This window comes from Pinus tabuliformis, chromosome 7 (genome assembly GCF_031772625.1).
Source record: "Pinus tabuliformis cultivar Carrire ecotype Pingquan chromosome 7, CPIR1, whole genome shotgun sequence".
Lineage (NCBI taxonomy): Eukaryota > Viridiplantae > Streptophyta > Pinopsida > Pinales > Pinaceae > Pinus > Pinus tabuliformis.
In genome coordinates, this window is record NC_142293.1 from 1,940,530,677 (window position 1) to 1,940,602,765 (window position 72,089).

Below are 72,089 nucleotides of genomic sequence, written 5' to 3' on the forward strand. Positions count from 1 at the left end.
ATAGTACCCACGGATTCCATCCAAGGATATCCCAAAACAACATCCATATTATCCATCTCTGAAGTATAAAAATCACCATGCAACACATACTTGTCCATAGAAATCTTCAAATCCTTATACACTTGAACATCCTCATCATCAACCTGTGTGTTTTCAATGTTTTTTGCTGGCACTTGCAATTTTTTTTCCAAGTTGACATTTATGAGATTTTTCTTGCAACCCAGATTTATAGACACAATGATTGTCTCCTTCTAAATCAATACATGAACCTACAATAAGGAGACACCAGTTGAAAATAACCTCTTACGTGTCTCATTCTTTTTTCTAGCACAAAACCATTTGTCCATACAGAGTTTTTCCAATTCTTTATTCGAAAATTTAGACAAATCCTTGATGCCAAGTGAGTACCACCATATGGTGGCCTCTTCTTTCAAACTAATCGGTACTATAGACCTCCAAAATTCCCCATATTTTAACTTTAGTCCTTGTATGAATTCTTCAATAGTAGGGCTATCATATTTTCTTGTAAAATTTTCCATGAAGAGGGTTTGAGAAAAATTCACTTACTTGGCGAAAATTTGAAATGGCCACAATTCCGTCAATATTGCTCAAAATCTATATTATGACCTATTTTCGGAAATGGAACAACCATTCTGCATCTACCCATGTAATAGAAATCTTGATCCAGGCACTAAAATTTCATATCTATGCTGCAACTCTCCCGTCGTCACCAAAAATTCTGAAAAAAGAGCTAATTTTAAATCAGCGATATCTCCCTCATCCAGACTTCGATTCAACTGATGTCTTTTTTGAAATTAGGTATTTTTTCACAAAGAAACCATATCTACAATTAGATTTTGTATACTTTTCCCCAAAACGTACATATCCACCCGCAAACTCGTTGCCCCGAAAAAATGTCTGCAACACCACTGATTTTTAGATCAGCGATATCTCCTTCATTCAGACTGATTCAGCCGATTTTTTTTTGAAATAGGGTATTTTTTCACAAAGAATCCAAATATGCAATTATATTTTGTAGATTTTGCACCAAAATCTACAAATATGATCTGAAAACTCGTCACCCCCAAAAAGTTCCTGCAAAAAATAATAAAAAAGTTCTCCACTTTTGCCCAAGATAGTGCTCTGATACCACTTGTTATAAAGCTAATCCAAAAATATATGATAATATAGATAAAACCAAGAATAAGAAGATCTGGATATAGAAATGTTTCACTTTATTAATCAAACCCTTAAGGTAGGGCAACACCATACATTCACTCCTTAAGGAAGGAGAACACCCCACAAGCCATATGCATGTTCATACAATAATATTTCACATCCCTCAATGTGGAGTCTCTAGCCTCTATATAGGCCTCATATATACAATGCCATGGGTCATTACCATGGTTCCCTCAATACCATCTATCTAATACCATGGGCCCATTACATTATTACTAACTACTTGTGGTCCCTTACATGATACCGGTTAACCAACGTATTTATTACTATGACCATCCCATTATTACATTATTCCCTTGGGTACCTCCCTTTGTACCCCATATTATCCACCCTAGGTATATAACAGGCCACCTCACCTCCTCACCATGGATTACGACATCAGTTAAGTATAGTGTAGTCTAAGCCTCCACCACGTTTTGTTTCATTTTCATTTACGAAGTTCTCGACTGCAGTACTCATCTACCACCTTCAGAACAACGAACCAGTTGTTTTTTGCCAGTTTTTCAAAACCCTACCACCTATCGGCTTCTACAGGAGCACTACTGCATTCTACAAGAGCAATAACACCTTTTACAGGAGGATTTATACAGGAAGGATAGAGGGCAGCTCTGCAACAGAAAGAGTTGGAATTTTTTGTCAAATTCAAGCTGGGAATGAGGTAGGCTCGAAAACCTGCTCTGCATATGATATGTCTAGATAAGGTGGTGGATTAAAAATAGAGTATTGGTTGAAGAAAAACAAGGAAAGAGAGATTCAAAACTTTTCTATTTGTTTTCTGAGCTCTACATAGTCTCTTTGTTTCCTTCTCTACATTCAAAATATGCCTTTCTCTTCCTCACATCCTACTATAAAAAAGGGGGATGCAATCATAGAAATTAAACCTGGGAAGGAAACGAAATTTCAAGTCTGTTTACTCTGTGAAAAACCATTGTTTTATATAGTCCCTGTTTTGTCAAAGTATTGATTTCTTCCAAGAACCAAGAAGCAAATTCACGTTGAGAGCAATTTGAAGAAAGGGAAAATTGTGTTGGCATTATGATACATATGTTGTACTTGATGGCAACCCACTCATCTCAGATGATAAATTATAGTGCAACAAAGTTCACGCACTTTCATGAAGATAAAATTTTCTTTCATTAAGATAAAAGTTTATTTCATGTAGATAAAAGTTCACGCACTTTTATGCAGAGAAAAGTTTATTTCATGTAAAGAAAATTTCACGCACTTTTATGCAGAGGAAAGTTTATTTCATGTAGAGAAAAGTTCACGCACTTTCATTCAGAGAAAAGTCCCTTTCATGAAGAGAAAAGTTCACGCACTTTCATGGTTGGCTCATGGTATTAGTCCGACAGTTTTTGATCCTATGGTTTTGGTCCGTGGTATTGCATCCAAAAGTGTTGATCTCACACACTTTCATGGTTGGTTCATGGTATTAGTCCTATAGTTTTTGATCCTATGGTTTTGGCTCGTGGTATTGCATCCAAAAGTGTTGATCTCACGCACTTTCATGGTTGGTTCATGGTATTAGTCCAACAGTTTTTTGATCCTATGGTTTTGGACCGTGGTATTGTGGAAGGCCTAAGACTATAAAAGAGGAAGGAGATCATTTGGCAAAGCATCATCGAATAAATTGAATATATAATAAGTGCTAGATCTGAAATATTTGTGATTGGGTTATGGTGCAGATCTGGATCTGAATGAAGGAGGAACCTTAGCGCATAAAGAAGGATAATTTCTATTGATGGGTCATGATCTTTATGCTTGAATAATAGTATCTTTGCATGATTTTGATCTGTTATATGAGGCGCATGCTTGATCTATAAATCTGACAATCTGGGTTAATTAGTGTCTGAATATTTGAAAGAAGGAATTATCGTTTATAGATCTGCACGCAGGTTTCAGGTTTTTGAAGTAGCGTATATCTTTAAATTATGATCTAGCCGCCTCTGTCTATTGTTGCAGTATTCTGGGTTCAGAATTTGGTGTGTGGTTACTGTTACTGTGTTCTGGGTACAACTGTCAGAGAAGTGTTTACTTGATTCAGTGCTAATTGGGAAAAGGAGATTGTTTGATGTAGATATACTTGATGATTGATTGATGTTCATGGATCCAGTCTGAAAATTTATGAAACGTGGTCCCTGCAAGAAAGAGAAGGTTGTAGCCTTCAGTAGGCCAGCACCTACGTACTAGTATCTTGGCTAGTACAAGAGCTAAGGGGGTTGTAGCTCCCTTCCAGGAGAAGCTGGAGAACGAGAGAGGGTTGTAGCTCTCTGCAGGTTGTAGCTTGCGTACTGGTAAAGGACTGCACCAGTACAAAATCATTGTAAAAGGAGTTTCTAATTGAAAGAAGATAGAGACATATTGCAGCAGGTGGTTTTCACCCACATTGGGTTTCCACCTTATATCTGGTGTTCTTTTGTGTGACTATTTGCTTTTCTTGTTCCTGCTCATTATTTTATGATACTAACATACAAAGTAATGATCAATATTTGAAGAATTATTCAAAGTATAAATAAGGAAGATAGATTGAAAAGAATTTGATAATACTGATTCACCCCCCCAGTATTATTTCCAACAATTGGTATCAGAGCAGGTCCTTTTGAAGAAGCTTGATCGCTTGAAGGAAGATCTAACATCATGAGCAACTACGAGAGGGAAGCATCAATCAGGCCACCGATTTTTGATGGGACAAACTTCGTATATTGGAAGGTAAGAGTTACTACCTATCTTCAATCTTTGGGTACATAAGTATGGGACATTATAGAAACAGGGTATACTTTTCCATTAGCTACTCCTACAGATTCAGCTGAGAATAAGAAATATGAAACAAATGCAAGGCGGTTAATAGTCTTCTAGGATGTCTATCTCAATCTGAATTCGTGAAGGTTATGCAATATAAATCCGCAAAAGAAATATGGGACAAGATTGTTTTGAGCTACGAAGGAGATGAACAGGTAAAACGTGCAAAACTTCGAACCCTCGGGATTCAGTATGAGAATCTCAAAATTTATAATGATGAAAGTGTGGCTAACTATTTCCTTCGGGTAGATGAGATTGTTAATTGTATGAAAAACTTGGGTGAAGAAATAAAAGAGGTTGTTGTGGTTGAAAAAGTCCTAAGATCATTGTCCCCCAAGTTTGAATCTAAAGTGTCTGCGATGGAAGAAAAGGAAAATCTACGAACTCTTACTATGTCCCAGCTACACGGAATTATAACTGCTTATGAAATGAGAAAAGGAGGTCCATCAGACAGGAGAGAAGCTGATTTTAAGGCTTCAGGCAAAGGAGACTACTATGAATCAAGTCACGTGCCAGAAGAAGAAGAAGAATCAAATTTTGTCAGAAATCTTCAACGGGGTACTGGAAGATTCAGAGGTAATCTACCTTTTAAATGCTTTGCTTGTGGAAGAGTAGGTCATTATGCTGCCAAATGTCCTCATAAGGATAAGATTGACAAAGGAAAGGAACCTGCCAGATGGAACAAGAAACAGAATGCAAATAAGAAAAGCTACTACACTCATGAAGACAGTGATGGTCTATCAAATAGTGATGAAGATGAACGCGGTAATGACTATAAACTTTTAATGGAATTTGAAGATGATGATTACATGGATCCTATAGATGTGGATAGTTTTTATGAAGAGATTTCTAGACTTAAGACATGTATAGAAGAAAAGAATATGATCATTCATACTCTACAATTTCAAATTGATGAAAAAGAAAAATATCTTGAAAAGTTAGAAGGTGAAATTGTTGGCCTTAGAAAAGAAATTGAGAAAACAAAGGCTATTAATCTCAAGTTTGTCAAAGGATCTGAAACTTTGGATGAGATCATCAATGTACAACGTTCTCCGCTAAAGAAGACAGGTCTGGGGTATAATGGAGAAACATCTCAAGCATCCACCTCAAAGAGTTATCATGATGCAGCAAGAAGGAATGAGCAAAAGCACAATGGAGATCACCAGGTAAAGCAGGGACGAATTACATCAAGAACGAACAAAGACTATTAGGTAAACCAGGGGCAATCTGTCTTAAGGATGAACAAAAGCTACAACCAACCACAGGTAAAATCTTCTCAATTTGCTTCAAGAATGGATGACAATAGAAATTACAATCATTTGGCCGGTAGATTTGATAATCACAGAAGTTTCTTCAATGGGCAATGTTTCTCTTGCCATAACTTTGGTCACAAAGCAGCTCAATGTGTTGCATATAAAACAATAATGACTAGAGAAGCTCAAAAACAAAGAAGTATGATCGGGATTACAAAAAGGACCTATAACAACTTTTCAGCTCTTGAAAATGAAGTTGAATGTTCTATTTGCAATAACTTTGGTCATGAAGATTCTGAATGCAGGAGCAGGTTTCAGCAGACAAAGGAACAAGCCTCAAGCACCAGAACATGGAGAATAAAGGAACCACAAACAGAAAGATGTGGGATAGCATTTTATGCAGAAGGACAAGAAAATCTATGGTACATTGACAGTGGATGTTTGAAACATATGACAGGTGATAAAGAAAAACTTGAATCATATTCTGCTTTAGAAAAGGGAAAGAAAGTCTCTTTTGGAAATGATACTCCTGCAGCTATAAAAGGAAAAGGCACTGCTCAGTTAAAAGAAAAGATCAAAGCTGGAAATGTTTTGTATGTTGATGGATTGAAGCATAATCTTCTAAGTGTCAGCCAGATGTGTGATCAAGGAACCGAGGTGATATTTAGATCAAACGGATGTCGTGTTCGTGATCTTGATACAGGTGAAACAGTGATCAAAGGTAGAAGAACTCCAAATAATCTATACATATTTGAAGAACGACAACAACAATGCTATTTGAGCAAGGATGATGAACACTGGTTATGGCACCAGAGGTTGGGGCATCTAAGTTTTTCACAAATAAGGAAAGCATGCAAATATCAGGCAGTTCATCGTCTTCCAGATATCAAAATTCCAGACAACACCATATGCAAATCATGTTAGTTTGGAAAGCAAACCAGAACTAACTTTCCAGAGAAGGAAGGATCAGCTAGCATGCCTCTTGAGCTAGTCCATATAGATGTATGTGGTCCATTTAGGAAAAGGACACCTCGAGGAGAAGAATACTTGATATTATTCATTGACGATTTCTCCAGGTTTGTTTGGTTAGGACTTATGAAGCACAAAGACGAAGCATTCGAGAAATTCAAATCCTTCAAAGCCTTGGTTGAAAATGAATCAGGTTACAAAATTAAGTGCCTCAGGTCTGACAGAGGTGGGGAGTTTACCTCAAATGAATTTTTCAATTTCTGTGAAGAACATGGGATAAGAAGAGAATTCTCTACAGCTAGAAATCCTCAGCAAAATGGAGTGGTGGAAAGGATGAACAGAACAGTCCAACAAATGGCTCGTGCTATGCTGGATGAGTCTGGAACTCCTGCAACTTTCTAGGGTGAAGCCGCATATGCTGCGGTTTTTATTCTCAACAAAAAAAATGTCCGAGTGAACAGTACTCAAACTCCTCATGAGCTCTGGTATGGTGAGACTCCTTTGGTAAAGCACTTCAAAATCTTTGGGAGAAAATGCTATATTAAGAATACTGATGAGAAACTTCGCAAACTTGAACCTAGAGCAGATGAAGGCATTCTTCTTGGTTATTCTCCACACAACAAAGCATATAAGTGCTACAATAAAAGACTTGGAAGAATTGTTGACAGCATTGATGTAGTGGTTGATGAAAAGGGATACATTCCTAGGGAAGTAAATCATGAAAATATCGAAGAAGATGAAGACTACCCTCAAAGAAAAAATGATGAAGAAGAAGAACCTCAAGAAGCACCAGAGGAACAGATAAGGATAGAAGATAAGACTCCATCCTGGTACGTTCAGAAGAATCATCCAGAATCTCAGATTTTGGGGCAGAAAGAAGCAGGTGTACAAACAAGAAGAACAATTGCAGAAGCTTCAAGCTATTTGGCATTACTCTCCTCCACTGAACCACAAAATGTAAAAGAGGCATGCAAAGATGAATGTTGGGTCAAAGCAATGGATGAAGAACTTGAGCAGATCGAAAAAAACAACACTTGGGAGTTGGTTCCTAGACCAAAGGATAAGAATGTTATAGGGACAAAATGGGTCTTCAAAAATAAGTTGAATGAAAATGGGGAAGTAATTAGAAACAAGGCAAGGCTTGTTTGTAAAGGGTATGTGCAGCAAGAAGGAATAGATTTTGAGGAAAAGTTTTCTCCTATTGCAAGACTTGAGGCCATCTGAATGTTCCTTTCTCTCTCAAGCTTTCAAAAGTTCAAAGTATTTCAAATGGATGTGAAATCAGCCTTTCTGAATGGAGACTTAGAAGAAGAAGTATACATTGAGCAGCTGGATGGTTTCATTCTTGGAAATGATCCAAATCTTGTATGCAGACTGAAAAAGGCTCTCTATGGTCTTAAACAAGCTCCAAGGGCTTGGTACTATCGTTTGGACAAATATCTTCATCAACAAGGTTTTTAAAAAGGATCAGCAGATAGCAATCTTTATATAAAAATTTAAAATGACAAATTGCTAATACTTGTTGTGTATGTAGATGACATTATCTTTGGCAGCAATGAAGAATCTATAAGTCAAAGCTTTGCCTTGGTGATGCAGAAAGAATTCGAAATGTCCTTGCTTGGAGAATTGACATATTTTCTTGGCCTGCAAATCCAACAAAAGGAAGGAGGGATCTTCTTGTCTCAAACCAAGTATCTCAAGCAGATTTTGAAGAAATATGGCATGGAAGATGCAAAACCAGTATGTACACCCATGGTCACAGGATGTAGCCTCAGTGCAAATGATGAATCAGCAGCAGTACATCAACCAACCTATAGATCTATGATTGGAAGTCTACTTTATTTGACAGGTACCCGACCAGACATCATGCATGCAGTGGGAATAGTTTGAAGATTTCAAGCAAATCCAAAGGAAACTCATCTTCAGGCAGTAAAGAGAATCTTCAAATATCTTCAAGGGACTCAAAATTATGGCTTATGGTATCCTAGAGATACAGATCTCACACTTCATGCTTATACTGATTCAGATTGGGCCGGAAGCGTGGATGACAGGAAGAGCACAAGTGGTGGTTCATTCTTTATGGGTTCCAGATTAGTATCTTGGTTCAGCAAGAAACAGAGTTCGATTACCTTGTCTACAACTGAAGCAGAATATGTTGCTGCTGCATCTTGCTGCACTCAACTCCTTTGGATGATGCAGACCTTGCAGGATTTTCAAATCACTTGTACACCACCCATCTCCATCTTATGTGATAATACAAGTGCAATCAGCATTTCAAAGAACCCAGTCATGCATTCAAAAACCAAGCACATACCAATCAAGTATCACTTTCTCCGGGAACAAGTGCTTGAACAAAAGGTCAAGTTGGAGTATGTTCCTTCTAAGGAACAGGTTGCTGATATACTCACCAAACCATTGCCTAGGGAGACCTTTGAATACCTCAGGCAAAAGCTGGGGGTTGTTGATGCATCATCTTGTTGTTGAATCTCTTCTGATTGTTGGTTGTACGCAAGGATCATCTGAAGTATATGCGTACATGTGCTGGGTTGCGGATTGGTCAAAGATCGAATGGCAGAGGTTCAGGGGGAGCATATCATGCATTGTTGGCATTATGGAGGAAGTACAGAAGGAGATCATGGATGCTGGTCTGAATATTGTTGCAATACGTCTCTATCTCTTTCATGGTCATTTATCGTGTTTGATGGATTATGGTTATTCTTTGCAGATCTGGTTTATAGTCAGGGGGAGCATGTTCTTAGGGGGAGCATAACCCTTTGCCCTTGATGTCAAAGGGGGAGAGTGATTGGTTGTTGTTTCCATCAAGTCCAAAGGGGGAGATTGTTGGCATTATGATACATATGTTGTACTTGATGGCAACCCACTCATCTCAGATGATAAATTATAGTGCAGCAAAGTTCACGCACTTTCATGAAGATAAAAGTTTCTTTCATGAAGATAAAAGTTTATTTCATGTAGAGAAAAGTTCACGCATTTTTATGCAGAAAAAAGTTTATTTCATGTAAAGAAACGTTCACGCACTTTTATGCAGAGAAAAGTTTATTTCATGTAGAGAAAAGTTCACGCACTTTCATGCAGAGAAAAGTCCCTTTCATGAAGAGAAAAGTTCACGCACTTTCATGGTTGGCTCATGGTATTAGTCCGACAGTTTTTGATCCTATGGTTTTGGTCTGTGGTATTGCATCCAAAAGTGTTGATCTCACGCACTTTCATGGTTGGTTCATGGTATTAGTCCTATATTTTTTGATCCTATGGTTTTGGCTCGTGGTATTGCATCCAAAAGTGTTGATCTCACGCACTTTCATGGTTGGTTCATGGTATAAGTCCAACAGTTTTTTGATCCTATGGTTTTGGACCGTGGTATTATGGAAGGCCTAAGACTATAAAAGAGGAAGGAGATCATTTGACAAAGCATCATCGAATAAATTGAATATCTAATAAGTGCTAGATCTGAAATATTTGTGATTGGGTTATGGTGCAGATCTAGATCTGAATGAAGGAGGAACCTTAGCGCATAAAGAAAGATAAGTTCTATTGATGGGTCATAATCTTTATGCTTGAATAATAGTATCTTTTCATGATTTTGATCTGTTATATGAGGCACATGCTTGATCTATAAATCTGACAATCTGGGTTAATTAGTGTCTGAATATTTGAAAGAAGGAATTATCCTTTATAGATATGCACACAGGTTTCAGGTTGTTGAAGTAGCGTATATCTTTAAATTATGATCTAGCTGCCTTTGTCTATTGCTGCAATATTCTGGGTTCAAAATTTGGTGTGTGGTTACTGTTACTGTGTTCTGGGTACAGCTGTCAGAGAAGTGTTTACTTGATTCAGTGCTAATTGGGAAAAGGAGATTGTTTGATGTAGATATACTTGATGATTGATTGATGTTCATGGATCCAGTTTGAAAATTTATGAAACGTGGTCCCTGGAAGAAAGAGAAGGTTGTAGCCTTCAGTAGGCCAGCACCTACGTACTAGTATCTTGGCTAGTACAAGAGATAAGGGGGTTGTAGCTCCCTTCCAGGAGAAGCTTGAGAACGAGAGAGGGTTGTAGCTCTCTGCAGGTTGTAGCCTGGGTACTGGTAAAGGACTGCACCAGTACAAAATCATTGTAAAAGGAGTTTCTAATTGAAAGAAGGTAGAGACATATTGCAGCAGGTGGTTTTCACCCACATTGGGTTTCCACCTTATATCTGGTGTTCTTTTGTGTGACTATTTTCTTTTCTTGTTCCTGCTCATTATTTTATGATACTGACATACAAAGTAATGATCAATATTTGAAGAATTATTCAAAGTATAAATAAGGAATATAGATTGAAAAGAATTTGATAATACTGATTCACCCCCCCTCTCAGTATTATTTCCAACAAATTGCATAATGGTGTTGTGAAGAAGAAGCACACAGACAATTCCTCCTATAGTTTCAGAAAAAAAAAAAAACTCAGTTGTCCCTCTATTTCTGATTTTGGAAATTGTTGTTTTTTCATCACTTGAGCACTTTCAGAAACCACTAAACACCATGCCAGGAGGTTTTATGAGAAAGGAGCCTTTGAACTCCAATAAATTGCATGAGCACCCCGAGCTGGTGGCCCTCTTCAACATGGCAAACTGGATGTCTTTCTTTGAAAGAACTCATGGATATGATGATGAGGTGACTGAAGGATTTTTTACGTCCTTAAGACCCAATTCGAAAACACATGCTACAGTCAATCTCAGGGGTCTGACCGTAGAGCTTACACCTGATTTCATTAGCAGAATCACAGGTCTTCCACTTGGGCTGCCTTGGAGCAAGGAGGAAAAAACATTGGGGCAGGTTGTTAAGAAGACATTTTTTCAGCCTGAGGAGCATCATGTAGACGATAAAAATGGAGTCAGAAGGACAAGCCTACCTCTTCCATGGAGTGAAGTCAACTACCAGATAATGAAATATATCACTTGTGAAGGAAGGTTCAATATAATTTATGGTTATCACTTCAGATTATTGCATGAATTGAGATACGGGATGGACCCACCTGTAGTTAGGAAACTCAGTCTCCCATATTTCCTCCTTCAATCCTTGATAGAATGTGGCACCAAGTTGAATGCAGGTGTCCCAGACCAACTGGCCCACCATGTCCTCATTAAATTATTGATGGAAGATGACCTACACACATACACCATCCCCCTAGCTTGGGAAATTTTCAGGAATATGTCTAGAGGAGATGACATCAAAACTTTGATTGAGGATATTAGCCCATTTGGCAGTGAGGAGGAGGAAGAGAAAGAGGAAATTGAGAAGGAAATTCATGAGGAGACATAAAATATTCAAACATAGGAGGATCAGGAAATAGAGGAGAAGCAAAAAGAAGAGGAGAAACTTGACAAATCCACTATTGTACCTAAGGCAGAAAAGAAAACAACCTCAAAAATAGAGAAGAGGAAAAGAAAAGAAGTTGAGAAGAAAAAGCCCAAGAAAGCCTAGAAGAAGACTGCCACAGGGGAGGCAGGGACCCAACATGAAAAAGAGAAGACACCACTAGAGATAGCAAAGACACAAGCAAAAACAACAGACACAGGAAAGACTGCAGAAGATGAAGGAAAAGAACAGCAGAAAGGAACATCCCCTGAAACATTGGCAAAGGAAGCAACAGCTGTGCTTGCTGCACTAAGCACTCCATAAAAAAAAAAAGGAAAAATAAAAAGACAAACATCCATGTATTTCAAGGCCAGGAGGAGCACCGAGATTAAGGTGGGCAAGCCCCAGCCACCATCAAAAGAACCTATAATAATTGAGGGTGCACCTACTGAGAAAAAGGAGGAATCCCCCTCCAAAATCTCTATCACCTATTAGAGAGGGAGTCCCAAAACTTCCACCTAGAAGGAAAGAATCAAACTGATGGACTCCAAAGCAGTCCTACAAGAAGCTCAAACCTCTCTACATGAGACACTGGCCAAGCTGAAAGAAACTGAAAAATTAGAAGAGAAGGTAGTAGAATAGTCACAAGAGGAAGGCAAGGCCAAAGAGAACCTGAACCAAGCCCTCAGCCTAATTTAAGCTCCTATTACAATCTCTTAGAAAGTGGGAAGATCATCCCACAGAGATTCGTTGTACCTCCTTTCTTTGAATTAGAACAAGAAAGGGTTAGAACCCACACCTGGATGCAGATTGATAAATCTAAAGGAGTTGAAGATATAGGGCACATGGAAGACCAGTTGAGAGAGTTGAGAAGGGAGTTGGGCATGGTCAAACACACAGAGAGCATTAGAAGAGCCCAACTACAGGAAGAAAATGAACAACTGAAAAAGCAGTTATAGGAACAGGAATTTAAAGGGGAAGACAAGCTATATATCTTGCAAGGGCAAAAACAACAAGAAGGACCCCTAGCATACAGTCAAGCAGCACAAAAATAGCAGCAAGAGGAAGAGCCACAGATCGATGTTGAAACACTGATGAAATAGCAGGAACAAAAAGAATCTCAGACAGTAGTTGAAGTGCTGATTTTGAAACAGCAGTTGTAGGAAAAAGAATCCAAGATGGCCTGCATGGCCAGCTGGGCAATGGAGGCCTTGCAGTGAAAACAACCAGCTAGATCCTATGCACTATATCTCAAATACCAATGGCTCCAATTCCAGATCAAAACATTGGCCCAAAGGGGCACCATCCCATTTCAGGATTATGATTAGTTTATGTATTTATGTGACAATAGTTCAGTCGAGGATAAAGCCAAATTATCATAATTTTACCTCCATAATATGGCACTACCAGACATGAACTTATGGGATGCAAATGTTTCACTGGGAGACCTAGAGCTCATGGCTATGGTTTCCTGGATGAGCCACGAGGAAAAGAGAGCAGGGGAAATTCAAAAGATAATGGCAAAAGAACTAAGTGAGCCCCTAATGATAAGGGCAGAACCAGCAGAACCACTAGCTCTTATTTATGCCCATGAACACCTTGCAGCCAACCCCCAAGTTCTCCCTGATTATGTTGACAGGCAAGCACAAGCTATCACTCATTTTGAAGATATGGAGAGCTTATTTGGCGATGACTGCCTTCATGCTTGCATGAGAAGGTGGAATACATTGTCATATAGCTTAAAGATCAAAGAGTATCACTCCCCAACCAGAATGAGGGAAGCTATGATGAGAGTGCCCCTATACAAACAATCAATGCAAAACTTGTAGGCCAACTGGATTGGTCTTAAGTTCAATCCTCCACTACTGTTAGGACTGTTGGAAGGGGTAAAGGAGGAGGAAGAAAAAAAACAATGGGAGGAAGTGGACAGAAAATCAGGTTTTCATGATAGAGAAGAGGACATCACCTCAGAGGCTTGGGATGTCAGGGAAGCTATTAAAGCTATTAAAGATGAAGAACTGGATTAGTTGCTCAGAGGATGAGCAACCAATTCAATAGGGGGGTGATGATGAGCCCCAGAAATGGGTAACTATATAGGCTCATTATTCCTAATATTTTCATTTAATCCACCATTCTCAATAGTTTTGTGCATGTTTTTGAATATATTTATGTCAAAACAGTGAATTGGGATAGTCACTTTGCCACATAGTCTAATGAGTGTTTACTGCAGATTTTTAGACATTTTTGGACAATGACCAAGCATTTATGAGCAAATTGGCAGCCAAACTCAAGGAAACAGGGATGAAGACTTATAGAAGGGGTGTTTCCTGCATTAATGACCCCTTCCTCGAGTTCTCCACCAGTAGCTCGGAGTACAAAGGCCCACAATGATGATCAAAAGGGGAAGTCGAGCAAGTCTAGTAGAGCCGCTGTTATCTTCAGTTTAGGTAACCGAGTTCCTTAAGTTTAGGAGGATTTTTTGGATTCCCCCACTTGTACAAATAATAAGGCTTCAAACCTTAGTAGGTTAGCCATTTGATAGTCTATTTTTGCACTTTTGTGCAGTCTTGTACTTAGCTCATTTTCGAGCTCTTTTTGCAGATAGTTTTGTGATGTAACTATTTTTTTTATCAATGAAAATGAATCTAGCTTTGAACCAGCAGTGATCTTTTCTAGAGGGCTGCAGCTCTTGGGTTAGGGCCTAACCCAAGTGCCCAACACCTCCTTTTTGTATTTATATGTTTTTTTCTTGCATTCATAAGCTGATTTTTGTTATTTAGGTTAAAGCTTTCTTCAGTAAAATAGGTTGCTTTTGATGGTTAAATTAGTTGTTCTTCCTTCAAGTTTCTTAAGTAATTTGTTGTAGTAACAGATCAAGATCCAAAAAGGCTACCAACAAGTCTTGATCTCCTTTCTCCCTCCTTGGGACCATGATTTGAGGTCAAGGCACTACTGCTGCCTCCAAAAACACAGTTTTTTCCTTTCATGCAATTGCTAGTGTGATATTTTGAGTTGGAGAAGTTGATAATTTCTTGGATTCACATGCTCGACCATTTCATGTTGATTTACCATGGCTTTTTCGCATAACTTTCTGTTCATAAAGTTCTGATCAACAATACTCTATTTTTAGGTCAGATTTTAGGTCAAAATAGACAAACCCTGTTTTTTCCAGTTCTTGCTTAGGTCAATTGAGAAGTAAATGTGCAGCTCACTTGTATAACATTCTAGCTTGTTATTACTCCATAGTACAACCTGTACCAGTTCATATTTCTAATATTTCGCCACTCTTTCACCATATTTCGCCAATCTGCCCTAATTCCTACATTTTTCCATAAAGTTGTTTTCTCGCCTCTTTGAACAAATCCAACCATCTTCTTCATTCCTAATCTTCATTAACAGAGTCCTAGACTCCTCAACACCTTCATCCAACCTTCATTTCCCTTTTCCCATCACTTTTCCACCTTCAAACCTCCAAAAAACTACTTTCGGCCTCCTCCTGTAGATCCTCCTGTAGAATCTCCTGTAGCTCCCCTGCAGCCTCCTGTAGAAGTTCATGCGAGTGATTTTTTGAAGTCTTATCACAATGGAATTCTCCAGAAGGGTGCTAAGGACTTCTTAGGACCTCTCCACACCTTCCTCACCTTCAGCAAAAGTCAACTCCATCTTCCTTGGCCACCAAACCTCTGCACAGTCACAACCAGTCAAACCATCAGCATAATAATTCCACATAAAAACACTCAAAAGTACAAAAAGATGATTTCTCCTCATATCTCTTTAGAAGTAGCTTGAATAAATGCAATTTACCTTTTCAGTAGTCAATGGCACCCATTTCAGTAGTTTCTATCTCTTTTCTTGCAAAATTAGGATTTGCTAGGGTTTGCTAGGTTTTGCACTTCCTTTCAGTTTTCCTTCTCTTTCTGCAAGTAGAATAGCTCCTGTAGAATTAGCTCTCTTCCATCACAGTAAAAGCTTCTTCTGAGAACTCATATAACTTGGCTTAAGCTCCTAGCAAACTTGCACCAGCTAATCAAGTGACAGCCTACAGTAAGAGCTAGTACTTGTGCATACAGCATCGTCGCTTCCAAGTTTGTTACGAACTACCGAGTTGATAAAAGTAAAGAAGGAAGCCCTAGGAGTTGCAGCATTATTGCTGCAATACTAGAGCTCACCACTCTTTTTGGCGCCGTTGCTGGGGAAGCGTCATAGTATTTCATGATTACTGCATTTCTTTTATTTTCTACTACAACCTTCTGCTAAGTAGTTTATTTCAACAAAAGTAGAGTAGTTGTTTTATTTCAATTCTGCAATTTTATTTCAGCAAGCGTATATTAGACATTTCATGCTTTCATTTCAATTCTACAATTTCATTTCAGCAAGCATAGATTAGACATTTCCTGCTTTCATTTCAATTCTGCAATTTCATTTCATCAAGTGTAGATTAGACATTTCTTGCTTCCATTTCAATTCTACAATTTTCATTTCAACAAGGTTTATTTTAATTAGTTGCAATTTTCTATTCAATCCATTTTAGTTTTTGCAGGTAAAAGCAGAAAAAGAAACAAAAAAATCACCAAAAAAAACAGATTTCCTTTCATGCCTCGTAGGAACAGAGTCAATTCAAGAAAATTCGTACCCAACACCCCCAACACATCACTAAGTCACCCTTCTCTCTTCTTTGGTGGCAGTGATCCAGAAGATCCTATAGGTGAACCTTCAGAGATATACGAAGATCCTATAATAGAACAAGAGCAAGAAATCATTCCTCCTGAGACCATGGCTAAAAACAGAAACGTTAAAGGGAATGGGGAAAGAATAGAAGGTGCCTTTCCTATCCGGGAGACCAATGGGGACACAAAAATGAAAAACATAAGTCCTTCAGCCTTACCTCACTTCCATGGACTAACTACCGAAGATCTTGATACTTTCTTATTTTAATTTGTTGTTCTCTGTCGAACCTATGACTATGCAGAAGACGAGCAGAAGTTGAAACTATTTCCTTCTACCCTCAAGGATGTAGCCTTGCGTTGGTTCATGGGGTTATTTTGAAATAGTATCACAACTTGGGCTCAAATGCAGCAAGCCTTTAACAACAAATACCGGGACTATTTCAGGTCAAAGGAAACCAAGGAAGAAATCTTTTGAATGACCATGGGTAGTGATGAATCTTTAGATGACTATGAAGAGAGGTTTCAACTCAGTTATAAAAGGGCCAAGTGCACACTTGACTCTGAATCCCTGAAGTTGGTTCTACTCAGAGGAGTTCCTAAAGACCTTCTTGATACCCTCCATTTGATGGTTGGGGGAGACATTTACCAACTACCTTATGATGACATAAAGACTGTGTTTAGAAACCATTCCAGGTCAACTAGAAAGAGAGGTAGATCTATAATCATCACATTTACATTAAAGAAGACTGTAAACCAGTTAGGCAGCCTCAAGTAGGATGAATCCACCCCTTAAAGACATTCTCAAAGAAGAATTGCAAAAGTTGCTGGATGCAAGATTCATCTACCCCATCTCTGACAGCGAATGGGTTTCTCCTTTGGTGCTAGTGCCAAAGAAAAACAGGAAGTGGAGAATCTGTATAGATTATCGAGAACTGAACAAGGCCACCAAGAAGGACCATTTCCCTTTGCCTTTCATAGATCAAGTGTTAGATGGCCTGGAGGGAAGAAGTTCTTTTCCTTCCTAGATGGGTTTAGCGGGTACAACCAGATCCAAATCAGTCCGAAATACCAAGATAAGACCACTTTCACTTGTGCATGGGGTACTTTTGCATACCGGGTCCTTCCTTTTGGGTTGTGCAATGTTCCCGCCACTTTCCAGAGAGCAGTACTGAGCATATTTACTGAACTGGTTCATGATTCAGTGGAGATATATATGGATGAATTTACTCCTTATGGTTCTAACTTCCAGGAAGATTTGACTAACCTGGGAAAAGTTTTAGCCAAGTGCATTGAAATGAACCTATCCCTCAGTCCTGAAAAATGCAAATTCCTGATGACTGAAGGGACCATGCTAGGTCATACAATTTCTCAACAAGGATTACAGGTGGATCCCAACAAGATTATTATCATCCAAAGGGCCCCACCTCCTCAAAAGGTAAGAGATGTTCGGAGTTTTCTAGGCTTAGTAGGGTATTATAGGAGATTCATTAAGGATTTTAGTAAGCTAGCCTCTCCATTGTTTGGTCTTTTGGGAAAATATGTTGAGTTTATAAGGACTGACAACTGTCAAGAGGCTCCGGATGCCTTGAAAGGTAAGTTGGTAACTGTCCCAATCTTGAGAGGTTCAAACTGGGCGCTTCCTTTCCACATTCACATAGATGTCTCAAACAAAGCGATAGGAGTAGCCTTAGGGCAAGTTGAAGAGAAGCTACCTTATGCCATATATTTTGTCAGTAAAAACCTGTCCAAGGCAGAATTAAACTACACTGTAACCGAAAAGGAACTCCTAGCTATAGTCCATTCCCTGAACAAGTTCAGACACAACATCACTGGCTATCAAACATTCGTACACACTAATCATGTTGCAATTAGGTATTTGATGAATAAACCAGATGTAAATGCTTGTATCATTATATGGTTACTTTTATTGCAGCAATTTGATTTGACTATTGTTGATAAGCCAGGTAAGAAAAATGTTGTTGCTGACTTTCTGTCTAAACTAGATCTGCCTGCAGGTGAAGAAGGAATGATGGATGATTAAATGCTAGATGAACACCTATTTGCTATTTCAGTACTCTCTCTATGGTTTGTTGATATAGCAAATTACTTAGTTTCAACATTGTTTCCACCACACCTGTCCTCAAAAGAGAAGAGAAAGATCGTGAGGAAAAGTGCCCCATTCACTTGGATTGGGGGCAATCTTTTTAAACTTGGCCCAAATCAGATTTTGAGGTGATGTGTCAGGGAGGAGGAAGTCTTTGACATCCTCTTAACCTGTCATGATGGGCCTTATGGGGGCCACTTTGCAGCAAAGAGGACTGCCTTCAAAATTTTGTAAGCAGGTTACTATTGGCCCACTCTTCATCAAGATGTCAGGAGATACATCAGCCAATCTGACCGATCTCGAAGGATGGGGAAACTCCAAGGCATGAGATGCCCCTGTAACCTCAAGTGAATTTCATGCCATTTGAGAAGTGGGGCATGGACTTTGTGGGTCCTATCAACCCTCCTTCAAAACATAAATCTTACATCATTGTGTGTACTGATTATCTAACAAAATGGGCAGAAACAAAGGCAATCAAAGTAGCAACAGAAGAAAATGTAGCAGATTTTTTGAGGGAAAATATCTTCTACAAGTTTGGATATCCAAAGAATTAGTCACAGATCAAGGGAGTTAGTTTACCTCCAATTTGGTTGAATATCTACTCACACATCACAATATTAAGCACAGAACTTCCACCCTTTATCATCCACGAGCAAATAGATAGGTGGAAGTCACCAACAAAGCTTTGGAAGGGATTTTGACTAAGGTAGTGAGCAGCAGCAAAAAATATTGGGCAGATCGATTAGTTGAGGCCACCTGGGCCTATAACACCACCTAGAAAACCACCATAGGGTTTACACCCTATGAGATGGTCTGTGGGAAGAAGGCTCTGTTGTCAATAGAATTTGAATATAACACATTAAGGATGGCATCTTAGCTGGACCTAGATCTCAGCCATGCACAAAAGGAAAGATTGTTTCAGCTAAATGGATTGGATGAATAGAGAATGCAGGCCCTACTCCACTTAGAGGTAGTCCAACTTCAAAGAAAAATATGGCATGACAGACACCTAAAAGAAAAAAAATTCCAGCAAGGAGATTGGGCGCTGCTGTATGATTCAAGATATAAAGATTTCAAGGGAAAACTGAGGACAAGATGGCTGGGACCATATACAGTATAAAAGTGCAATGAAAATGGTTCAATCCTTATCCAGGCCATAGATGAAGAAGCCATCCCCATGCTTGTCAATGGGCATAGGTTGAATATCTACAGGAAGCCCTTTTCCAAGCAATAGTTCATTGAGAATCTGGTAAAATCAGTGTTGGTAGTGGAGAAGGTAGCTGTCTCCACTCCACCCACACCATGAGAAAACACAAAAAAAACACAGATTTAAACAGAAAAAATAGAAAAAGGAATAAAATACCCCTGGGTGAAAACCTTTTGGAGGCACCCAGGGTAGTAAGTGAGGGTGAAAACCTCCTGGAGGCACCCCAACTGTCTCAAAAAAAAAGCCTAACTTCTTTTGAATAAATTGTTAGGTTGCAAGAGGATCACATAGGATAAAAAAGACATCGCCAGGCTGCATACATGCTTCATATTCCATCCCGCCATCACCGTTATCCTTTTACCAGGCCTTGGTCTCATTTGTTTTGAAAATTTCGTGTCCTACAAGAAACTCTGTGTATTCTATAGGAGGATCCTGTAGAAACTACAGAAAGGCCAAAATCAAGTTTAGAAAAGAACCCGAGGGCTGGGAGTTTGTCTAAAAGGCCTGTGGACCTCCCTGCCACCATCCATCTGCCTAACTCTCCATTCCACCCCTATGCACTCACACTTCCACTTGCATTTCTTTCCCTGCACAAACAAAATATAGAAATTCTGCTTCTTGCATTCTGTAAACACAAAAAAATGATGACAAATAAAGTAGCAGTGTTCTTCTTGCTTATTCTTACCTAATACCTCCCAGCTGCTATTTCTTTCATTTAGAATCTTTGTTAGCTGTCTTTTTAAGCCTGTTCAAGCATCAAACTGAATTTCAGAAGGAGAAGCAGCTATGGGAAATCATGTAGGATTCTTGTAGCAGTTGACCCCTTTGAAAAACAAACTCCAGAGACAGGGTCAACGCAGCAAGATGTATGAAGCATGTAAGGAGCGGATCTTGATTGGGAAATCATCAGCATAAGCCAATGGCCGAGCATGCAGAACACTAGCAGCAACAACAACGAGGAAATGAAGTGCCAAAGTCCGAAGCATGCATAGCACAACAGTGACTAAGCAAGTAAGTGGCTAAACCTATTCATTGATTGCATGAATATTATTTCAAAACTGCATGAACTATGGGAATGGTCACGATTAAGTGAAATTAGTGGCCAACTAACTGGCCACCCTCATTTAGTTTACACACCCTTGTGGAATTCAATTGAGCCACATCCAATTCAAACTGCTGATCAGATACGCAGTCAGCACGTGTGGCATGTCAACTCGAGAGGGAAACATTTGAAACAGATAGTGGTGGCAGCGTATAATGGGAGTAAGGGAGGTGATGGTGGTCAGGTGACATGAAGAACCATAATTACACTGGCATAGGACCAATGGTCTGGATGGGGATAACGTACCCATCCAGCCACCTCACCTCCTCATCGCAGATTACGCCATCAGTTAAGTATCGTGCAGTCTAAGCCACCACCACCCTTTGTTTCATTTTCATTTACGAAGTTCTTGACAGCAATACTCATCTGCCACCTTCAGAACAACAAACCAGTCGTTTTCTGCCAGTTTTTCAAAACCCTCCCGCCTATCAGGTTCTACAGGAGCACTACTTCATTCTACAGGAGCAGTAACACCTTCTACATGAAGGACATAGGGCAGCTCTGCAGTAGAAAAAGTCAAATTTTTTTGTCAAATTCAAGCTGGGAATGAGGTAGGCTCGAAAACTTGCTCTGTATATGATATGTCTAGATAAGGTGGTGGATTAAATATAGAGGATTGGTTGAAGAAAAACAAGGAAAGAGAGATTCAAAAGTCTGTTGTGTCTTTTCTGAGTTCTACACAATCTCTCCATTTCCTTCTCTGCATTCAAAATCTGTGTTTTTCTTCCTCACATTCTACTATAAAAAAAGGGGGATGCAATCATAGAAGTCAAACCTGGGAAGGAAACGAAATTTCAAGTCTGTTTACTATGTGAAAAACCACTATTTTATATAGTCCCTGTTCTGTCAAAGTATTTATTTCTTCCAAGAACCAAGAAGAAAATTCACGTGAGAACAGTTTGAAGAAAGGGAAAATTGCAAATTGGTGTTGTGAAGAAGAAGCACACAGGAAATTCCTCCTACAGTTTCATAAAAAAACAAAACTCAGTTGTCCCTTAGTTTCTGATTTTGGAAATTGTTGTTTTTTCCTCATCTAAGCACTTTCAGAAACCACTAAACACCATTCCAGGAGGTTTTATGAGAAAGGAGCCTTTGAACTCCAACAAATTGCATGAGCACCCCAAGGTAGTGGCCCTCTTCACCAAGGAAAACTGGATGTCTTTATTTGAAAGAATTCATGGATATGATGATGAGGTGACTGAAGAATTTTTTATGTCCTTAAGATCCCATTCAAAAACACATGCTACAGTCAGTCTCAAGGGTCTGACCCTAGAGCTTACACCTGATTTCATTAGCAGAATCACAGATCTTCCACTTAGGCTCCCTTGGAGAAAGAAGGAAAAAACATTGGGACAGGTTGCTAAGAAGACATTTTTTCAACCTGAGGAGCATCTTGTAGAAGATAAAAATGGGGTTAGAAGGACTAGCTTACCTCCTCCATGGAGTGAAGTCAGCTACCAGATAATGAAATATATCACTTGTGAAGGAAGATTCAGTATAATTTATGGTTATCACTTTAGGTTATTGCATGAATTGAGATATGGGATGGACCTACTTGCAATTAGGAAACTCAGTCTCCCACATTTCCTCCTCCAGTCCTTGATAGAATGTGGCACCAAGTTGAATGCAGGTGTCTCAGACCAACTGGCCCACCATGGCCTCGTTAAATTATTGGTGGAAGATGCCCTACACATATACCATCCCCCTAGATTTGGAAATTTTCAGGAATATGTCTAGAGGAGATGACATCAAAACTTTGATTGAGGACATTAGCCCATCTGGGAGTGAGGAGGAAGAGAAAGAGGAAATTGAGAAGGAAATTCATGAGGAGATATAAAATATTCAAACAAAGGAGGATCAGGAAACAGAGGAGAAGTAGAAAGAAGAGGAGAAACTTGACAAATCCACTGTTGTACCTATTGCAGAAAAGAAAAACAACCTCAAAAACAGAGAAGAGGAAAAGAACTGAAGTTGAGAAGAAAAAGCCTAAGAAAGCCCAGAAGAAGACTACCACAGGGGAGGTAGGGACCAAGCAAGAAAAAGAGAAGACACCACCAGAGATAACAAAGACACAAGAAAAAATAGTAGACAGAGCAAAGACTGCAGAAGATGAAGGAAACGAATAGCAGAAAGAAACATCCCCTAAAACATTGACAAAGGAAGTAGCTGTTGTGCTTGCTGCATTGAGCACTCGAAAAAAACAAAAGGGAAAAAGAAAAAGAAAAAAATCCATGTATTTCAAGGCCAAGAGGAACACCAGGATTAAGGTGGACAAGCCCCAACCACCACAAAAGAACCTATAATAATTGAGGATGCACCTACTGAGAAAAAGGAGGAATCCCCCTCCAAAATCTCTGTCACCTATGAGAGAGGGAGTCCCAAAACTTCCACCTAGAAGGAAAGAATCAAATTGATGGAATCCAAAGTAGTCCTACAGGAAGCTCAAACCTCTCTATAGGAGACACTAGCCAAGCTAAAAGAAACTGAAAAATTAGAAGAGAAAGCAGCAGAACAATCATAAGAGGAAGGCAAGGCCAAAGAGATACATGAACCAAGCCCTCATCCTAATTTAGGCTCCTATTACAATCTCCTAGAAGGTGGGAAGATCATCCCACAAAAATTCGTTGTACCTCTTTTCTTTGAATTAGAACAAGAAAGGGTCAGAACCCACACCTAGATGCAGATTGCTAAATCTAAAGGAGTTGAAGATATAGGGCACATAGAAGACCAATTGAGAGATTTAAGAAGGGAGTTGGGCATGGTAAGACACACAGAGAGCATTAGAAGAGCCCAACTATAGGAAGAAATTGAATTGCTGAAAAAGCAGTTACAAGAACAGGAATCTAAAGAGGAAGACAAGTTGCCGATCTCACAAGAGCAGTAACAACAAGAAGGACCCCTAGCAGATAGTGAAGCAGCACAGAAACAGCAACAAGAGAAAGAGCCATAGACCGATGTTGAAATGTTGATCTTTCGAAGTCTGATCACAATGGAAGTCTCCAAAAGGGTGCTAAGTACTTCTTAGTACCTCTCCACACCTTCCTCACCTTCAACAAAAGTCAACTCCATCTTCCTTGGCCACCAAACCTCTGCACAATCACAACTAGTCAAACCATTAGCATAATAACTCCACATAAACACACTCAAAAGTAGAAAGAGATGATTTCTCCTCATTTCTCTTCAGAAGTAGCTTGAATAAATGCAATTTACTTTTTCAGTAGTCAATGGCACCCATTTCATTAGTTTCTATCTCTTTTCTTGCAAAATTAGGGTTTGCTAGTGTTTGCATTTCCTTTTAGTTTTCCTTCTCTTTCTGCAAGTAGAATAGCCCTTGTAGAATTAGCTCTCTTCCATCACAGTAAAAGCTTCTTCTGAGAACTCATAGAAGTTGGCTTAAGCTCCTAGTGAACTTGTGCCAACTAATCAAGTGACATCCTGCAGTAAGAGCTAGTACTTGTGCATACAACACCATCGCTTCCAAGTTTGTTACGAACTACCGGGTTGATAAAAGTAAAGAAGGAAGCCCCACGAGTTGCAGCATTATTGCTACAATACTGGAGCTCACCACACAACAGGACACACTCCCTATGAACTTGTTTATGGGAAGGAATTTTTGCTCCCCATTGAGTTCCAAGTTAAGACCTTCAAGATGGTAGTTCAATTGGGAATGGATCTATTAGAAGCCCAAAAGCCTAGACTGGAGCAGTTGAATGAACTAGATGAGATTAGACAAGAAGCAATTCAAAGAACTGATCTAGTTCAACACCAAAGAGCTAAGTGGCATGACAAATACATCAAGGACAAAAAGTTTCAAGAAGGAGATTGGGCATTGCTATTTGATTCCAAGTTCAAAGATTTTCAAGGTAAATTTCAGACTCATTGGCTTGGGCCATATGAGATTGAAAAAAAAATTAGCAATGGAGCAGTAAGAATTAAAACAATTGATGAGCATCAAACTCCTCTCATTGTGAATGGTCACAGATTAAAGATCTATCATAAGCCACTCTCAAAGGAGGAGTTTATCAAAATCATTCAAGATAATTCTGCAATGAGGCTGGTGAAGAAGAATCATTCTTCTCCACCAACCTAGTATTTCTTCTTTTCATCATCATCTAAAAAAAGAAAAAGAAAAAGAAAATAAATAAATAAATAAATATATATATATATATATATATATAATGTATAATCCTGAAAACCAATCACTGATTGGCAGTCTTATACAAAAAATCTAGGGTGAAAATTAGAAGTTTCTGACACCTTATATTTTCCAAGAAAAAAAATCTCTCATTTCACTCAGTTATTTCATTCCATTTCATTTCATTTCATTCCATCTCGCCACCACATTCCATCATTAAATTTATTTTAGTTTATCTTCATATTCACCTTTCCATATATCATCCATACATTCATTTTTCATTTCCATCCATTTCCATTCATTTTGCCAAGTCATGTGTTGTTCACTGTGTCAGTTTCCACAACTGAATTCTAATTTAGCAACTGAATACTGATTCCACGGCTGATTGTTGATTCTACAGCTAATCCTCTATTACTCTGCAGTGACAATCAAGTGATTAGCCAAATATTGATAAAAGCAAGATGCAGGTATGGAAGAGGAAAATCTTTTGAAGATTTCAGCACCTAAAAGCACCTACAGAGGCAGCCAATCTAAAGTTAGCAAACAAAAGTGGTATGATTCCAAGGTATGAGCAAAATCATTTTTCAAATAGCATTTCAAACACATAATTTCTATAGTTCATAAATCACAAGCTCCATAATGTGTAATGATTTGATTTGATAGCCACTTTAACTCCACCATGTCCTCTACATCAAATTCTAATGGTCTCATAATCTTTTTCCGAGTTTAACTCATACTCAATCGTACATCCACATTACACCTATTAAAATGGCCAATCATGAAGACATGAGCCAATTGACCACAACTCTCTGTTAGAATATTATATATTATGGAGTAATGGAACACATAAAATATTGCAAAAATATAAACATAGAAAACGCACAAAACAAGAGAGACACAGATATACGTGGTTCACCCAGTTTGGGCTACGTCCACCCCGAACAGCCAGTCCTTAGTTTCTATTATCCAGCAAAATGAAGAGACATAACCTACAGCAAATCCGTTGTAATATCCTCTATTTTCTCTCACAGTCTCACCTCTTTGTTTCTCGCTCACAGAATACACATCTATTTCACAGCCTCAAATACAATGCCCTCATACAAAGAGAGGGGTTGCCTTCTAGGGCAAAAAACCCTAAACTAAACATAAGTTCTACCGTCAGATCATCCGCCTAATGAATGGCCCAGATTGACTAGAAATTACTATACTTTTACAAGGCAATTTTACAGTTGTTTTTAGCTTCGGGGGTGCTGCCCCCGAAACCCCCCGCTAGGGGGGAGCTCCCCAAAGGTCGCTGCAACCCCCCCAGACCCCCCTTGCAGTGAATATTTTACGGGCGGCGTTGCCGCCCCCATTTTGAACTAGGGTCCAATGTGGCGGTACTTTTGAATATAGAAGATAATCAGGCTCCACATCCAACAATCTCCCACTTGGAGATTGCTTGTAGCAACTCCACCACTGCTCCATTTGCTGGACAATGACTCCTCTTTGGACCTGGTTGTTTCTCGTCTTCATCGTCATCCTTGAAGACCAACTGAAACTGAGCATATTCTCAGTTTCTCCCTGGTTACAACTTTTGTTAGCATATCTGCGGGGTTCTGGCTAGTGTGTATCTTTTCCAACTTCAACTCTCCATCTTCCAACACTGATCGTATGAAATGGTACTTGAGCTGTATGTGTTTAGTCCTGGAATGAAATGTTGAGTTCTTTGCAAGATAAATGGCACTTTGACTATCACTGTATAACGTGCCCATATCATGCTCCTTACCCAATTCACCCATAAACCTTTGTAACCAAATCATTTCTTTACTAGCCTCTGTAGCAACAACATACTCTGCTTCTGTTGTTGAAAGTGCGACAACACTTTGGATTTTTGAAACCCAACTGACAGCTGTTCCACCAACAGTGAATACATATCCTGTAGTGCTCCTCCTGTTATCTCTGTCACCTGCCATATCTGCATCAACATATCCCTGTAGAGAAATGTTTGAACCACCAAAGCATAATGCTTGATTTGTGGTACCTTTCAAATATCTGAGAATCCATTTCACGGCCATCCAATGTTCCTTTCCTGGATTGTTCATGTACCTACTTACAACTCCCACTGCATGTGCAATATCAGGCCTTGTGCAGACCATTGCATACATTAAGCTTCCAACTGCTGATGCATATGGAACTTTAGACATATAATCCATGTGTACTTGGGTCTTTGGGCACATTTCCTTGCTAAGTTTGAAATGGCTAGCAAAAGGTGTACTAACTGGTTTGGCATTTTGCATGTTAAATCTTTTCAACACCTTTTGTATGTACTCATTCTGAGAAAATGTTAATTTACGATTTTTCCTGTCTCTAGTTATTCTCATACCAAGGATTTGTTTTGCAGCTCCCAAATCCTTCATTGCAAATGAATTTGCCAATTTTGTTTTGAGCACATTTATTTCCTGCATGTTAGATCCTGCAACAAGCATGTCATCTACATACAATAACAATATAATATAGCTGCCATGATTTTCCTTTTTCAAATAAACACAATGATCAGAGTGACATCTAGTATAACCTTGTTCAGACATAAACTTGTCAAATTTTAGATACCACTGCCTTGGAGCCTGTTTTAAGCCATACAAGCTCTTCTTCAACTTGCACACTAGTTTCTCCTTCCCTTTCACCTCATATCCTTGTGGCTACTGCATATATATCTCTTCCTCCAAATCCCCATGGAGAAAGGTTGTCTTTACATCTAACTGCTCAAGATGCAAAGCTTCAGTTGCTACAAGACTTAAAATAATTCTAATTGAAGTCATTTTAACAACAGGAGAAAATATTTCATCAAAATCAATACCTTTCTTCTGTGCAAACCCCTTCACCACAAGTCTATCTTTGTACCTCTGTTTTCCTCCATCTTCTTCCTTCAACCAATAAACCCATTTATTCTTCAATGTAGTTTTTCCTGCAGGCAACTTGACTAAATCCCAAGTTTGGTTATGCATTAAGGACTCCATCTCTTCTTCCATGGCTACCTCCCACTTCTTCCTGCTTTCAACTTGCATTGCTTCTTCATAACATTCGGGTTCACCAGAATCAATCAACAATAAATAATATAATGAAGGAGAGTATCGTTCAGGGGGTCTACTTATCCTGGTATATCTTCTAACACCACTTTCAGGTGTTTGGGGTGCATGTTGTTGTGATGATGGTTGTTGTTGTTGTGGTTGTTGATTATTATTATTTTCAAGCACCTTTACTTTTTCAGTGATTTCATCAAGAACTTCATATTCCTTGTTTTCCTTTTCTTGTTTCTTTTCTTGCAACTGATTCTTATACAAGACCTTTTCATTGAATATTACATCTCTGCTCCTAATGATTTTGTGATTTTCATAATCATATAAGCGATAACCAAAATCATTAACACCATATCCAATAAAGGTACATTTCTTTGACTTTGCCTCAAGCTTTGTTCTATTTTCTTTATCAATATGGACAAAGGCCTCACAACCAAAATGCTTTAAAATAGAGTAGTTTACCTTTTTTCCTGTCCATGCTTCCTCTGGAACACCACCATCCATGGAACTTGAAGGCCCTCTATTTATTAGATAAACAACAGTATCTACAGCATCTGCCCAAAACTGTAAAGGCAATCCCACATGCAATCTCATGCACCTTGAATGCTCCATGATTATTCTGCTCATCCTTTTTGACACACCATTTTCTTGTGGTGTTCTTGGGACTGTCTTCTCTCTGCGAATTCCATGCTCTGAACAGTACCTATCAAACTCTTTGCTGCAATATTCACCTCCATTGTCTGATCTAAGACACTTCAATTTCTTTCCTGTCTCAATCTCAACCAAAGCTTTCCATTTCTTGAAAATATCAAATACATCAGATTTATTCTTAATACAATAAATCCAATTTTTTCTAGTTGCATCATCAATAAAGGTAACATAATAATGAGAGCCACCGAGAGATGATACCTAAGCAGGTCCCCATACGTCTGTATGCACAAGCTCTAACTTTTCGCTCTTCTTTTCTTTCCCAACTCTAAGAAATATGACTCTCTTCTGTTTTCCATAAATGCAGTTCTCACAGAAGTCCAAATCAACATTCTTCAAACCTGGAAACAAATTCCTTGAGTGAAGAATCTTCATCCCTTTTTCACTCATGTGTCCGAGTCTATGATGCCATAATGCTGCATCTACTCCTTTGGAAGTCAAAGCATTAACAGAGTTATAAATACCATTGCATAAATACAATGTACCAACCTTTTCGCCTTTTGCTATTACCAGGGCTCCTTTGGTGACCTTCCAAGCTTTATCTGTGAAAGTTGTCACACAACCTTCACCGCCTAACTACCCTGTTGAAATCAGATTTTTCTTTAAATCTAGAACATGCCTTACCTCCTTTAGTAGCCATTGGTTTCCATTCTGCTGTTTTACAAGAACCTTACCCATTCCAACAATTTTACAGGGTTTATCATCACCCAAAAAAACTTGTCCAAAATCTCCGTGAACATAGTCATGAAAATATTTCTTATCAGGTGTGGCATGGAATGAGGCCCCTGAATCTACCACCCAGGAATCAGTAATATTTTCGAAAGAAAGAATCAAAGCATCTTGTAACACCTCACCTGTCACATTTGCTTCATGATTGCTTTCTTGTTGTGCATCTCCTTCTTTTCCCTTCCGAGATCTACAGTCTTTCTTTAGGTGTCCTTTCTTTCCACATTTCCAGCACACTATCCCCGATCTGGACTTGGATCTGCCTTTCCTTGATTTACTGCGATATCCTGAGCTCTTTCCTCTTTCCATTTTTCTTCTTCTAGACTCTGCACTCAAAGCATTTCCCGATGTCTCACCGGAGCTTTTCCATCGCATTTCCTCGCTAAGGATAGCACCGACAACATCATCAAACTTTAAAGTACTAGATCCAGAAACGGAGTTACTAATGGCCATTACCAAGCCATTCCAACTTTTTGGTAATGAGCACAAGAATAATAGAGCTCTAACTTCATCATCAAAGTTTACCCCTACAAAACTTAACTGACTTGTAACTGTATTAAAATCATTTAAATGGTCTGCAACAGATCCACCTTCCGACATCTTCATATTAAATAACCGTTTCATAAGAAATACCTTGTTTGAGGCTGAGGGTTTTTCATATAGTTTCGAAAACGCCTGAATCAAACCCTCTGTCGTGGTTTCCTTCGAAATGTTGAAGGCGACTGACACAGCAAGGCACAACTATATTGTTCCAAGTGCCTTTCTATCGAGAAGGTTCCATTCTTCATCTTTCATACCCATCGGCATATTTGATTTTCCACCCAATGGTAGATATAGATATTTCTGATACAGATAATCTTCCATCTGCATCTTCCATAGCGAGAAGTTTTGGCCGTTAAATTTCTTGACCCTAAACTTACCATCTTCCGCCATTGCTCCCACTCGAACCAAGAACACTTCTTTCCTGCGAGTTTATCATCCAAATAGACCTTCAGCTCTGATACCATTTGTTAGAATATTAAATATTACGGAGCAATGGAACACATAAAATATTGCAGAAATATAAACACAGAAAACGCACAAAACAAGAGAGACACAAATATACGTGGTTCACCTAGTTTGGGCTACGTCCACCCCAAACAGCCAGTCCTTCGTTTCTATTATCCAGCAAAATGAAGAGACATAACCTACAACAAATCCGCTGTAATATCCTTTGTTTTCTCTCACAGTCTCACCTCTCTGTTTCTTGCTCACAGAATACACATCTATTTCACAGCCTCAAATACAATGCCCTCATACAAAGAGAGGGGTTGCCTCCTAGGGAAAAAAACCCTAAACTAAACATAAGTTCTACCGTCAGATCATCTGCCTAATGAACGACCCAGATTGACTAGAAATTACTATACTTTTACAAGGCAATTTTACAGCTGTTTTTAGCTTTGGGGGCGTGTTGTGGCCAGCAACAACCCCCCCCCCCCCCCCCTAGTTCATTTAAGTGTTGACCATAATACTTAAATGAATGGGGACCCTTAGTTAATTTTTAGAAAAAACAAGAGTTTCCTTCCCTCAAGATAAGGTTACCATCATGGGCTTAGGCAAGTCTTTTGAACATTTTAAAACCTAAGTCTATGATAAAGAGAAAATCTTTAAAGTTGTGTTGCAAAAGATAGGAAATACCTCCATTTCTCTTTAAATATCGATATGCGCAAAATCCTCGTGTTAAGAATGTCATCGCGTCGCAACAAAGTAATCCTCATAAAGAAAAACTTAAAGATTCACCGATTTGCGATAACGCCGATCGCAAGATCGCATATCACAGAAATGAACCGACAGGATTTGGAAAACATCAAAGTTCTGCGATCTGCGATGTTGCGATCGCTGCGATATTGCAACCGTGCGATTTGTGATGATGCGATGGGGTGACTTGCGATCGCGCGCTATGCAAGCTTACGTAAGAAAATCATAAATCACTTCAGTACGAATCCTTCGGGTGCGCCATTCAAAGAAAAAGCCACTTACCATAATCTGACTTGAAATCATGCGCTTTTAATGATAGTAAATGAATTAGTTGTCAGTTATTAAGTGAATTAAAGACGCGTTCCTTTGTAGAGATTTACTTCACGTAAGGTGGCATATTTGATATATCTGTTGCATTTAAAACTCTCCCATCACCCTTCTGGATCAGTCATTTCCATTTCACTCGTAATCTGCAGGAACGAAGAGCTAAGACGATTCAAACACAGACGCATGAAGAAATTGGAAAGAAACACAAAGCTCAAAGCTCTGAAGCAAAGGAAAAGACAAAGGAGATGGCGCCTTTGTATACAAACACGGCCTGTAACAAAGATGCAGGATAATCAACATGGGAAAGCATGTACAGGCTACTAGAAGAGGAAAATCCCAGAATAATGAAAGTTGTTGCTTCTGTGGGCTCGCACCGCTCTTCTGAGGCGTCCTTAGAGGACCTAGCATGTTCATTTCTTCACAGAATAGCGGCAAGACCCAAAATCCTACCATATACGGATATGATCAAGTGGATATTGGATGATGCAGACATGAACAACAGACAATTCAAAGTGCAAGGACACGGGCTCATCGGATCGTTTGTTGCGCAAGACTTGAAGCTCATGTATCATCTTCCTGAACCACAAATGACCTATAATGCTCAATTAGTTAAGAACTTCGCGGCGGAGAACCCAGACCTATCAGATACCACCAAAGATTGGTCTAGGAAAGAGGAGCCACTCAAAAAGGACAAAAATGGTATGTATAGCACTAGTTCCCTCACCTCTCCACATTGTTTTGCTGCGGCCATGCTCTGTCGGTTATTTGGTATGCCAGATATCAACAAGTTTTCGGCTGAATGGCTACCATTAATTGATGCTACCACAAACTCTAATATTGTGGATTGGGCCAAAATTATTTCTGATAATCTTTACACAGCTGTTATCAATTACCGGTCTAAAAGATCCTTGTCTCAAAGGGTCTATCCTCCTTTTTATCTGTCTGCATATGTTATGGATTCTGTTTGTCTTGTGTCCAAATTCCCTACTATGGGTTGGAAATGGACTACCCAAGACCCATTGCCTATCCATGTCTATCATAAGGTGTTATGGGATTCTCAGTTTGCCCCTCACTTCTATCAGATTTGCCACGGGCTTATTTTGACCTTGTATAGAATAATGTATGATAAAGACCCCCCGAGGTGCTCTCCCGAGGCACAAATCGACATCATCCCCATCGCGAGATGGTTCGGGGAAGAATGGTTTACTTATGTTAGAGTTTTTGGAAGCACTGTACCTCCACATGTCCTACCTCTATATATCCCTGATAAACTTTTGGCTCGGGAAATTGCTTATCAAACTTGTTCAGAAGGCGGTCTGACCAAAGACCTAAAAGACAAAAAGAAGGCCATATGGCCTAAATTTCCTGTAGCTTGTGGGGCCTTCTCATTGTTCGATGTAGGACACGCTTTCGGCGAAGTGGCGAATGTGACGTGTCTTCAATTATTTAAATTCCCAGCAAGGCCATTTGACCTAAATGATATCGCCCAACAGTTCACCACGAACGTCAAAATAAGAGTGTTCTCTGGGAAGAAAGATTTGTTTGATGATCTATTTCAGAATAGAAGTTCGCTCCAAGAAGTTTTGCGAGAAGCTCGGTCGAGGTTGTCTCTAGATGACCTCCAAAGATTCATGTCATATAGGGAAAGAAGGTTGGCTAGTATTCCGCTAGAGAAGCTGCAACTGCCTGCTAGAGAACCAACTCCGAGCATTAGCCTCAGCGAAAACTCTAGCACTTCCAGATCTAAATCCAACACCGCACAAGGAGTGCCTGAGCATCCTAAAGAGTCTGGATACGATCAAGGGAAAAGCGAAGAAACAACTAAGGATACAGCTCAGTCAGGTGCAATGTCTCAGCAACAAGTTATCGCCTCTCCGACAAGAGATATCCCCCCTCCTGTCATCGACGCACCGCTCGTCACAACAGAACTGGACAAAGAATGGGAAACCTTCAATGAATTGATCAATCTTGAAGGACAAGCTCCAAAAACACCTGTGAACAATACACAGGTAGTGCAAGAAGTGGTCCCGACCATAATCAACAGTGTAACAGAAACGGAGCATTTTCCTATCGCTCCACCTTCTGAGCTTCTACTTAATGTAGAATAAATTCCCCCACTGGATGTATTCTATAGTCCCCAACACAAAGAAGTTGTAAGGAGGCAGAGAAAGAAAAGAAAACTAGAAAATACACTGCCACAAGATGCCGAACAGTTGGATGTCTTATGGAAAGACCCCAATAATAACCCAACTGAAAACCTCACTAAGCTGTCTCAGATTGCAGGAGCATATGCTTCTGCAACTATTGATAAGGCATCAGAAGTTCAACAGCTATTGAAAGAACAAGAAGACCAGATACAGCTACTACAACAACAGTTGCAACAAGCCAATGCTAACACTGAAGCTTCCAAACAGCTCGAGAAGCTGCAGGAAGACTTTCAACAGATGCAAATAGGCTATCAAAGGAGTCTCGATGAAAAAGGAAAACAATTGCGGACTTTACAAGAAATGCATAAAGATGAGCCTAAGTTGACAGAATTTGTTTCAAAAACTATTGGCTTAAATGAGAAACTACTGCAGCAACAGGAGGAGTTGGGACGTAAAATAGCACAGTGGAGTCACTATTGCCAGCTAAGCGATAAAATCACCAATCAGGTGGTAGATTTGCGGAGTAACTATGATCAGAATGACAGAAGGGTGACAGAATATTTAACATGGCAGGATGATGATGAAGGAAGAAGAGTAGGTGCACCCAGGATAAACGAAAACCATAAAGAACTGCTCTTTAAAATATGGGATGATCAAATCAGGCAAGCGGAGCAAGCAGCGGAGATAGCGGCTACACAGGCAAGCACTCTCATCGACTGTGTAAATGAGAATTTACATAGGGCCAATTTAATCGCAGAGACCACCCCGGGGTATCTACCAAATAGGTTACAACTGGAAGCAGAATGGAAGCAGAAAGCGCAAGCAAAGGAGAGAGCAATCCACGCATTAGCCAGGTTGAATTGGGAATGTTACTGGACGTATCTAGTCAAGCCGCACAGCCAATGGATGACGGTGAAATGCATCACAAACACGGCTGAGAAAATAGCGACAACTCTTGTAGATGTTGTTTTCGTAGCACAGCTTAGCGCCGAAATCAGTCAACTGACTCTTCTTAAGCCTATGCTGGATACTTGCAACTTTAAGGACCAAGTTCAGAAGTAGCCTTACTTAGAATGTTGTTTTTTCTTTTTTAACTAGATTAGAAAAAGGACGGTCATTTGAAAACCGCATCCTAAATTTTGTAATAATACTATTATTAGAATTAGGAAGTAGTATTTTAACCCTTCTCATGCATTTAGAGAAGGGTCCAGAAATTTGTCAAAAACTTGTCCTCGGAACATGCGCTTCTGCACCCTCAGAGGAGGTTTTGATGAATGAATGGATCGAGGTTTATTAATGTTTGCATTTTAATGTCTGCTACTGATGTTTGCACTTCTGTACTCTTAGTAGATATTAGAACAAGTAGAGATAAATCGTTATTGCTTGAATTTTATGAGTGAAATCAGTCATAAATGGTACTTTTATCTCTTGACCAATTTCTGCTTATATTCTTAGAGTGATATGCAGTTTTAGTTGTTTATATGTTAATGTATGAATGTGTGGGTTACCATTTGGCAGTTCTGTACGGTGGAGTCATTTATTTTTGCTTGACATATGAATAACTTATTATGCGATATGTTGTTCACAACTGTTTTGCCTAAATTTTTATGCAGAATGGTTTATCTTAATTGATTTCTATTCTTATGATAGCTGAATGATCTTTATTACTAGTTATTGTTCGAAATCTTTTTAGATCGCATAACATAAGAAATACACCCGGGTTAGCGTAGATTAGATGTGTTATTCCTCATTAGATTGCAGTAGCATAGTGTTAGTTTAGAGAGTTTGAATTAAATTAGATTAAAATACTCCTAGATCAACAACATCCAACTCTACACACACACACCCCTTTAGATTGGTAAACTGGTCCCATTATCCCCAGTCAGACCCGCTATACCAAATGAACAAGAAGCTGCCAACCAAGTTTCGGACCGGGTGGGTATCCCCCTTGTTGTCGACCCGATTTTCGGGGCTTCAACAGGGCGCTGCCCCCGAAACCCCCCGCCAGGGGGGGCTCCCCAAAGGTCGTTGCCGCCCCCCCCCGGACCCCCCTTGTAGCGAATATTTTCCGAGCGGCAACGTTTTGAACTGGGGTCCAATGTGGCGGTACTTTTGAATATAGTAGATAATCAGGCTCCACACCCAACACTCTCTCCCTCTGTTGCTCCACTCCGCAGTCATTTTATGAATCCACCAACGTCCACTCCACAGACTTTTATTTCAAACTCTGTTCAGTTTCACCAGTCTCACTCTGTCTCCACACTTTCACACAGAGTTTTATGATTCAAGGTTTGTTTACACAGACCTCTGCTCCGTGAACCCACTCTCATTGCATGCTCTGTATTCTTCCCGCTTTGTAATCATTGGTTTTCTCTGCAGCCCTCTTCCATTTTCTGCTCATATAATTGTTCTTCTCTCATGAAACCATCATCTACAGAGGTATCTTTGAAGTAAGAAGGAGGAATGGGTCTTATAGTAAGAACAGAGCCTGACGGAGCTAAATGTATGGAGGGTTATCCACAACTAAAGAGCACGTTAAGGAAAGCAAGATGGTTCTAGTTTATTAAGAAGTTCAAGGGTCATAATAAGGAAGTCACAAAGATGTTTGCAAGGTCCTTCAATGGCATGGAAGTCGAAATTGGGGATATCAGATTCCCGATAACGGAGTCATCCATTACAACAGTAACAGAGCTTCCACAAGAAGGAGAGTGAATTTCTTGGAGAGTGAAACCATCAATCATCCTTATTTCTTGTTGAGTAGCTTGATAAAGATGTCCACCACTGTGCAAAAGAATCTAGATGATGTGGAGCCTCATCTCTATCATCATGGCCTTATTAAAATTCTGGTTGAAAATCAATTGAAGAGAGGAAGGATACATGGGAAAAATTCCTAATTAGGAATTTCTTCCAAGACCCACCTGAAATGTCTAAGAGAAGCTCAACAATAAAAATTAGGAGAAAAAGAACAAATATAAATATTCAAGATACTCCTACTAGTATAACCAAGGAAATCGATAAAGAAGAAATGTTGTTTGAAACATTGATTGAGATTAGAAAACAAGTAAAACAGAAAGGGAAAAGAAATGTTTAAGATATTTATTAGACCCCAGAACCTTCTTTGGAAGAAGAACAAGTATTTTCTAAGAGACTAATTCATCTTAAGGAATAGTCAGCTAAGGAAAAAGAAGAAGGAAAGGAGAAGCAGAGTATAGGAAAAGGAGATACAAGCTCACAGGGTTTAAGGAGCTCTAGACTAAAGGGCAAATTGAAGAAAACACAAATCAAAGGAGCTCACTTCATAGACCTAGGAGGTGAAACACCAGATCAGTCACCAAAAATCACTCCTCCTGATCATAGTCCACAGTATTCTCCTTCTCGTCAATTAGATTTTGAAATCAATCCAAGGAAGACCACACCAGAAATTGATCAAACTCGGAAACAGATGTATTAGTTTATTAAATCATTGGAAAATACTACAACAGAACAGGGAACTTCATCTAATCAGCCTGGTACAGCTCAGGAAGCTTTGGTCCAATCATTAGAAAAAGAAGTTTATGTACTGGAAGTCTTGAACAGACATATCCAAAGGGAAAATGAGACATTGAAAGAGCAAAACAAATTGGACAAAATTATCCATGACAATACCATGCTGCATTTAGGATTATGGCACAAGAAAAATAGGAAATTGAAGAAGAAGAATAGGAGGTTGAGCAGAGCCTTTATCAACCTCAAATATAGGTGCCTTATGATGAAGCCCAAGATGATAGTGACACCAAGGAAGAAGAAGAAAAGGTTAGATGTATTAGCAGAAGTCTCAGAGCAGATGAATTGAAGGAAGGACAGTCACAGTTTTGGTTGCATGAGGACATGCAACATCTTCACAGTGGGGGTATGTTGAGCCCCAGAACTACCTCTTTTCTACATAATTTCCTAAACCTTTTCTCTTCTATTTTCCCACATCAGTGCCTCATAAGCTATCAAAATTTGTTACATATTGATTTCAGGAGTGCATTTAAGTGATTTTCAAACTATATCCTTATGTGTGCTATTTGATTTAGATTTTGTTCATCATCTACGGAATGTAGCCACTTTTCACAGCTAATTCGCAATTCTGCAGCCATTTCCATTGTTCTATAAGTTACAGGTGTCGACAGGAGAAACGAGACACATGGGTAGCTCAGAAATGATCCACACATGGGCAAGGTCCTATCTGCTTAGCTTAATTTGTGAAGAAAGGCATCAGTCAAAGGATGGTCAACAGATAGTCCTACGTCAACTAGGACTCTGTTCCAGAATGTGAAAAAGTCCGAAACCATTCTTGGATTCATGGATCCATTCTTGCCATCTACAGGTTGTCTCCATAGTGCAATCTAACTTCCACTTTGCATAGATTTAATGTTTATGGCAACCAAGAGGCTAAACTTTTGGATCCTGACCTATTCACGTGTCTATTCCTGAAGAATTTTCTCCAAAAGATAGTTATCTATTTTCCTCTATAAATATAAGCATTTGCAACGCAAGTAGTTAGTCTTGATGCAGTTTTTTTAGAGTTATTTTGTTGATGTAACCGAGAGACATATCCTCAGTTTCATAATACAAAAAATCTATTTTTCATATGACTGTTTAAAGTGTGGTTTGAAGTGACAGTGTATTAATCCAAGGTTGTGTAGGGGGCCCCTGCTAGCTAAGGTTCATCTTTCATTTTGTATAGTTTTTCATGCAGGTTGTCTCTTATTTGAACTATACATTTCTCATGTTTTTTTATGGTTTTAATCGTTTGACTCCTGTACATGTTTTTGCAACATTGGTATATTTTCCACTAACATTGATCAGTGCATTTCAGGATAGGCTATGCTCGAGCTTTTTAATGTAGTTTTTTGCATCAAGTGGTGATCTGAGACTTGCTTCCTCTACTGAACTTTAGCTTTTAATTCCAGTTGTTATGCTTTGATTTTAGTGAGATTTGTTTATTGCTTTTAGAAGTTTAGATATCAGTTCTTCATGCTATATGATGATATCTCTGGTGCCTTTAGCTTAACCCCGTTTTAGAAGTTAATTGGCGAGCTATTGTGATTGTAGGTAAAGCAATTGATTTTGCTTTCATTAGTCTGCAAGTAGATAGTTTAAATGTCATTATTTCATGCCATATGATGATATTTCTGGTGTCTTTAGCTTAACCCCGTTTTAGAAGTTAATTGATGAAATATTGTGATTATGGGTGAAATCAGTGACTTGTTTCTAGCTTCTTTACTTTTTGGTTTTGAGTGCAATAGTTTATTAGATTTTAATTTTGTAATTAGATGGACAGCAGAGACAGTATCCTCATTTCTAGTACTTCATCTTTTGCTTGATTTATGTAGCTGCATGTTTACACTTTTGTTCAAGTTCTGATTTTATAAATAGCATGTTTTGAGAACTTTGAAGTGCTAAGTTTGGAAATTACAATAAAAGGCACAAACCTTGTCTTCAATTCTACATCCATACTTGATCTTTAAAAGTATTCTTGAAACCTTACACTAGGATTTCCATTTTCATTAAACACTTTAGGAAACCAACAAGAACAAAACCCCAAAACAAGATAAAAACTGAAAACAATAAAGTAAGAAAGAGGTTGTCTTGCACATACAGTGCACCAACAATGTAAACTTTGAAACGGGAACTGATACTGTTACCTGTTTCGTAGAGATAGCTAAAAAGTGACCTGATTTTGAAAATGGGTGATGCAGAACGCACATGTTTTTTCTAGAGCATAGTTTTTGGCACTTTAGTTTTTTTTATGTACATCACGTTTTAGAATGGTAGTGATTTTCATGCTGATTTTAAAAAGTGAGCATTCTGCATCACACTCCTTTTTTAAAAGCCCTGTTTTTTGGCTTTAAATTTTTTAATGTATAAAATGTAAATAATTATTTAGTAAATTTGATAATTTTTGAAGTGGTCGTTTTCTTCACATTTTCTTGTTTTTTATTATAATTTTAAAGTTTTTTTTCGTGAGGTTTTTACTGTTTTGCATTTTTAAATTAGAAGGTCGATATTTAGACTTTTCGATATTCTACATATTTATACATCCTTAACTAATTTTTCAATCGACATGAAATAATTGTTTCTAAAAAACAATATTTTTTAACAATGGACTAAAAATAACCATTTTTAACATAAATATAACTAAAAAACTACACGTTTTGATAATTTTTTGTTAGAATTGACATGTCAAAATCACAATTTTTATACGATAATTTTAACTAAAAATGGTTAAACAATAGCTTTTTCTATGAATTTCATGTCAAAAAAATAATAAAAATCACTTTTTTTTTCAAAAAATAATGATTAACTTAAAAATCAATGCAAAAATCACATATTACCAATATTGAACGTATAACAACCATAATTGAGTGTTTATTCTTCTCATAAAATGTCAAAGTCAAAACATTGCAAAGCTTGATTTACAAGCATAACTTAAATTTAATCAACAATGTCACGTAATCCAAACTCTTCGTCCTCTAGAGTTTCATCATTGTCCTTTTCCACAATATTTTCTGTTTCATTTTGCTCATTTTCCTCTTCTAATGGGTCTTTGATGTCTGCGAAACTCCCAATGTATGTCTTTCCAAACATTCCATGTAATGGTGGTTGGGGTTCCTTTTCCTTTTTTGCCACACGTGATTCACTAAAGTCCCCTTTCTTCAACCCAATTTCTTGCATTGCATCTGGAAGAAATTGAAGAGCATTAATTCTTTGCTGAATAAAATTGCACTGTACTGGATCTTTTTCAATTGCAATGCAATTTCTTCCTTTTTGAAGGCAACATGCTAGTGTTGTACCTAATTTTCAAGCACAAAAGAAATAATGAACTAAATTAGTACAATGACATATTAATTAAAAAACTAACATACTGAAATTCAATTCCATATAATAAAACTTACCTGAGCCAGAAAATAAATCCAAAACCCAATCTCCTTCATTTGAACAAATGTCTATAAGATAGTTAATCAATAATTGTGGTTTTTGATAAATGTTAACTATCTCTCCTTTTGCTTCTTTGTCTTCATATGTTAGTTTTCTCACAACAGCATCATAACTCAGTATTTGGCTATGACTCTTTCTGTCTACCCGATTAAAAATCATAGACATATGGCTATCATCTTTTGCCCAACTATCAATATGAATGAACTCACAATCATTTATAAATTGTTGATCTTCATTGTGAAGAAGATTTGGCTTTTCCCTGTAACACGAAATAGCAAAAGTTAAATTAACTTGTACATAAATAAATTTTTCAACATTAATCAAATATACATTTTAAATGTCTTACCATGTAAGCTGCATCCTTGAATTTGTTTTCCCCTTGAAGCTTGACAATATCATTGCCAATTGTGTGTCTGAATGAAATGTCACAAATCTCCATAATGGTGATGACGTGACTTCTACAAATCCCACAACCACTTTACTAAAAGCTTGATAAGTATAAGGGTCACTATCATAGTCAATGTTTGGAATATTGAAACCATGGGGAATATCTGCAATGACTAGGGCATAATCCCTTTTAGGTATGAGTTTAGCAATGTCTTCACAGTCACCTTGTATTACTTGATATTGAATAGTGTCTAGCCCATTCCAAATGAAATGATTAAGAGTTGGATCAAGTTGAATATCCTTAATACATTGCTTCCTCAGTCTTTCGATCTTTATCTTTTCGATAAAGGTTTTGAAACTATCTGGCACTCCATTATCATCCTTCCTCATCTTTTATAAAATAAACAAATATATGTGTAAGTTATAAATTAAAAATAGTACACAGGTGAATAAAAATGAATGTATAAATCAAGATACCTTTTTAAATGCAAGATAAAAAGATTTTAATGTTGATGTAGAACTTGAATCTGGATAGTTGCGTACGACATCATCCCAACTATCTTCATTCAACAATCTAACCATTTGTTCTTGAATTTTCATGTAAACTTTGTGACTGCATAGATAAAGTAACAAAAAGTTAATATAATGATATGTATAACAAATACTACCAAGAACAGCATGTTTTATTTAAAATATAATTATAATCTAGAAATAAATAAGAATATTTCAAGAAACTTACTTTTGAAATTCTTCAGACATTTCCTCCAATGATAATTCCCCTGACCTCACACGAGATAATATTGTTTTGACAATTTTCTCATCTTTCACTCCTTGCATCGCCCTCCAAGGTGTGATAGTCATATCGTCTGGAAGATGCTTCATTTCAGGAGCTAATTTACTGTTGCCACATATGAATGGCTTAGACTTTTTGACCTTCTGGTTTTTAATGGCAATGTCTTCCCACATGCCAAAAATCTCATCAATCAACCTCCAAACATCTCCAGTTCTAAATGCCAATTGGAAAATGTTATCAACACCTCTGAATAAATCACTATATTTGTTGCCCTTTCCACCTTTTGAATTGGTTTTCTCTTCAATTAGATATCCTATTTCCATACAACATTCCTTTCGGAACTCTGCAGTAACTTTTGTCCTATCCCCACCACATTTTTCTTGAAATTCACTATGAATAAATCTAACCCTTTGGATGAAAGTCATAGACATCCTATATTCATTATCTAAATTATGATCCCATGCCACTAACTTTGCTTCTGTATCAGATAAGCCAGCGTAAATGATACATTTCATTGTTTCAAAACGTGGGATATTAGGATATTCCTCCATCAATTGTCTTTGAGCTTCTACATAATGGTTCCCCCCAAGCACATAATAATTGTATTCAAAACATTTTGACTTATCAAATGCTTCTTTGTTGGGAACTTGAAGTGGATCAACAAGAAGCACATAACTAACCACATGAGCATATGGATTGTACCTCATCAATGTCTTCAAGTTGTTAACATGCAGATGATGTGGCTTTCTTACTTGATATTGACATTGTCCTTCACTTGCTTTATAGGTTTGCCTGACATTAAGCTGAAATGTGCGACCACCATCAATTAAGTTTCTCTTTGTCAAATTCTCTCGAATGACATTTTGTTTTGTTTTGATAATGCCATCTTCTAAATCAGCTCCTGGTGTAATGATTTCTCTGCTTTCTTTTGAAGTTTCACTAGGTTCTTGACTGCTGGTAATGACTGCTTCAAAATCATCAACTCTACTTTTCTTGGTCATAACATTCCCACCAGAGTTATTCTTGGGCATTGTTACTTTTGGATTTTTATGGCTCTTCTCAGTTCCAATGTCATCTTCAGTAATGACAACATATGTTTCATCGTCAATTTCAACTTCATCGTTCTCAAAAGTAACTTGTTTACCCTTGCTAGATTTATCCACCAAAGACCTTTTTTTCTGATTCTTTGGATGTAGTTTTGTAGCATTATCAATTACTTCATTTTGCCTTTTTTCCATATTTTCTTCTGACACTGAGTAAAAACTGCTGACAACTTTCATGATATCATTCTCAATGAAATGAATGCCTCCCAACCTAATTGAACAACTTTCAACGAAATTCTGCCAAACAAAATATCATATGTCAATAAAAAAAAAAGTTAAAAAATATAGTGAGACACTTTAAAAAACGCAAAATACAAATATAAATAATAATACTTACGATGTTATCTGTCATCTCATTTACGATTTGACTACAAAACTTTGTAGATACCTCGCTCGTGTCATACAACGAATATGATAGTTGGTATTTAACCCTTTCATGTGACTTGGGAGCTTTTGTAAGTACGTAAACAACTTCAGTGTTCGTTACCGAACACATATCTACGACTCTTCCCATCACCTCAAAAATTCCACTATCATTCGGTATATCGATATATAGATATATATTCACATTTGCGCATTCTCTTTCTTTCACATACCACATTCTTGATGGAAATTTCACCTCTTTCGAATTCTTCCAGTCTGAAATCATCTTCTTATCACTTGAGGCACTTGATAGATTTGTAGTCATGAGCTCAGGTGGAGTTCTTTCACCAATGTTTCTTTTAGATGCACCTTTATGAGTCTTTGGTCCAGAAAGATTCACTGAAATTCTCTTTGATGCCATTTTCCTGAAAAATGGAAACACATAAATCAGTAAATAATAAAAACATATTGACTTAAAGTAACAACGAAAACTTATCATAAATTTTAATCAACAATCGCCCCCCGCCCCGCAACCTCACCCACCCGCCCGCCTCACCCGAACCCCCCTCCGCCCGGGCTCCCTACCTCTTCCCACACCCACCCACCCTGCACCACCTCACCCACCCGCTCCAACCCTCCTGGCGCCCTCACCCGTTCGGGTGCCCTCGCCCGCTCGTCCGCCTGGTGCCCTGACCCAACCACCCGCCTCAACCGAACCGCCCTCTGCCCGGGCTCCCTACCTCTCCCCAACTCGCCCACCCCGCACCCCATCATGCACCCCTCACCCAACCGCTCAACCCCTCCCGGCGCCCTCGCCCGCCGCTCCGCCCGGCGCCCTCACCAACCTGCCTGCCTCACCCGAACCCCCCTCCGCCCAGGCTCCCTACCGCACCCCCTCACCCCGCACCCCTTCATCCGCACACCCCGCATCCCCTCACCCGCCCGCTCCTGCTTGCCGGGCGACCCTGCCTGACGGGCGAGGGCGCGGGCGGCTCGGGTGGCGCCTGCACGAGTGCGCCCTCCCTCGTGCAGGCGCCACCCGGGCCGCTCGCACCCTCGCTCGGCAGGCAGGGCGACCCTGCCGCCCGGGCGAGGGCGCGGGCGGCCCGGGTGGCGCCTGCACGAGGGTGCCCAACCTCGTGCAGGCGCCACCTGGGCTGCCCGCGACCTCGCCCAGCAGGCAGGGCGACCCTGCCTGCCGGGCGAGGGCACCGGCGGCCCAGGTCGCGCCTCCATGAGGGCGCCCAACCCTCATGCAGGCGCCACCCGGGCCGCACGCGCCCTCGCCTGGCAGGCAGGGTGGCCCTGCCTGCCGGGCGAGGGCGCGGGCGGCCCGGGTGGCGCCTGCACGAGGGCACCCAACCTCGTGCAAGCGCCACCCGGACCGCCTGCGCCCTCTCCCGGCAGGCAGGGCGATTCTCGGAATCACTGCCTGCCGGGCGAGGGCGCGGGCGGCCCGAGTGGCGCCTGCAAGAGGGCACCCCCCCTCGTGCAGGCGCCACCCGGGCCGCCCGCGCCCTCGCCCGGCAGGCAGGGCGATTCCGAGAATCGCCCTGCCTGCCAGGCGAGGGCGCGGGCGGCCTGTGTGGCGCCTGCACGAGGGCGCCCCCCCTCGTGCAGGCGCCACCCGGGCCGCCCGCGCCCTCGCCCGACAGGCAGGGCGAGTCCCGGAATCGCCCTGCTTGCCCGGAGAGGGCGCGGGCGGCCCGGGTGGCGCCTACACGAGGGCACCCCCCCTCGTGCAGGCGCCACCCGGGCTGCCCGCGCCCTCGCCCGGCAGGCAGGGCGATTTCCGGAATCGCCCTGCCTGCCGGGCGAGGGCGCGGGCGGCCCGGGTGGTGCCTGCACGAGGGGCGCCCTCATGCAGGCGCCACCTGGGCCGCTCGCGCCCTCTCCCGACAGGCAGGGCGATTCTCGGAATCGCCCTGCCTGCCGGGCGAGGGCGCGGGCGGCCCGGGTGGCGCCTGCACGAGGGGGCCCAACCCTCGTGCAGGCACCACCCGGGCCACCCGCGCCCTCGCCCGGCAGGCAGGGCGACCCTGCCTGCCGGGCGAGGGCGCACGCTGCCCAGGTGGCGCCTGCACGAGGGCGCCCCCCCTCGTGCAGGCGCCACCCGGGCTGCCCGCGCCCTCGCCCGGCAGGCGCCACCAGGGCCGCCCGCGCCCTCGCCCGACAGGCAGGGCGATTCCGGGAATCGCCTTGCCTGCCGGGCGAGGGCGCGGGTTGCCCGGGTGGCGCCTGCACGAGGGTGCCCAACCTCGTGCAGGCATCACCCGGGCCGCCCGCGCCCTCGCCCGGCAGGCAGGGCGATTCTCGGAATCGCCCTGCCTGTCGGGCGAGGGCGCGGGCGGCCCGGGTGGCGCCTGCACGAGGGCGCCCCCGCTCGTGCAGGCGCCACCCGGGCCGCCCCCGCCCTCGCCCAGCAGGCAGGGCGATTCCAGGAATTGCCCTGCTTTCCTGGCGAGGGCGCGGGCAGCTCGGGTGGCGCCTGCACGAGGGTGCCCAACCTCGTGCAGGCACCACCCGGGCCGCCCGCGCCCTCGCCCGGCAGGCAGGGCGATTCTCGGAATCGCCCTGCCTGCCGGGCGAGGGCGCGGGCGGCCCGGGTGGCGCTTGCACGAGGGCGCCTGTCACGCCCCTAAGTCTACGGTGATCTTTCAACCGTTATCTGGCGGGGTGTGGCACTACCATGTATTTTCTTTTTCGTAATACTCATACATGTAGACTACGCCTTTCACATTTATATACTTAATTTGTCTTCTTTATTCAAAGAGAACGCATAAAGCTTCATAAACATTCATATCCAATATAATCAATATGCAATGTAAACCGAGCACATAACATTGACACATACAATTATAATGGGAGGGGCAACTCCCGAACGAGTTCGCCCAAATATATTATGAACTTTCTTTCTTTTTCAATAATACAACAAGTGTGCCGGGCAGCCCACGGCCAACACTTAGAATCATACAATGTAGGCAAGAATGCCTTTTACAATCCGATACCAAACCGCCTCCGGTTAGAGCGAGCTCGCCCAAGCCTCTTAGAACTCAACCGAATTAATTTCTGTACCAAATCGTCTTCACTGTGACTGTTCGACCTCCATCCCAATCCCGGTTTTAACTGCGCACTTATTCACCTTGTGCGCATGAGAAATGTGCACTCTGCATCCTTCTTGTTCCTTGATTGAACCCAAGAGAGAATGCCAAAAGCTTGGTTGGTGATGAAATGAGCTCTCTGCGCTATCTACATATAGCCATCCCAACTCGTCCATCAAGGGGTGTCAGCTCTTCAAGCCGACCCCCAAATATGTGCGTCGAAGCCCTTTTATTATCTTATGGGCAGGTCGGCCTTTGCCTAAAGGCAAGGTTGACCTACGCCCTTATAAACTTTGCACCTTTCGCATTATTCCATATGTAATTTGTGAATGCTCCCAAGTTCGTCACAACCAGCTCGTGAGATCGTCGCACCCGTCCATCACTTGTGTGTTGTTCGTTGCGCCCACCTTACTCCGCATTGCCAACTCACTGTCGCACTCCGTTTAGCTGTCGTGTCTTGTCCGCCCGTCACATGGATGGACGCCCGCCCGAGTCGTCCTCCCTTTGTTCGCGTCTACACGCCCAACCACCCACACTTATGTTTAAACCAGTTCGTGTTCATGTCTCCGTTCACCAGCTCGCGGTCATGCCACTGTTCGCCGATTCGCCCATCGGGTGTGGGTCGCCCTTGGGTCGCCCGCCCGTTGGACGCGGGTCGCCCTCGGGTCGACTCGCCGTTTCGGCTCGCCCGAGCCTTAACCGCATTCTGTTCTGCTGGTTCAGGTAGCTGCACCCGTGTCCAGTCTGCCCGCAGCTCGCCCTTGTCTGCCCGCAGCTCGTCTCCGTTCGTTGGTTGTCCTGCTTGCCCGAACCTGCCTTTCGTTTTGCTGTGCATGGGCGCACGCACAGGGCGCCCGCCCGTCGTGCACGGGTCGCCCACCCGGGTCGCCCGCCCGTCGTGCACGGGTCGCCCACCCGGGTCGCCCGTCGGGTGAAGGCGCGCTCCTGCCCAAAACGCCAGGGCGTTACACTCTCCTCCACCTGAAGACGTTGTCGTCCCGACAACATTCCATCTCAGTGATTCCTTCACCAAGACATCTCCATGTGCCAACTGCCCATGTATAACAGGTGTTACACATCCTAACCATGTGCCAACACTTATCTCCACGGTTCCATGCCCAGGTCCATGGAAACCCCATCTTTCTGCAGCATGTTATTTTCACCATACCTGCTCAACCAAGTTTGAGGGCTCACTGCCATGAGCAGCTTAACAATGAGCCCCATCTTCTATGTCATCTAAGAAGATAGGAGAGCCAGGAAGCTCCCTCCCTGGCTTTCATCCACCCATGTGTCGGATTGATACTGCGTCCTTAAGTACTTGTGTACAGCTTCAACCTCTTCACATGTGCACCCAAGCTCACCTAGCTTGTCCTTTGTCAATTGGAAGTCGTATATGCCCATGGCATATCTGCAAAAATCCACTATTCCGGCGGGATCTCTTCCCTCATAATCTTCATTAACCAATGCTTTCGAAGCAGCACTCGGGCTTACTTCATTTACAGCTTCTTCGTGAAGATTTTCATTAGAATATGTCCCCAACAAGTGTTTCCAAGCTCGTGAGGTTCTTCCCTCACTTCCTTTGTTGTCCTTTCCGGTTTTTGCAACAAAGTCGATAAGCTTCCTCTCCTTTGTTGTTTGAAACACACTCCCAAGTCCTCTTAGTTCCGCATCTTCATGTCTTACATTCGGATCTTTGGGATACAATGTCATGGAGGCCATTCTTGGTCTATACCCCAAGCAACTCCTCCTATTCATCGGCACCATTATATTCTTCCCTTCAGCTGTGATCAAGAGAAGGTCTCGGGACATCATTGGAATGGCTTGGGCAAGCCTCATAAAATCCAATCCCAACACCATAGAATGATCGTCCATATCCACGACCCTCAAATCCAGCTTTCCGAACCACGATCCAACTTTTACCGGAGTGTTTTTCAACACACCATCAACAGCCTTGATGGAAGAGTTAACCGCTTTGAAGGCACTGCATTCCCCTTCCATCTTCGCTTTCCTTCCAAAGGACCTTGCTGCCTTCCTGCTTACGAAATTGTGAGTGGCTCCCGTATCAATCGAAGCTGCAAGTATTTTACCTTTCATGATTGCCTGCACAAAACTTAACTTCAAGGAGTCATCTTCCTTTATTGGCTTCGTTTTGCGCCTTATCTCAGCAACCTGCTTCCAAAATTCGGTCTCAGCAACGCTAATAGACTCATGTTCTTTTTCGACATTTCTTTTGAGATACCTTACTTCTTCGCTCAGCCCTTCTGGGGAACTCGACCCTGGCCTAGCTTGACTTGCTTCAAGCTTTTCCTCCGCCGTGTTCTGTTCAAGTGCGCCAACCATCTGTTCATCGATCAAGTCCATGGAGCTAAACTTTGGATGTCTTCTGGATGTTCACGGTAGTGGGTTTCCAATTTGTCAACATAGTCGAGCTCCTCTTGTTCGATCACAACCAGCTTCTTACCAAGAAGTTTCTTTTTTATTTCTTCCTCAATTTGCTTGACCTCGGCCTCCACTTTGGCACTTTCTTTCCTCAATCGGGCTCTTTCCTTAAAGAGTTCTTGAAGACCAAGTTCGCCTTGATGGATTTCTTCATCAAACTCATTGAGTTCAACACTTGCCGTACTCTCGCATTGACTTCTGAGTTCTTCAAGTTCCCTCCGTAGTTCTGAACAGCTTTCCCGAATCTTCATATTCTCTGTTCGCATTGCAACCCAGTTGGAACTCCACTGACTCATGTGTTCCAATATTTCATATCGGAGAGCCTTAACTGCGCTATGGCCATCATCTGCCATTACCGCCTTGTCGGCCTTCTCCATTTAGTCACCTGCTATAGATCAAGCAGATTCACCTTCAATTTTCAACCGAGACAACCTTGTCCAAGTTTAACCTATCCACCAGCTCTGACCGAGCTCTGATACCACCTGTCACGCCCCTAAGTCTACGGTGATCTTTCAACCGTTATCTGGCGGGGTGCAGCACTACCATGTATTTTCTTTTTCGTAATACTCATACATGTAGACTACGCCTTACACATTTATATACTTAATTTGTCTTCTTTAATCAAACAGAACGCATAAAGCTTCATAAACATTCATAACCAATATAATCAATATGCAATGTAAACCGAGCACATAACATTGACACATACAATTATAATGGGAGGGGCAACTCCCGAACGAGTTCGCCCAAATATATTATGAACTTTCTTTCTTTTTCAATAATACAACAAGTGTGCCGGGCAGCCCACGGCCAACACTTAGAATCATACAATGTAGGCAAGAATGCCTTTTACAATCCGATACCAAACCGCCTCCGGTTAGAGCGAGCTCGCCCGAACCTCTTAGAACTCAACCGAATTAATTTCTGTACCAAATCGTCTTCACCGTGACTGTTCGACCTCCAAGCCAATCCCGGTTTTAACTGTGCACTTATTCACCTTGTGCGCATGAGAAATGCGCACTCTGCGTCCTTCTTGTTCCTTGATCGAACCCAAGAGAGAATGCCAAGTGCTTGGTTGGTGATGAAATGAGCTCTCTGTGCTATCTACATATAGCCATCCCAACTCATCCATCAAGGGGTGTCAGCTCTTCAAGCCAACCCCCAAATATGTGCGCCGAAGACCTTTCATTATCTTATGGGCAGGTCAGCCTTTGCCTAAAGGCAAGGTCGACCTACGCCCTTATAAACTTCGCACCTTTCGCATTATTCCATATCTAATTTGTGAATGCTCCCAAGTTCGTCACAACCAGCTCGTGAGATCGTCGCACCCGTCCATCACTTGTGTGTTGTTCGTTGCGCCCGCCTTACGCCGCATTGCCAACTCGCTGTCGCACTCTGTTTAGCTGTCGTGTCCTGTCCGCCCGTCGCATGGATGGACGCCCGCCCAGGTCGTCCTCCCTTCGTTCACGTCTACACGCCCAACCGCCCACACTTATGTTTAAACCAGCTCGTGTTCATGTCTCCGTTCACCAGCTCGCGGTCATGCCACTGTTCGCCGGTTCGCCCATCGGGTGTGGGTCGCCCTTGGGTCGCCCGCCCATTGGACGCGGGTCGCCCTCGGGTCGACTCGCCGTTTCGGCTCGCCCGAGCCTTAACCGCATTCTGTTCTGCTGGTTCGGGTAGCTGCACCCGTGTACAGTCCACCCGCAGCTCGCCCTTGTCTGCCCGCAGCTCGTCTCCGTTCGCCGGTTGTCCTGCTTGCCCGAACCTGCCTTTCGTTTTGCCGTGCACGGGTCGCGCGCCCGGGGCGCCCGCCCGTCGTGCATGGGTCGCCCGCGGGTCGCCCACCCATCGTGCACGGGTCGCCCACGGGTCGCCCACCCGGGTCACTCGTCGGGTGAAGGCGCGCTCCTGCCCAAAACGCCAGGGCGTTACAGTGCCCCTCGTGCAGGCACCACCCGGGCCGCCCGCGCCCTCGCCTGGTAGGCAGGGCGATTCCGGGAATCGCCCTGACTGCCGGGCGAGGGCGCGGGCGGCCCGGGTTGTGCCTGCACGAGGGCGCCCAACACTCGTGCAGGTGCCACCCGGGCCGCCCGTGCCCTCGCTCGGCAGGCAGGGCGATTCCGGGAATCGCCCTGCCTGCCGGGCGAGGGCGCGGGCAGCCCGGGTGGCGCCTGCACGAGGGCGCCCAACGTCGTGCAGGCGCCACCCGGGCCGCCCGCGCCCTCGCCCGGCAGGCAGGGCGATTATCGGAATTGCCCTGCCTACCGGGCGAGGGCGAGGGCGGCCCGGGTTGCGCCTGCACGAGGGCGCCCCCGCTCGTGCAGGCGCCACCCGGGCCGCCCGCGCCCTCGCCCGGGTGGCGCCTGGACGAGGGCGCCCAACCTCGTGCAGGCACCACCTAGGCCGCCCGCGCCCTCACCCGGCAGGCAGGACGATTCTCGGAATCGCCCTGCCTGCCGGGCGAGGGCGCGAGCGGCCTGGGTGGCACCTGCACGAGGGCGCCCCCCTCGTTCAAGCGCCACCCGGGCCACCCGCGCCCTCGCCCAGCAGGCAGGGCGATTCTGGTAATCGCCCTGCCTGCCGGGCGAGGGCGCGGGCGGCCCGGGTGGCGCCTGCACGAGGGCACCCCCCCTCGTGCAGGCGCCACCCGGGCCGCCCGCGCCCTCGCCTGCCGGGCGAGGGCGCGGGCGGCCCGGGTGGCGCCTGAACGAGGGGGCCCCCGCTCGTGCAGGCGCCACCCGGGCCGCCCGCGCCCTCGCCTGGCAGGCAAGGCGATTCCGGGCGAGGGCGCGGGCGGCTCGGGTGGTGCCTGCACGAGGGCGCCCAACCTCGTGCAGGCACCACCCGGGCTGCCCGCGCCCTCGCCCGACAGGCAGGACGATTCCCGGAATTGCCCTGCCTGTCGGGCGAGGGCGCGGGCGGCCCGGGTGGCGCCTGCACGAGCGGGGACGCCCTCGTGCAGGCGCCACCCGGGCCGCCCGCGCCCTCGCGCGGCAGGCAGGGCGATTCCGAGAATCGCCCTACCTGCCGGGCGAGGCCGCGGGTGGCCCAGGTGGCGCCTGCACGATGGTGCCCCCCCTCGTGCAGGCGCCACTTGGGCCGCCCGCGCCCTCGCCCGGTAGGCACGGCGATTCCCGGAATCGCCCTGCCTGCCGGGCGAGGGCGCGGGCAGCCCGGGTGGCGCTTGCACGAGGGCGCCCCCCCTCGTGTAGGCGCCTCCCGGGCCGCCCGCGCCCTCGCCCGGCAGGCAGGGCGCCCTCGTGCAAGCGCCACCCGGGCTGCCCGTGCGCTCGCCCGACAGGCAGGGCGATTCCCGGAATCGCCCTGCCTGCCAAGCGAGGGCGCGGGCGGCTCGGGTGGCGCCTGCACGTGCCGGGCGAGGGCGCGGGCGGCCCGGGTGGCGCTTGCACGAGGGCGCCCCCCCTCGTGCAAGCGCCACCCGAGCCGCCCGCGCCCTCGCCCGGCAGGGCAATTCTGGGAATCGCCCTACCTGCCGGGCGAGGGCGCGGGCGGCCCGGGTGGCGCCTGCACGAGGGCGCCTGTCACCCCCCCGGGTCTACGGTAGTCTTCCAAACGTGCCCGGCGAGGTGCGGCACTACCATGAACTTTCTTTTTAACAATACTTATGCACATGGACTACGCCTTTCCACATTAACATACTTAATTTATTTTCTTCAATCAAGTAAAATGCATTAATCTTCATACACGCTCATAATCAATATGCAATTAAACCGAGAACATAACAATTGCACATAATCATAGAGGGAGGGGAAACTCCCGAACAAGTCCACCCGATAATAATATATTATGATAATCTTCAATATTACATCAACAAGTGTGCTTGGCAGAATCCAAGCCAACACTTAGCAATATTTACAACAAGGCAAAGATGGCCTTACAATACATATGCTAACTCCTTAAGGTAGGAGAGTGCTCAACCTGAGCACAAGACCTCCTCCTTTAAGTCCTGCATAAACCGAGTACCAAACTCCCTTAACCGAGCCAATACTTCACATAACCCAAGCTCAAAAATATGCGAAGTCCTCTTATTCCTTTATGCGCATGAGGAATGCGCGTATCCTCAAGATACCTCGCACTTTCCTTGTCCTTATGCGAAGGAGAGCAAGCGAAGTTCGATGGATAATGAAGCTCCATGATCCATTAATATATACTCTCTCGTCATGTGATTAAAGGGGGGGTGCACCACTCATGGCCGACCCCACTATTACACATGTAAGCCCACGTATATGTATTATTTTATTCTTCCATGTATATATATACCTTTCGTATTACATAAGTGTTTGTCGTATGTGCTATATTATTCACATATCCCCTTTACATGTGGCTTATTATATTATATTTTATTCACATATAATATATGAAGCCTTTTTCACATAGTAATATTATATTATTATGTTCATCCCATAATATTATTATGTCGTATGTTCATATATAATACGTTCATATTATTTTCATATAAACTCCCATATATGCTCAAGTGTACTAACACTTAGCCATTTTTGCACATGCTCCTTATCATCGCATTTTGTCACATTTAACGCGTATGATCGTCGCACCAACGTCGCGGTTCGTCGCACTCCCGTTTGCCCGCGCGCCCGTGTGCCTGCCCACGCCCTCGTGCACGATCGCTCGCCCGACGCCCGTCGCACCGCAGCTCGGAGGCCTTACATTCTCCTCCACCTGAAATCGTTGTCGTCCTCGACAACATACCATCTCGGTAGCTCTCCACCAAGATCATCATCATTCAGGATGTCGACCTTTCTACACAAGGCAAACATCCTTGCAACATATGTAGAGACTCTTTCTTCACTATGTCTCGGCCAAGTGACCACTGCCACCAAGCTCACTATCCATAATCCTTGCTCAGGTCCATGGAAATTCCATCCATCTCATCTGCAACATGCCATCACCTATCATGTCTTCTCCATATGCTTAAGGACTCACTGCCATGAGCAGCTAGCAATGAGCCCATCTTCTTACTCATCTAAGAAGATGTAGAGGGAGTAGAGCCTGAAGGCTCTTCCTCACTAATCAACTCGATCCATCTATCAGGATCCTCAACCTCCATCCTTTGTAGATAAGCAACCCGGTCTTCCTTCTGGACATCCAGCCTCACATATATCTCATCATCATCATCATCTTCCACCAACTGTAGCCTTCTTGTTAAGTCCAAGATGCTATCTGAAAGTGTCTTGATGACCACTGACTGCTCCGCAAGTTTTGCCTCAACAGTGGACAACCGCTTGTCCACCTTTTCCTTGTCTTCCATTTGTGTTGCTCCTACTTTACAATCAGGCCTTGTTGCACCAAGGGTAGGCACACCAATGGGTACATCTTCTCTCCCATCATAAATGTAGAGCTTCTTCAAATGTGATACAATCATAGCATCGAATTGTTTCATAAACTCCACCCCCAATACAGCTTCATAGTCATCAATCCGTGCTATAGTGAAGTCCACCTTCCCGGTCCATTCACGAAGTGTAGTATCCACCTTCTTGGCTACACCAAGAATGTCCATCGGAGGAGAATTTATTATCTTCATTTGTGCCCTGGCTGGTACAAACTTTAGTCCAATCCTCCTTGTAGTATTCTCGCTCATGAAGTTGTGAGAGGCTCCACTATCCACCATAGTGATCACATTAGTACCTCCAACCTTCATTCGAACATATTCTAACTTGTTTCTTTCTGGGTCTCCCTTAGAGGCTACTTCTGTAGTAGCAGGAGCACCAAGTATCTGCATCATTCCCACAGAAGCATCATTACTTTCATCATCAGACTGTGCAACCGCAACCACCTTTGGTTTAGAGGGACAATTCTTCACCATGTGTGGTCCTGCACATATCCAACACTTCAAAGGCTTCCTTGTCTTTGAACCATCATCTGCTTTCGAAGCACCATCATCCTTCTTCTCTTTTGGCTTTTCAGACTTCTTCTTCTTGTCATCAGAAGTCTCATCAAGGTGATCCACCAACCTATCAACCGCAGCAAAAGCTTCTTCAAGTGTTCTAATATTCTGTCTCCTCACCTCATTGCGTGCCCAAGGTTTCAATCCCATAATGAAGTTGAACACCTTGTCTTTTTCTGCCATGTCATGAAGTTCCAAGGCTGCACTTGAATACTCTTGTTGGTATTCTTGTAGGCTTCCGGTTTGCTTTATGTACTTGAGTTTGGTCCTTGCTTCCCATGTGTCATCTTGAGGACTGAAGTGGGTCTGCAAAGCCTTCTTCAAGTCTTTCCACAAAGTGATTTCATCAGCACTGCCATTGGCAATTTGGTCCACACTTCTTCACCACCACATCTTAGCATCCTTTGTCAAGAATTGAGTAGCTACCTTGACTTGTGTCTCACCATCAATCAGGTTCAACCGCTCCAAGTACTGCTCCACATCCCATAAGAAGTTGCCAAGAATTGCTGCCTTCCTTGTTCCATCATAAGATTCTGGTTCCTTGACCTTTAGATGAGGCATTCCCCCAAATGAATAATGCCCCATGGCCCTCTTCACAATTGTAAGTTCATTCCTTGTATCTTCAAGAGTCTTCTTCAAGTTCTCAATTTCTGCACGACATTCTGCAAGATCTTGATCCCTTGATTCCTCGACTTCTCTGATCCTTTGTTCGAGTTGGGCACACCTATACTCAGTGTACTCATTTTGTGTCTTGAGCTCATCATTCCTCATTCGGATTTCATCGAGTTCTTCTTTAAAAGACATCTCCATACTCTCTATCTTTTCCGACATCTTTTCCATGAACCCAATAGTAGTATCGCCATGATTAGACCCGGCCTGAGATCCAGCTGCCATTTTGTCCAACTTCTTCTTCCTTTGTGATCTAGTCTCGACCATTCACCGAGTACCCTGTACTTCCATGAGCAACCTTTGCTCTGATACCACCTGTCATGCCCCCAGGTCTACGGTAGTCTTCCAACCGTGCCCGGCGAGGTGCGGCACCACCGCGCACTTTCTTTTTAACAATACTTATGCACATGGACTACGCCTTTCCACATTAACATACTTAATTTATTTTCTTCAATCAAGTAAAATGCATTAATATTCATACACGCTCATAATCAATATGCAATTAAACCGAGAACATAACAATTGCACATAATCATAGAGGGAGGGGCAACTCCCGAACAAGTCCACCCGATAATAATATATTATGATAATCTTCAATATTACATCAACAAGTGTGCTTCGCAGAATCCAAGCCAACACTTAGCAATATTTACAACAAGGCAAAGATGGCCTTACAATACATATGCTAACTCCTTAAGGTAGGAGAGTGCTCAACCCGAGCACAAGACCTCCTCCTTTAAGTCCTGCATAAACCGAGTACCAAACTCCCTTAACCGAGCCAATACTTCACATAACCCGAGCTCCAAAATATGCAAAGTCCTCTTATTCCTTTATGCGCATGAGGAATGCGCATATCCTCAAGATACCTCGCACTTTCCTTGTCCTTATGCGAAGGAGAGCAAGCGAAGTTCGATGGATAATGAAGCTCCATGCTCCATTAATATATACGCTCTCCTCATGTGATTTAAGGGGGGGGTGCACCACTCATGGCCGACCCCACTATTACACATGTAAGCCCACGTATATGTATTATTTTATTCTTCCATGTATATATACCTTTCGTATTACATAAGTGTTTGTCGTATGTGCTCCATTATTCACATATCCCCTTTACATGTGGCTTATTATATTATATTTTATTCACATATAATATATGAAGCCTTTTTCACATAATAATATTATATTATTATGTTCATCCCATAATATTATTATGTCGTATGTTCATATATAATACGTTCATATTATTTTCATATAAACTCCCATATACGCTCAAGTGTACTAACACTTAGCCATTTTTGCACACGCTCCTTATCGTCGCATTTTGTCACATTTAACGCGTATGATCGTCGCACCAACGTCGCGGTTCGTCGCACTCCCGTTTGCCCGCACGCCCATGTGCCCGCCCGCGCCCTCGTGCACGATCGCTCGCCCGGCGGCCGTCACACCGCAGCTCGGAGGCCTTACAGCGCCCCTCGTGCAGGCGCCACCCGGGCTGCCCGTGCCCTCGCCCGGCAGGCAGGGCGATTCCGGGAATCGCCCTGCCTGCCGGGCGAGGGCGTGGGCGGCCCGGGTGGCGCCTGCACGAGGGCGCCCCCCTCGTGCAGGCGCCACCCGGGCCGCCCGCGCCCTCGCCCGGCAGGCAGGGCGATTCACCCCCCCTCGTGCAGGTGCCAACCGGGCCGCCCGCGCCCTCGCCCGGTAGGCAGGGCGATTCCGGGAATCACCCTGCTTGCCGGGCAAGGGCGCGGGCAGCCCGGGTGGTGCCTGCACGAGGGCGCCCAACCTCGTGCAGGCGCCACCCGGGCCGCCCGCGCCCTCGCCCGGCAGGCAGGGCGATTCCGGGAATCGCCCTGCCCGCTGGGCGAGGGCGCGGGCGGCCCGGGTGGCGCCTGCACGAGGGCGGAGGGTGGGTGAGGCGGGCGGGCGGGCGGCGGGTGAGGCCGAGGGCGGAGGGTGGATGAGGCGGGCGAGCAGAGGGCGGGTGAGGCCGAGGGCGGAGGGAGGCGGGCGGCGGAGGGCGGCTGAGGCCGAGGGCGGAGGGCGGGTGAGGCGGGTGGGAGGCGGGCGGGTGGGCAGATGAGGGCGGCCGTGGGTGGGTCGGGCGGGCGGTTGAGGGCGCCCGGGTGTGGGTCGGGAGGGCGGGTGAGGGCGCCCGCGGGTGGGTGGGGCGGGCGGCGGGCGGGTGAGGGCGCCCGGGGGTGGGCCGGGCGGGCGGTTGAGGGCGGAGGGTGGGTGAGGCGGGCGGGCGGACGGTGGGTGAGGCGGGCGGGCGGAGGGCGGGTGAGGGCGAGGGCGGAGGGCGGGTGAGGCGGGCGGGCGGAGGGCGGGTGAGGCGGGCGGGCGGAGGGTGGGTGAGGCCGAGGGCAGAGGGTGGGTGAGGCGGGCAGGCGTCGGGCGGGTGAGGGCACCCGGGGGTGGGTCGGGCAGGCGGTTGAGGGCACCCGGGGGTGGGTCGGGCGGGCGGTTGAGGGCGCCCGGGTGTGGGTGGGGCGGGCGGGTGAGGGCGCCCGCGGGTGGGCGGGTGAGGGCACCCGCGGGCGGGCGGGTGAGGGCGCCCGTGGACGGGTGGGCCGAACGGGCGGGCGGGTCGGGACAGGCGGGGGCGGGTGGGTCAGGGCGCCCATGAGCGGGTGGGGTGGGCGGGTCAGGGGACCCGTGCCGTGCGGGCGGGCGGGTCAGGGCACCCGGGGATGGGTGGGGCGTGCTGGTGAGGGCGCCCGGGGGTGGGTGGCCCACCCGAAGGGGTGAGGTGCCCGGGTGAGGGCGCTGGGAGGGGTTGGGCGGGCGGGTGAAGGCGCCCGAGCCGGGCGAGCGGGTGAGGGGGGCGTGGGTGGTTCGACCGGAGGGGTGGGGCTGGCGGGTTAGGGCGCCCGGGCCAAGCCGGGCTGGCGGGTGAGGGGGGACGGTGTGTGTGGGCCGGGCGCGTGAGGGGGCCCGGGCCGGGTAGGCGGGTGAATGGAGGCTGTCAGGGCGCCCGGAGGGGAAGGGCAGGCGGGTGAGGGGGGCGCTGTTAAGGCGCCTGGAGGGGCGGGCGGGCGGGCGAGGGGGGGTGTGGAGCACCCACTGGTGTTAAGAAAATGAGGTTGACCGGGCCCACCATGCTCACGATTTTTCATGAAACTAATTTAATATGAAAGTTTTCAAGAAAAAAATTTAACTTACCTTTTAATTGCGAGAATTCTTCATTGATTATGTTGTTGATAGTGATTTAGCTGCTCCACAAATTCACGACCTCTTTCAATGATTTTCAAAAAACCTGGATGTGATGTTAGTAGTAGTGATAATGAAATTTTAATATGTAAGTGAAGTTACAAGGATGTTTGACTGTACAGTTAATATATAATGTGTTTTACAATATTATAAAGTGAATATTATTGATTTGTTTTACAACAGGTTGAATGTGGGATAATTTGTTTTAAAATATTTTAAAGTGAATATTGTAGTATTGGAAAGCAAATATTATATGGTTTAACTATTATAATAATTGTAGAAGTTGTAGTGTACAATTTTAATTATGATTTCATAAAAAAATTTAGTTTACATTTTCCAATAAATTGTAGAACAAAGTAATAAAGGTAAATAAATTTAACAGATTTTTTGGAGGGAAATATTTTCGCGAAACTTTTTGGAGGGAAATATTTTCGCGAAATTTTTTGGAGGGAAAATTCCATTCTTTAAGCTATATAATATCTTTAGGAGACTCTCCATTTGTATCATTCAACATCTTCTATTTGAAAGGGATGGATTGTTCTGATAGTGAAGTTTCGATTTATACACCATCAACTTCTGCATCGCATAACAACTCTATTCATATTGATGAACATAGCGGGAATTCTTCCACTATGAATAGAAAGTCACTTCTTCCACTTAGTCCTGATTCTAAGGACTATGAGAGCAGCACTGATGAAAGAGGGGATGGAGAATTTCAAATAAATAAAGAGTGACAGATTCCACTTAGTCCTACTTCTAAGGACTATGAAAGCCGTAGTGATGAAGAGCATGATGGTGAAGTTCAAAAGAACAGAGTGTCACGATGTCCACTTAGTCCTAATTCTGAGGACTATGAGAGCAGCAGTTTTGAAGAGCATGATGGTGAAGTTCAAAAGAATGGAGGGTCACGGTGTCCACTTAGTCCTAATTCTGAGGACTATGAGAGCAGCAATTTTGACGAGCATGATGGTGAAGTTCAAAAGAATGGAGTGTCACGGTGTCCACTTAGTCCTAATTCCGAGGACCATGAGAGCAGCAGTTTTGAAGAGCATAATGGTGAAGTTCAAAAGAAGGGAGTGTCACGGTGTCCACTTAGTCCTAATTCCGAGGACTATGAGAGCAGCAGTTTTGAAGAGCATAATGGTGAAGTTCAAAAGAAGGGAGTGTCACGGTGTCCAGTTAGTCCTAATTCTGAGGACTATGAGAGCAGCAGTTTTGAAAAGCATAATGGTGAAGTTCAAAAGAAGGGAGTGTCACGGTGTCCACTTAGTCCTAATTCTGAGGACTATGAGAGAAGCAGTTTTGAAGCGCATGATGGCAAATTTCAAAAGAATGGAGTGTCACGGTGTCCACTTAGTCCTAATTCTGAACACTATGAGAGCAGCAGTGATGAAAAGCATGATGTTGATTTTCAAAAGTATGGAGTGTCAAAGTGTCCACTTAGTCCTAATTCTAAGGACTATGAGAGCAGTAGTGATGAAAAGCATGATGTTGATTTTCAAAAGCATGGAGTGTCAAGGTGTCCAGTTAGTCCAAATTCTAAGGACTATGAGAGCAGCAGTGATGAAGAGTGGGATGATGAAATTCAAAAGATTGGAGTACCACAGTGTCCACTTAGTCCTAATTCTGCAAACTATGAGAACAATAGTTATGAAGAGCGTGATGATGAATTTCAAAATAATAGAGTGTCACTGTGTCCTCTTAGTCCTAATTCTGTGGACTATGAGAGCAGCAGTGATGAAGGACAGGATGATGCACTTAGTCCTAATTCTAATGAGTATAAAGGTAGCAGTGACAAAGGACGGGATGTAGCATCTTCAATAAGTAAGTCACATTTTCAACGTAGTCCTAATTCTATGGACTATGAGAGTAGCACTGGCAATGCATATGAGGAAGAATATCCATTAAACATCGAGTCAGATTTTCCATTCAGTCCGAATTCTAAGGACTACGACAGTAGCACTGAAGAAGCAGAAGATGAATAATATCCTCCAAGTCAATATTTGAAAAGTAAGGATGATCATAGTGTGGATAACATTCCTCTTAATGATGATGAAAAGCCTTATACAAATGATGATCAAATGATGGAGATGTTGCCAAGAAACATTGTATCAAGGAGTAGGAGCAGACCTTTTCGTATCAATGCAAGTTGTTCTAGTTATACAAGGGGTAGAGCAGAATATCTGACGAGAAGAAGTTCTATCAGTGCTCTCATTTCAAGTGAATGTTGCCAAAAAGATTGCTTGAAACATATGGATTTCAAATTTGCATTAGAAAGCAGGCAGAGATATTTGTAAATGAATAAAAGCATGCAAAATTCATATTTAGTTGGGTGCATGCAATCTACATTGTCAGGTTATGATTATCATATTGGGACTTTTTTTATCTGTAGAAAAGGTTTCAAAATGTTTCATTCGATTGGGAATTTTCATCTCTCGAGAATTCAAGAAAATTTGGAAAAGGATCCCACATTTTATTCAGAAGTACATCATAAAAGACAGTTTGGTCCATTATCAAATACTGCAATGTCATGGATGAAAGATTTGTTTTCAAAGCATGGAGAGTGTATGCCAAATGGAGAGACAATACATATTCCAGATAATTTTTCAAGACGAGAAATCTACAACTTATACAAAGAATATGCAGAAGGTGCTGAGGGACATGGCCAGTTTATTACATATCAATATTTTGTGAAGGTATGGAAGAAAGAATTCAACAATGTCCGTATTCCTAAGAAGACAAGGATGGGGATTTGCAGTACATGTGCTTCTCTTAAATCAAAAAGGGACAAAAGTGAAGGCTCAGAAAGAGGTAAGCGTTTATAACTTTAACTTTTAAAATTGTATAGTCATCAACTATGAAAACATATTTCTTAATGAATCTCTTTTATGTTGTGTAGATTTAATTGTCAAATAACTTCAGGAGCATCGCGAACAACAAACAAACGAAAGGAAGAAGTTGTACAAGCATCGAATAAAGTGCTACGATAATCCGAATAAATATTTGGGTTTGATAATTGATGGTATGGACCAGAAGAAAACACTTTTACCACATTTTGTTCGCACACCCAAAAATTTACAGGAGGAAAACTTTATTCAATTTCACTTGGTCGGTTGTATGGTCTTCAATGGGAAAATGTTGCCAAGGGTGTACTTCACAGCTCCAAATATTCACAATGATGCAAATCTGACCATAACTATAATTCATGATGTGATTTCTCATTGGTCTGGTAATCTTCCTGAAGTTTTGTATCTACAATTGGACAACACTTGCCGTGAAAACAAAAATCAGGTTGTTTTTGGATATCTAAACATGCTTGTTGAATTGGGAATTTTTCAGAAGGTAAAGGTTGGTTTCCTTCTTGTTGGGCACACTCATGACCATATTGATCAGATGTTCAGCCGTTTTTCAGTCACATTGAGGAGGAAGGAAGTTGGTAGCTTGCCATCACTAATTGAATGTATTAAGAAATCATACATGCCAGAGCCTACTTTTGATGTGTTGGAAGAAACTATTGACATGCGAAGGTTTATTGTGGGACCATATGGTGAGGGGAGATGCATTGAACAACTTAATGACATTAGCTTCCAACATCAATTTCGTATCAAAAAAATTGATGGGAAAACACTAATATGGGGCAAGAAGTATTCAACTACTACAGAATGGGCACCATCATCAGGATTGCAATTTTTGAAGTTCATTCCAGATCATCCAATATTTGCATCAAAAATATTGTTATTACAATTAGTTGGTGAAGTTCAGAATGCACGTAGACAGAACAGGGCTATAAATTATTCTGATTGCCTGGAAGAAATTAAAAAATGTATTAGATATACATATGAGTACTTTGACATTGCTGATTCAGTTTGGTGGGAGTCGTTTTTCAATAATCAAAGTGATATCATTTCGACAACAATAAATGAAGATATACCTTTGAAAAATCCATTTATTTGGCCACATAATGTGTCGAATGAACATGAGGAAGTAAACATTGTTGAACAGCAACAATCTCAAGGTATTATTAATTCTTCATAGGCAGAGGAAAGAGAGATGTATATTGGTTCCAGAAGATCTCGTGCACAACGTGAAGCCATGGAAGACCTTTATAGGGGTTAAGTACAGGATATTAAGGAGGGTTGCATGATTGCAGTGCTAGCAGATGGAGATCCCAATGGCTATCCATTTTGGGTTGCTAAAGTTATAAAGGTCTTTACAGAAAATGAGGATGTTACAAGTGTTGAAGTACATTGGTATGCCACAAATACACACCCATTCAATGGTGTGTATAAGCCAGAGATGGTAGTTGAAAAAAAAAATGGCGGAAAAAGAAAAAGAAAGGGTACAAATGTAAATCGCCGCCGCACAGACATATTAAAATTGGAGGATGTAGACATACTTGTTTATGACTTCAATTTAACAAAGAGAGGAACTCTTTGCTTCAAGATGATAGAGATTCTGAAAAGGTTGTTACCAGAAGGAACAATGTTGACATGGGAGTCACCTGAAACCAGTCGTAGATCTAGAAGAATTTTGAAACCTGAAATGTTGGGCATGCATGTGGACTCAGATGGGGCACTAGTTGATGAAAGAGAAGAATATGGAACATCTTCGTCAGCATCCAGTCACTCATCTGAAGATGTGAATTCTGATGGTGTGCCAGAAAACATGAGTGATTTTGAATAGTTGTTTAAGACAGTTTATATAACTGATGTATGCATCGTATCTTCAAATAAAATTAATGTTTTCCATATGGTGTTAAATGAGAAGTTATGAGGCATTTTTATGTTGTTGGATTATATGTCTTAGTTATGATAAATTTTATTGTTTAAAATATATACAATGCAATATTAAATTAGATATATAAAATATGTTTTATTCAATATACAAATAATGACTTTTGAATGCATTTAGTGATGTAATTTGTTCATAATGTCATGGTTTTTTTTATTTTATAGTTGAAAAAATTTCATTTTTTTTTGTATCTAGCATGTTATGGTTGAAAACATGTTAAATTTATACTTAGGAAAGAAAAATGATATTCTACCAAAAACATTAGTGTGTTTTTTCCCGCATAAACAACTTTGTTTGACACATAGAAATTTGGTTTTATTAGCAGTTTTTTTAAATACTGAAAATTGACCGTAAAAAAAAATCATTGTTCCAGTGTCATCAGTTTCATTTTGAAGCTATATTTTGCACGAAAATTTCATAGTAAATTTTGTAGTCACTGCCAATTTTAAAACATGTTCAAAATTGACGCCTAAAAAATAAAAACATCGTTCCAGTATACACACTTTTCGTTTTGAGCACTGTTTTTGATGTTTTTTTGGGGTTTTTTGGCCAGAGTTCCCGTTTTGAGTTTATAGTTCTCGTTTCAAAGTTTACATTGTTCACCACACTTCATTAGTTTACGACTCCTAGATTAATAACTTATCTAGCGATTTCGGACACACTAAATTGACTAAACACTACATCAGCATAATTTGCACATGTTCAATTTAAAGTTGACAAAGCTACCAATTTTATTGAAAAAATTCAACACATTCACTTGTAAATCCACGATATATTATAAAAATCAAATACCAAGCATAAACAATGTCATGATCAATACCGGGTGCCATGCGAGTTTGAAGTGGGAGACAAGGTTTTGTTGCATTTCCATAAGGGATACCTTATAGGGGCCCATAAAAAAAAAAATCACTCCTCTATGGACCTTACACCATTACAAAGGTTGTGGTGACGATGCTTTTGAGCTAAGAACCCCCCCCATTGGTCGACAACAAGTGTTCAATGTGGATCACCTTCGTCCATAGTTTCCACCATTGGTAGACACATGAGAAATCATAGAGAAACTAACATTAGTATAGCTCAAACTAGATTGCATTTAATAGGACACAAATTACCAGATCATTGACATGCATCTTAGGAGCACTTTCCAATATAGGATCCAACTGTGTCGAGTTTTCAAAGTAGGCTAGCTCCTGCACTAAGGCAAGTGGCTCACTAGGGGCCAAGCTCAACAGAAGTTTCCCCATCTCATGGAGGCACTCTAGGCAATGGATTCCATTTCTTCCTAAGGGGGTATGACTAATCCAAGAGGATAATGTTGGCTACTCGCCTACTCCACTAGATCACAACACAATTTCCCTATTTTGGCAATTTTCTAATTTTGGTAGTTTTTGGGTCTTGAAATTTTGGAGTTGTTTTGAGGCCCTAAAAAAATGTTTTTGGGGAAACGGAAGCTACAAATAAAAAAATAGCACTCCTCAAATAAACCTTTCCAATGGGATATTTTGCGTGCCAAATGTAGATCGTATTTCAAAGTTATGACCCCGGGAAGTTGGCATTCCAACTTACCCCATCGGGGAACATAAGCCTTTGGCACTTCATCTCCTAGGGTTAGGTATTTGGATGTTTATGGTTTATCATTGCTTCCTTTTGATAAAAATTCCTTCGAGCCTCATTGTAATACAATTCAGGAAGGCATATAGCCATCACATCTCTTCTCATAGGTAAGCTAGCAACATTTCAGCTAGTTTGCTTTCATTTTTCATGTATACAGTTTTGGAATTTCCCATTTATTAATTGAATTATAGTTTCACTGTATATATGTGTTTTGGTTATAAACATATATTTCATTTTGTTTCCTTAATAAATTTGGATCAATATTCATATAAAAGCAAGTTTCTTTGGGTATATTGTGGATATTTGTAGGGGATCTAGATCGGCTAAGTCAAAAGACATAAAACCTTAATCATGGCCAATGAATCTATGAATAAACCTTATGATATTGTAGAGGATAGGTTTTTAGCTGTTGAAAGCACAAGATGTAGATATATTAAGTAATTTGATTCTCTTATTGTCAGCCCTAAGTAATAAAATCAAGTTATTCAGAGAATATGGGGGTCCTAACATAGAGGAAAAATCATAAGAGAGATCAAAACACCAAGAAGAAATGGAGAATGAGATGGAGAAAGGACCTAAAAAAGAAAACCTAGTTTTAATTTCATGAATCATTCATAATCCCTATTCAAAATCAAAGTGAAGGTTGATATCAAGCCATATCGAGGAGAGATTGATGCTCTTAAGCTAAATCATGAACCCAAGAAAGGACCTAAAAAAGATCAACCCAGCTTCAATTTTATGAATCATTCATAATCCATGTTAAAAAGTGGAAGTGAAGGTTGATATCATGTTGTACCAAGAAGAAATCAAAGCTCTTGAGCTAAATCATTGGTTGCAACAATTAGTAGTTTATTTTATTTTTCATCATATAGAGGAGGAATACAAGATTTCATTTGTGTAGCTAAAATTAGATGGTCATGCTTTGACCTTGTGGGAAAGCCACATGGAGACCTTAAGGTTGGAGGGAGATTCTCCAGTGACTAAGTGGGAGAACTTGAAAACCCTCATAAAGTCACAATTTTTCCCTATTGGTTATGTAGAGGACTAGTGGATCCGGTGGCATTACCTCCAGAAGAAGCAGGGGTAGAGTGTACAAGATTACACCACATAATTTATAAATATGGCCATAATATATATCCCCAAGGAACCCATATTTACCTCTCATGTATCTAGGTCATAAGAAGTAAATATGGGTTGACAAAAAAAAAAACGATTTTTAGTGTGGGTTCTCCAATTTCTAAGTGACAAGATATTATCACAGAGGTCTTAAATCTAGTATCTAGGTCATATAAATAGCCATTTGTGGAAGTACGTGATTTTTTTAAATCCTAGATCAATGGACGAGGTTTGTATATAGACACGGTATCTAGAAAACATAGGCCTAAAGAAAGGGAAATCAAGTGGATCAAAGAAAAAATGAGTAAAAAGACACTTCTAAGGAGGGGAATAGGGAGTGAAAAGATAGAAAAGATAAAAATATAGCAACCAAAACACACTAGTGCAAAGATCCTAGAAACCACTACAACCATTGCAACATTGACAACCATACAAAGCAAAAGTGTTCGAAGTTGCATACAGAGCTTAACACAAAGAACAGAAAGAAAGACTATAAGAAGAAGAATCTCAATTCCACTAATTTAAGCAACCAAGTTGAAAGTAGCTCATATGTGGATGAGAATCTTTTTTGTACATAAGTGCCGAAGGAGGTGAATTTGAGTAGCCTTCAACAATAGGAAGAGAAAGGAATGACCAAACTCTTCCACATAAAGATACAGGTCAAGAAGTCAAATATTGATTCTCTGTTTGACTTGGGATTGTAGGCAAATCTAATTGTAGCATATTTAGTCGATAAATTGGGATTATAAGTTCATAATCATCCAAGCCCATACCATTGTGATGGGTGAATGTTAAAAATACAGATTTGAAGGTAACAAAACAATGCATTATTATATGTTCCATCAATGTTTATTTTATTGATGAAGTAGAACTAGATGTAGTTTCCCTTTATCTATGTGGAGTCATGTTTGGAAGTCCCTACATCTACGTGCAGGATCTAATCTTCACATGTAGAGTCAATCAGTATCGGCTTGTCAAGGATGGAAAATCATTCACCATCAACATACACAAAGGCAAGTTGAAAATTTCATTGGTAAGTGCCAACTAAGCCAAGAAGCTAATTAGTTTGAGCAAGAGGTATGTTTTACATTTTTTAGGAGAAAATAAATCTATGGAAGAGTCAATAAGAGGAAGGGCATCCTTAGAGGGGTGTACTAAGAAACAAAGACAAAAACTAGAAGAGTTTCTATAGGCACGTGGAGATGTGTTTTGGTAGCCTAAAGGGTTACCACCCAAGAGGAAAGTGGACCATGAGATCCAACTATTGTGAGACTCTGCATTTCCAAACATTGGACTATATAGGTAGTCCATTGTAGAACCAAGTGAGGTGAAGATATTGTTACAGAAGCTACTGGAACAATGTGTCTTTCAACCAAGTACATTTCCATGTGGGTCACCCATCATCATAGTGCCCATGAAGGATGGGATTTGGTAGAATTAGAGGAAATCTCAGCCTAAAAGTGTCTATGAAATTTTCACATAATTTCCATGTCATAATCTGTAAACCAATCAAAATCCTTTAAATTTAAAAATAGGTACATGTCTTGAATAATTTTAAATTATTTAATTTGTGTATTCAGGAAATATTTTATTACTAATTTTGGTATCGGTGAAATATTTCATTATTAATTTGGGTATTTGTGAAATATTTTATTAATGTTATTTACCTACCTTATCCATATGAAATAAAATATTGAAAAAGTTATTAATGTAATGTAAATTTTGATATTAGTGAAAAAATATTAATTAAAAATGTGGGCTCATTTGAAATTAATAACCATGTCGCAAAAAAGCACCAAAACAAAATAGTTAAATATAAAAGATAAATATAGACAATTATAGTTGAATATAAAATAGTTTAAAAGTAGTTAAATATAAAATATAAAATGCTAAATAGTTAAAAATAAAATATAGTTATAGTTAAATATAAAAAATTTAAATAGTTAAAAAAAAACGTATTCCAGAAAGGACAAATTACCAGATTTTGGCCAAAAAATATATTCCAGTCAAAATTGTGGCTTCAGTAGACAATGTCATGAAAAAAAACACCAAAAAAATAGTTAAATATAAAATATATAGAGACAAATAATTATAAATAATAATATAGGCAGTTGAATTTAAATATTATATATATATATATATATATATATATATATATATATATATATATATATATATATATATATAGAGAGAGAGAGAGAGAGAGAGAGAGAACTATTTTAATAAAGTTTCCATATATTGAGGGATTTCGATAAAAGTAAAAAATAGAAATAATATTTTTTTTTATTAAATCTTGTGCTAATAAATATTGTGGAACAGAGATAAAAGTAAAGTAATATTAAAAAAATGTCTGCATGGCAATTTTTATTAATTTCTTGATTTTATTTTTTTAGGTGGCCACTTTTAGGTGAAATTTCCTCTGATGTGTATTACTTACAATACATTGAACAAAATCATACTTAAGAATAGGTACCCCTTAAGTAAGATAGATGATTTGTTGGATTAGTTGCAGTAAGTGAAATACTTGACCAAGCATGAATTAAAGTCTAGATGTCACCAAGAGTTAAAGTCTAGATGCCCTTACTATGAGCAAAGGGCCACGGAGGAATCCACACTATCTTCAGTCACACCCACTTGGGAATCTTTCAAGGATGTTATCAAGGAAACATATTACCCTATTGGAAACTACAAATACCAATACATGAGATGGACCACATTGTAATAAGAAATGGACCAAGTAGTGTTATATTTCACAAATCTCTTTCATACCTTGGCCACCAAGCTTGGTATCAAAGACTCTAAGTGACATATGTTGCTCAAGTACCATGTATTTCTGCACATATACATCAAAAAGGAAGTGGATTTTATGTATATCTCCTTGCTTGTCACAACATACCATAATGTTGTTAAAATTGAGAAAAATAAATAAACTGAAGAAGTGAGAGTTTTTATCTACGAATCTTGCATAGTAAAAGTAGGGAAAGGGCATCCCCAAATAACAAAAAAAGGACATATCCAGGGTGGATTAAACCAAGATAACTCATCGAAGAAACAAACAAATAATAGTAGTGGAAAGACATGGGAAAGTAGCGTGAGTTCCACAAGACCCACTCATAAATTATTGTTGTGTACAGAAGTTGTTCGTGGTGAATCTAAAAGCTTCATAGTTAGATGTAGTTTCTCACTATGAATTATACCTAGACAAGGAAAAAGAGATCATTGATGTAGAATCTAGTGCCACAGTTGCCACCATGAAGTTCCAAAAAAGCGAGCCTGAAGATTCAAAGGAAGGTCGCTTCCTCCTTCACTCATGAATATGCATGAAGAGTGATCCAATGCATTTCACTATATATAGTGGGAGTCAAAATAACCTCATATTGGCAAAGGTCATTAAGTGATTGGGCCTAACAACAACACCATGCTTTTAGCCATATACCATCGCGTGTTTCCACCAAGGATGAGATCTTTGTGTCAGGGAATAGTGTTCCCTACCCTATAGCATTAGTCCTTTCAAGGATGAGGTATTGTGTGATGTTTCTCCCCTTGAAGTTTTTGATTTTTTATTAGGACAACCACACTTTTTGAAGAATCATGTTGTATTTGAATCTACATTTCGTATTGTTATTATTACTTTGGGCCAAAAACTGTACAATAATACTAGAGGTAGCCCCGCCTACTACCATTTCTTTGATATTTGCTAAGAAATGCAGTAAGGTCATATCTCAAACTGGGAAATTTTTCTTCTTCTTGATTCCCTCAAAGAAAAGGGAATATTGTGGCCAATTCCCTTTATGTAGGGCTCATCCATGTAATAAAGGCAAGTGGATAAGATTGTAGAATAATAGATAGACATCTTCTCCTCGCCCATAGACGTAGATCTACACTATCAAGTCAAGTATTCAATTTATCTGACCCTATTAGTGTCAGTCTTTGCAGCCTTCCTCCAGTGATCAAACATGCTCTTACACAAGTGATTTTAAGGTGTCAAGGTCAAATTTTATCATTTCAGTGAGTCTTCAAGTAAAATTTGGTCACTATGCATTAGGTCTAGGGTTTGCTTCCACTCCTTTCAAAGTTGTCAAGATGTCGGTCTATGTCACCATTCAGCTAAGTCTACCATCATTCAGAGGGTTTTCATCATCATGTCAAGTTCCATTGGGTCATTTCACACCTTGTTCATGCTTCAGTTGCGCCTAGGCAAGGTTCATTTCCCTCTCCTAGGGTTTTGAAGGCAATTTCTCTTGGATGGTCAAATCATCGGCAAAACTTGTATCCTGATGTTCATACACCTTCCCCTATCCTTAAAATACCTTATCAAACACTTCCCCTCATTGAAATTCCCAAAATTCCTCATTTTCACACAAACCCTAGTTTCTTGCTACAACCTAGCAATTTTCTATGGTTGGGCCTGTGTTTTTCCTTTTTGGACTCCTTCCCCTCACTCAATTTCTGAGATTCCACTTTCCCCTACTTCCTAACATCCCTCCATACTTCCCAAAATTTCCTCAAGAATTTAGAAGCTCCCTATCCCCTTCATTTCGCTTCATTTCGGCAAATCCCTTGTCCCACACATCGGGATATGTTTCACTCAAATGATGTTTCTGAGAAATCAAAGATGCATTTGGAAACCTTGAGAGCGGTTTTTGTCCAAAACGGACCAAGCAAGAAAAACCTCCTTCACTTTTTACACAGGTGTCACGGTTTTGAAGAAATGTCAAATATACAATTGTCTCGGGAGAATTGATGCACCTCTGGAGCGACCTCGGGAAAATAAAATTTTCTCCTAGCTTAGTTGGCCAAATTACTTGCTTGATGATCGAAACGATAACTTGAGTCAAGTATCTTTCCAATGAGCTATCATGAGCTCAATTTGGGGTTGAGGAAGGCATTCAAAAGTTGACCACAACAGCACTCTGCCTTGAGGCAGCCTCACTGGGCACATTTTGACCAGTCTTGGGAGATTTGATTTTTGACAGAGCAAATGAACTCCAAATTGAGAAATTCTGGTTAGGCTGGAGATTAGACTCAAATATCTTTCCAATGAGCTATCCTAGACCCAATTTGGACACCAGGAAGGCCTCCAAAAGTCACCTGGAAAAGAGCGCAACGCACAGGAGGAGGATTCCCGACTTTTTGTAAGTGGGCCCACTCATATGCACTTCAGTTTTTCGGCATGGTCAGCTATCCAAGTGGCAAAGGAAGGAAAAGGGTCAACCAAGACATTTTTCATGTTTGTGGAACTGCACCTGCAGCTGATTTTTGGCTCTCCACCTTCATTTTATGACCTTGGACGTTCTATCTCTTCATGGCACATTCTATATATTGTATGCAAACCATTTGGAAAGCAATTGGTTGGTTGGCATGTAACTTCTGGGGGACTGTGGGAAAGAAACTTTGCACTTTATATTTTTACAGAGAATTAATGAAAGGCAGTGGCTTTGTTTCATGAGATTCATGTGGTTGTGAGTGTAGCAAGTGTGTCTCTTATGTTTCATATGTATCTTGTTATGTTTCATAGTTCATTTCATATTCATTTCTGGTGATGTTTTTCGAGTGAGATTAGGTAGAATTCAATTTTATTGCTCTACCTGTGGGAAAATTTCATGTACAGTGTTCATTCTTCTGTTGAAAAGGATTCATGTTGTCCATGTCCTTTTCACCTTCTTAATCAATCTCCATTCCGCCATATCTTAAAACTAAATTGCTATGCTTTCCGCCTACCTTGCCTCACAAAATAATATGTGCCTTTATGTTAAGTTCTCTGTTCATTGAGGTCCATTGGTCCCATAACATTCCTGAAACACAGTCATTCATAAAAATCACTCCTTATATTCATTTTCACTTACTAGCCTAAGACAAATAGTTCATTGTAGTCATCTCAGGCCATTTCATTTACCTATTCACTGAGTGTTACTCGGAGAGAGCCCTCTCCTGTTCTAGTAGGGCTAGCTACTAGACTGAGCATGGTTTTTGGTTACCCTAATTTTTTCCCTCCTTTAGCCTAGGGTAGATTTAGGCAATGTTTTAAAACTCCGACTCCGACTCCGACTCGAGGGTTGACTCCGACT